This window comes from Seriola lalandi, unplaced genomic scaffold, assembly GCF_002814215.2.
Source record: "Seriola lalandi dorsalis isolate HSWRI2012SDOR001 ecotype SW California unplaced genomic scaffold, Sedor1 jcf7180002053710, whole genome shotgun sequence".
NCBI classification, from domain to species: Eukaryota; Metazoa; Chordata; class Actinopteri; order Carangiformes; family Carangidae; genus Seriola; species Seriola lalandi.
This window is the reverse complement of record NW_019524263.1, coordinates 297856-363745: the sequence shown is the minus strand read 5'-3', so window position 1 is coordinate 363745 and position 65890 is coordinate 297856. Positions and strand designations below refer to the sequence as shown.

Genomic DNA, 65890 nt, shown 5'->3' with positions numbered 1-65890 from the left:
TTATGCCTTACTATACTATGAACTTTTTGTGACATTTTATGCCTTAATATTCCATGACTTTTTGTGCCTTACTCTACTATGACGTTTTTATGAATTTTTATGACTTATCATTCTATGACTTTTTATGACTTTTTATGACTTAATATTCAATGATTTTTCATGCCTTACTATACTATGAGGTTTTCATGACTTTTTATGTCTTATCATTCTATGACTTTTAATGACTTTTTATGACTTAATATTCAATGATTTTTCATGCCTTACTATACCATGATGTTTTCATGGTTTTTTTTGCCTTGCTATACTATGATCTTTTATGACTTTTTATGCATTACTATACTGTGACGTTTTTATGACTTTTATGCCTTACTATACCATGACGATTTTTTGACTTTTTATGCCTTACTATACTATGACTTTTTTATGACTTTTTATGCCTTACTATACTCTGATCTTTTTATGCCTTAATAATTCATGAGTTTTTATGCCTTACTATACTAGGACGTTTTTATGAATTTTTATGCCTAACTATACTATGACCTTTTTATGACTTTTTACGACTTAATATTCAATGATTTTTCATGCCTTACTATACAATGACCTTTTAATTACTTTTTTTTGCATTACTATACCATGATGTTTTTTATGCCTTACTATTCTATGATCTTTTTATGACTTTTATGCCTTACTATACTATGACTTTTTATGACTTTTCATGCCTTACTATACTGTGATCTTTTTATGACTTTTTATGCCTCAGTATTCTGTGACTTTTCATGCCTTACTATACTATGACGTTTTTATGACTTTTATGCCTTAATATTCCATGACTTTTTATGCCTTACTATACTATAACGTTTTTATGACTTTTATGCCTTACTATACTATGATGTTTTTATGCCTTACTATACTATGATGTTTTTATTACTTTTCATGCCTTACTATACTATGACGTTTTTATGACTTTTTATGCCTTACTATAATATGATCTTTTTATGCCTTAATATTCCATGACTTTTTATGCCTTACTATACTATGACGTTTTTATTAATTTTTATGCCTTACTATACTATGACTTTTTTATGACTTTTATGCCTTACTATACCATGATGTTTTTATGATTTTTTTTTGCGTTACTATACTATGTGTTTTTATGACTTTTTATGCCTTACTATACTATGATCTTTTTATGACTTTTTATGCCTCAGTATTCTATGACATTTCATGCCTTACTATACTATGACGTTTTAATGATTTTTTTGCATTTCTATACTATGACGTTTTAATGATTTTTTTGCATTTCTATACTATGACGTTTTTTATTACTTTTCATGCCTTACTATACTATGACGTTTTCATGACTTTTATGCCTTACTATACTATGACGCTTTTATGCCTTACTATACTATGACCTTTTTTTGACTTTTTATGCCTTACTATACTGTGAACTTTTTGTGACATTTTATGCCTTAATATTCCATGACTTTTTATGCCTTACTATACTATGACGTTTTCATGACTTTTTATAACTTATCATTCTATGACTTTTAATGACTTTTTATGACTTAATATTCAATGATTTTTCATGCCTTACTATACCATGATGTTTTCATGTTTTTTTTTGCCTTACTATACTATGATTTTTTATGACTTTTTATGCCTTACTATACTATGACGTTTTTATGAATTTTTATGCCTTACTATACTATGATCTTTTTATGACTTTTTATGACTTAATATTCAATACTTTTTTATGCCTTACTATATTATGACTTTTTTATGACTTTTTATGCCTTACTATACTAAGATCTTTTGATGACTTTTTATGTCTTAATATTCCATGACTCTTTTTGCCTTACTATACTATGACGTTTTTATGACGTTTTATGCCTAACTATAATATGATCTTTTTATGGCTTTTTATGATTTAATATTCAATGATGTTTTTAAGCCTTACTATACTTTGACATTTTAATGTTTTTTTTTGCATTACTATACTATGACGTTTTAATGACTTTTTTTGCATTACTATACAATTATGTTTTTTTGGCTTTTTATGCCTTACTATACTATGACGCTTTTGTGCCTCACTATACTATGATGTTTTTATTACTTTTCATGCCTTACTATACTATGACTTTTTTATGACTTTTTATGCCTTACTATACTATGATCTTTTTATGCCTTAATATTCCATTACTTTTTATGCCTTACTATACTATGACGTTTTTATTACTTTTCATGCCTTACTATACTATGACTTTTTTATGACTTTTTATGCCTTACTATACTATGATCTTTTTATGCCTTAATATTCCATGACTTTTTATGCCTTACTATACTATGACGTTTTTATTAATTTTTATGCCTTACTATACTATGACTTTTTTATGACTTTTCATGCCTTACTATACTATGACGTTTTTATGACTTTTATGCCTTACTATACCATGATGTTTTTATGATTTTTTTCCCCTTACTATATTATGTGTTTTTATGACTTTTTATGCCTTAATATTCCATGACTTTTTTTGCATTACTATACTATGATGTTTTTTTGACTTTTTATGCCTCACTATACTATGATGTTTTTATGCCTTACTATACTATGATGTTTTTATTACTTTTCATGCCTTACTATACTATGACGTTTTCATGACTTTTATGCCTTACTATAGCATGACGATTTAATGACTTTTTTTGCATTTCTATATTATGATGTTTTTTTTACTTTTTATGCCTTACTATACTATGACGTTTTTTATTACTTTTCATGCCTTACTATACTATGACGTTTTCATGACTTTTTTTGCATTTCTATATTATGATGCTTTTTTTACTTTTTATGCCTTACTATACTATGACGTTTTTTATTACTTTTCATGCCTTACTATACTATGACGTTTTCATGACTTTTATGCCTTACTATACTATGACGCTTTTATGCCTTATTATACTATGACGTTTTTTTGACTTTTTATGCCTTACTATACTATGACGTTTTTATGACTTTTTTTGCGTTACTATACTATGATGTTTTTTTTTTACTTTTTATGCCTTACTATACTATGACGTTTTAATGCCTTACTATACTATGATGTTTTTATTACTTTTCATGCCTTACTATACTATGACGTTTTTATGACTTTTTATGCCTTACTATACTATGATCTTTTTATGCCTTAATATTCCATGACTTTTTATGCCTTACTATACTATGACGTTTTTATTAATTTTCATGCCTTACTATACTATGACGTTTTTATTACTTTTATGCCTTACTATAGTATGATGTTTTTATGATTTTTCTGCCTTACTATATTATGTGTTTTTATGACTTTTTATGCCTTACTATACTATGATCTTTTTATGACTTTTTATGCCTCAGTATTGTATGACTTTTCATGCCTTACTATACTATGACGTTTTAATGACTTTTTTTGCATTTCTATATTATGATGTTTTTTTTACTTTTCATGCCTTACTATACTATGACGTTTTTATGACTTTTTTTGCATTACTATACAATTTTGTTTTTTTGGCTTTTTGTGCCTTACTATACTATGACGCTTTTATGCCTTACTATACTATGACGTTTTTATTACTTTTCATGCCTTACTATACTATGACTTTTTTATGACTTTTCATGCCTTACTATACTATGACTTTTTTATGACTTTTTATGCCTTACTATACTGTGATCTTTTTATGCCTTTATATTCCATTACTTTTTATGCCTTACTATACTATGACGTTTTTATGAATTTTTATGACTTAATATTCAATAATTTTTTATGCCTTACTTTACTTTGACGTTTTAATCTTTTTTTTGCATTACTATACTATGACGTTTTAATGACTTTTTTTGCATTATTATACAATTATGTTTTTTTGGCTTTTCATGCCTTACTATACTATGACGCTTTTATGCCTTACTATACTATGACGTTTTTATTACTTTTCATGCCTTACTATACTATGACTTTTTTATGACTTTTTATGCCTTACTATACTGTGATCTTTTTATGCCTTAATATTCCATTACTTTTTATGCCTTACTATACTATGACGTTTTTATGAATTTTTATGACTTAATATTCAATAATTTTTTATGCCTTACTATACACTAGGATGTTTGTATGACTTTTATGCCTTACTATACTATGATGGTTTTTTGAATTTTTATGCCTTACTATGCTATGACTTTTTTATGACTTTTCATGCCTTACTATACTATGACGTTTTAATGCCTTACTATACTATGATGTTTTTATTACTTTTCATGACTTACTATACTATGACGTTTTTATGACTTTTGATGCCTTACTATACTATGATCTTTTTATGCCTTAATATTCCATGACTTTTTATGCCTTACTATACTATGACGTTTTTATTCATTTTTATGCCTTACTATACTATGACTTTTTTATGACTTTTCATGCCTTACTATACTATGACGTTTGTATGACTTTTATGCCTTACTATACAATGATGGTTTTTTGACTTTTTATGCCTTATTATACTACGACATTTTCATACCTTATTATACTATGTCCTTTGTAGGACTTTTTATGCTTTACCATACTATTTCGCTTTTATGCCTTTCTGAACTATTAAATATTTATGCCTTTTTATGCCTCAGTATACTTTTCTGTTTTAATTAAATTTCATGCCTAATTATATAATATCATTTTTATGACTTTTTATGATTCTTGCTTGTTTTTATTTTTTCATATGACTGGATTTTGTCATTGTATGTAGTAATTTTTACCGTATGACTGCATGTACTACTCGAGACTTTTTAATTTAGCAGTACACTATGCAATCACAATAAAGGCTATGAATAGAATTCAATTACTTTTTATGGCTACAATACGACGGTATGACGATTTCATGCCTTAATATACCTAGTGGTCTCTATGACTTTTTCTGCCTTACTATACTATTACATTTTTATGACTTCCTTACCATATTATGTCTTTTTTTTTTAAATGTTTCTTTTAACTTTATTACCATTTTCAACGGTAGCAGTCAGAACCACCTTGAGATTGGGCTTCACCCTACACATATGCACCTATACAATAGTTGGAATAGCACCTTGCAAGAGTAGAACATTCACACAAATACCTCTATTCAGATACACATACAAATGCATACAAGTGTCTACATATTCTTTCACTTGAATACATGTGCATACATAGATAGATAGATAGATAGATAGATAGATAGCTAGATAGATAGATAGCTACTTTATTTATCCCCTAGGGGAAATTCATGAGGTATATATATATATATATATATATTTATGTGTGTGTGTATGTATGTATATATACAAATATATTGACACAGACATGTACAGATATACAGATACACCTAAATGAAATTAACAAAATTCCTAACTAAGGTAGTCAATAACTGGTGCCCATCTTCTTCTAAAATTAGATAACTGTAGATGTAGCTGGCCAGGGTTAGGCTTCATCCAATTCATGATGAAAGAAATTATTTTTCTTGCAACCTTCAACAGAACATGCAGTATGTAACACTGATCTGTATTAAATTGATGTCCAGGCAGTATTTCCAGTATAAACAATAATGGGTCCATGGGGATGTCCTTCTTCAGAATTTTCTCCAGTTCTTCTTTGATGTTTTCCAAAATGTCTGTATTTTCAGGCAGTCTCAGAATATATGGGTATGGTCCCCAACCATACCACAGTTTCTCCAGGATTTGTTGATATAAATGTTTTTAAAGGCAGAAACTATCAGTGGGGTCCTGAGGAATCTCCTATTGACTTTCCAGTCAAATTCTTTCCATATCTAGCTACCAATCCCTTTGTGACATTTTAAGCACATGTTTTCCCTGGCGTTATCATTCACTATAATATGCTATCATATGCCTTTTTATGCCTTTTCTACACAATTTCTGAGGCCTGTTATATGAAGTGTGTTAAACCTTTCTGTATTAAATCAGAGCCACATGATAACACGATAATACTCAGTGAATTTATAGAAATAAAGCAGCACACCTGCTTGTTTCAAACAAATCCCAGACCTGGTATTCGTATATCTCCCAGCTGGAACACAGAGTACTGAGTTTTAGTCCATTCACACAGACGGACAGGTGTAAAGAGGCTGGCAGTCTCTTCACTCAGTCTGCATCTTCAGCCAGGTTGGCACCCTGGCTTGCACTGAGCACATGATTTACATATTCAGCTGTTTTATTTTAGCTGTGCTTGTTTGCTGAGGGAATCAACACATGGACTATAGCATCATATGTAGGAACAATACATGACACAAAACGGTAAAAGCAATAATGCTGAATTGGTTGTTGTCACACCTAAACAACACATAGATGTTTGCCAAAGCGGAGATGATTAATGCTGCAAGGGTCCATATGTTCCTGCAAATCCAAACCACATGCATTAAACGCAACGGATAAAGATGCAGCTTGTATGAGTTAATATCAAAGCATGTCTGTATACCGACTGTCTGCAGTGATCTGTAAAGAAGAATTTACACTTAGTTGACACCTAATTAGATTCAGCATTAAGTAAATGTTCAGTATTTGTTGATGGTGTTTATATCGGTGAGGGAAGACTATGAATATAGCACCATATACCATCATAAGACTTCAGTGATAAACAATGAGTTGGTCCAGTGCGGCCTCACTCCCTCCCTGGGCTCATCATTAGAGCTAATATGCTCTAACTATGAATAAACTTTGTCCACCATCTTGTGACTATTAATTTCACCACACAATTTTGGTCTTTAATAATTTACGGCATAGGAAATTATATTATGTTATTTAATAAAGCATGCCCTAGAAACCCTATTTCCTGTTTTATTAATTATCGCACAGTGATTTGACACAATTACCTTCTTATTTAGAAGATAATAATTTAGAAGGTTCATAAGTAACATCAACTCAGGAAGTGTAAAAATAACGCTGCACATGATCCAGTTTGAAAACATGACTCTTTTACAACACGACAGACATTTAGGTAAGAAATTCCTATTCCTAAATTCTAATTCTTAGAAAATAAAGATGTATGGTATAGGATTATAATATAATGATGAGTCCTTTTGAAGCCTTTTCTTCCAGCTGCAGTTATACTTTTCATTTTTAGAAAAGTGAAATAAAGAATTATTCCTATGATTGCAATGAAGATTTTCTATTTTAAGGAGCATATGCTATGAATTACAAATGACTGTCAAAATTTCATTTAAGATGAAAACCTTTAATGCAGCACAAATTTAAACAGTAAATTCAGGCTATCTGAAAGGCAGGTGAAAATATAAGACGTCTCCTGTAGATTATATCAGTGACTTATTGGCATCAAGCATTGTATGCACCTGCAAAATTTCTATTAGCACAAACCTGCATGCAAATATGTCAACTGTCTATGATGATTTTTTTACACTTACAACCAGTAAAAAATTAATTACTGCGCATTTCAAAAAACATGAAAACATTCCTGCCTGTGTAAACTTACAGACTCCAAAATAATCTGATAAACAATCACAAGCTATCTCCCTCATGACCATCATCAGTTACATCATAGTTAGAAGTTGAAAAAATGCAAGCTTGTGAATCTATGCTATCATTCATCTACATCCTCAGAGAAGCCAAAATGCAGATCCAAAAAAAGAATTAAAAAAATGAATATTCATTGAATATGTTCAAGCATAAGAAATAACATAGTCAAATTGTCATAAAATATTATAGAAAAATAAAATCCCCCCTGTGCCTGAAGTGTTTGAGGGATTAGAATGTAAATGAGCTCAGGGCAGGATTCTCAATGTGAGCCCATTTACAGAAACACAATGTCATTTACTGCAGGGAGACATTGGCACATATGTAGGTAAAAAGTCAGACTGGAAACGAGCTGTTTTGCAATAGATGTCTGAAAAAGTCTGGCACACATCCAGTCCACCTCTGTCCTCCCTAAAACAAATCTTAAAAACACATCAATAATCACTAATAGTATCATTACCTTGCTACTGTATCTATTCATCTTAACTGTTCGACATGTGCAATATTAAAAAGTACAAACTCAAAGAGTGCAAACAAATCTTGACAACATGCAAACTAAAAGAAAACATTGTGAGAGCCAGCAGATGACAGCGCTCAGAGAGTATTTTGGTTGAGACACATCCTGATGTGGAAGATCATTTTGGTCCCCTTCATGTGCTGACAGGTTTTCTTACATTCAGTCACACCTAGAGAAGAGAATTTAAAGAAGTAGTCCAAGTAGTCCTTAAACTCTTTGTGGGGTGAGACACCTGATGACGTGGTGTGCATTGAGAAAAATGTCTTACATTCCCTTGAGATGTATAAGAGCTCCTGTCCTCTCGGTAAATGTTTTCTGTCCAAGAAAAGGGAAACCTCCACAAATTGAAAAAAACATGTCTCCCTGATTTGCATAATGCAGCATCTTTACACTTTTGTCCTTTAGCGCCGGGATACAAATAATACTTATGTCCTCCAGCATGTACAACAAATTAGAGGTTAGGTAAAAATGTGTCATGTTTGACCTTTCAGGTGGGTCTCAGAATATCAAAGGATAGGGCAATCTTTCAGTAACAAAAACCATCACATGTACAGGAATGCAACAGCAATAATATAAGCAATAAAAACAAATCACCATTTCTGTGTTTATGATAATAGATGATGCAAAATATACAACTGAAATACAACTATTTTGTGTCCTAAGACCTGAACCTACCTAAAAAATCAAATGTCATTCCGAGATTCAATATATGAGCCGTTTTCAGCCACTGAACATAAGTATTTGGTCAATTTCCTCCACTTATGATTGATAACTATTTGATAATGAATCAATATTTTCTTTGGAATTTGAAAAGTTTAAAACTGAGTTAGCAACCTGTGTCAGTATAGCATTGAAACATAAAAAAAAAAGTCTGTAAAATGCCCATGTGTGTTTGAGTTTGTCAAGTTTTTTACTCGCTTAGAGACAAGAGATGAATCACTGACACTGCTCAGTCTTGCCAGTGATACTTTTCTTACATTGGAGGCATGTGTGGGTGCATTCAATCCAATCTGAAAATGAAGATACATTTAAAAAAAAAACTGCTTAAACATTCAGAATATCCATGAGTAGAAAGGCATCCAAGTTTGGTCCAGTTTGAAACTTTTGTCTCTTGGAGTTAAAAATGCTCCAATTAGAGGATAAACAAGGGGGGGGTGCAGAGAGAGCAGGTTTAGAGAGAAGAGGAGCTCTGGCTGTAGTGTCTCAGCAGCAGCTGGTCATATTCAGCCTCAGAGGCCGGGGACAGCGAGGGGGGCGAGCTGCCGTTGGAGCTCAGCGATGAGTCTCTGAAAGGGGAGGGGGGCGTCAGAGCCACCAGCTCCTCCATATCCTTGGCTCGTCTGCTACTCACGCAAGTCCCGGCCAGGTGCTCGTAAATCTTACCCGCTGGTCGATTCTCGCAGAAATTGGAAACAGCCGCCACCTCAGCGTACGTGGTGACAGTGGAGGGGGCCTGTCTGCTCCTGGATGTGAGGTACTGGGGAGGGCAAGGTGGGGCGGCATCCGCAGCTGCAGGCAAAGCGGTGGTGGAGTTGGGGCTGACGGTGGCTCCCCCCGGCAGCATCATGGTGTTGAGCTCACTGATGTTGGCGGTGAAGCGGTTCACCACGCAGCTGATTTGGTCCATGATGGTGGTGCCGTGAGTTTGCCCCCCAATCATCCCTGTGCCGATGTCACCCACGCCTACAGGTATGACGCTGATGTCCCCACCATCCATCATACCGACACCTTGGCCGTTGTCCCCGCCTCTTCTTCTGACCCCAGCAGCGTGCTCAGGTACAAAGGTGGCTAAAGCTTGCAGCTCCTCTCCATCCTCTCCTCCCTGGACACCCCTCACCTTGGTTGCATGCTGGCTGATGGTGGTTAGAGGAGATTGAGGAGGCGAGCAGGTGAAGGGCTGAGACACCTGAGGCTCTTCGTACTGCTCTTTGACAGCAGTGTCCGCAGGTATATCTCCTCCTTTAGAGAAGGGTTTGATGATGGCTGTCTGGTTTGCCTCCACTGTGTCTTTCTTCTTGACATGGAATGACATCCTCTTCCACAGGTTCGGTCTGTAGCCGCGCTCGTTCTGCGCCCAAGTCATTGATTTCCCATTGGAACTGTGAAAAAGAGAAGCACAGAGTAATTAGCTCTCAGCTGACTTAGCAATTTGGCTTTAAATTTGATAATACATGTGAAAGATCCACGAGATGTATGTACTGTGCGCATAATGGCAGATATTAGTATAACACTGAAAAAAGAAGCTCATCCATCTACCCTGAGGTCCATGTTCTATTTCTTATTGTAAGTATTTCTACCATCCCCCATTCTATCTGCTACCCTGTGTGTAATTTTACATCTTCCTCCATCTTCCTTTATCTTCCCTAGAAAGAGAAATCCTTAAAGGCAGCGGGTCTCCTGTGGGAGTACTTAACCCAAATGAGGTAACCTTTCTCAGCTCAGGGAGCAGTTTTTTTCTTGGCTTCACATCCAGCCTGTTGGATCCAGCAGAGCTTTCATTTTTTATACGTTGACTCATGGGCAGAAACAGCTAAACTAATGTATATGGCTGCGTTAGACCACCATGTCTGCCACATCCCTTCCTCTCTGCAGCTTATAGTCCTAGAAATATAGTCCTTAGGGGAGTGTGCGGTCTCTACCATAAAAACATGTGCTGTATTTTTCCTGATTACATGATTTTTGCAGGTATTTCTATAGCATAATTATTATCCTTATCTGGCAGCAATCAGCAAAAATGGAGGCCAAAATGGACTCATTAGAGGAGGCTTGTGTTGTTGAATATGCCACATACATAGTGTAAAATAGACATAATCTAAATAGATCCATTCTGAAGGAGTCCATGCATAATATAAGGTCTTAGGTTTTGACTGTCTCAAAACACTCTGCTGTCATATTTTCACAGTTATCCTGGGAAAACAAGAACTTTAACATCTTTAAGCTGATATTGTGGTACCTTTAATATTTTCCCTTATTTTCAATGCTTTTAGAGATCAGGAGAAAACTAAATAAAGACTTCAAAATGTAGTTGAATGTTTTTTATTTTCCCTAAGGACTCAGGACACCTGAGTTTAGATTTTTCATAGACACTTAACCAGAACTAACTCAGTGTTTTTTTTCAGAGCCTTTATCCAACTGGCACATGTGTTTTCAATAAAGAGGAGTTCATTTGTTCATAGCTTAATACCTACTTTGGTCCCCTATATACCTGATGTCGTCCTGTGCAGAGCCGCGGCGTCGAAACAAGTTGGCCATGCTGCTGGAGGGCTTGCCAGTCTTGGCAGCTTTCTTGGCATCGCCTACATGCATGCGCACCACTGTGGATGTTGTGAAAGCACTTCGGACATTTTTCTCCGGCTTGGCGAGCATGATGTACACCTGTCGATGAAAATGAGCGACAAACATCTATTAGCGTAAAGATGTAGGGATGCAAAAAAACGACGCCAACATTCAAACTCTGCTTGTGTAAGAGTGTGTGTTTCCATTTCGTACCTTTGGGACAAACATGCAGCAGAGAGCCACTGTGGCACTGAGGCTGACACTGAAGCACATGGTTATGATCTTGTAGTTGGAGCCAAAGTAAATAGGGACAAAGGCCAGCCAGATGATGCAGGTGGTGTACATGGTGAAGGCAATATACTTGGCCTCATTAAAATTAGCTGGCACGTTACGAGTCTGTCGGAGAAAGGGAGGAATATGATTTTTAAAGCGGTGGAAGTTGAAGTAGAAAGAACAGAATTGAAAAGGAAAAGTAAAGTCAGAAAAATATACCCTTATTGTGAAAGTATAATGGGACAGCCTGTGCATTATTAACTAGTGTTATGCTGAAGTACCTTGAAGGCGTAGAAGGTGCAGCTGAGGATAAGCAGGCCATTGTAGCCCAGCGGCGCCACCACCCCCAGAGTGGTCAGGTTACAGATCAAGTGCACCTCACGGATACTTGGGTAGTCATAGATCACCTAAGAGGAGACAAAGGGAGAGGTCATTCCACTTAAGTGTAAATTAAAATCCCCCATACTGGAAGATACACACACACACACACACACCTGTGGTGGCTCTATGATAAGAAGTGCCACAATAATCCCCAGCTGCAGCAGTATGAGTAGGAAGGCGATGACCAATTGTGCGCAGGCGGACATAAAGCGAGGTTTCTTGGTGCAGATCTTCTTCTTGCTGCCTGCCAGGATCCGCGCTATACGGTTGGTCTGGATCAAAAATAGATGGAAGTGGTTATGCAGGCGTCACTTACATGGACTGTGGATAACACCGCTCGCACTGATTCATAACAATAATCCCCTTTTTTTGGTTCCCAGATCTTAAACATCAACCTCAGCCCACACACACAGATCCTCAACTTCTCCCATACCTCCCCTTACACTTGGCCATCAGCCAATCTCTGGCGGTAGCTCTTTTACTCCTGCTCTTATCCTCAGATGCCCTTCTGTTTATGCTGAAAACACAGGACTGTGATAGCAGACAAGTTGTCCATCAAAGGTGAAATTAGACAGGTAAATATACCCTTGCTATGTCAAAGGGTCATCATCTTCAGCAGCTACCGTCTGTGAACATTTTGCAGTTTTGTTCTGCTCAATTTCTGAACCTTCTATTCAAGTGGAAGAGACGAGGTAAAGATGACTTTTCACTTTGAGGAACAGTCGCACCTCAGTGGCATTATAGAGTTTAATAGAAATGAAGCTGATGATCGAACCACATGGCGTTGACTCAAGAGTTTCACAGGAAGTGAAGCTTGAACATTAAGCTATTTGTTCCTCTGCCTACTGGCAACAAAAGCAGAAAAGAAAATACCTTGGTGACCAAAGCGGAGTAGCTCATGGCCGGGGAAAGGCCGATTCCCAGCCGCTGGAGGTAGCAGTAGATTATGTGGGGCTTGGCGATAAGGCTGAAGGTGCACAGGTAGCCCAGACATATTCCGGCCAGGATGATGTAGCAGAGCTCACGACTGGATGACTTGACCACAGGCGTGTCCCAAAATCTACAGACAAATTCAATTATATCGACGGCTGCAGATTCACACAACTGCTAAGAGTATCGTACAACTGTAACAAACCAGTTTTGATTTACTTTATAGCAATTTTCCTAGTAGGCTACCAATGGGATTAGTTACTGTTATTTTTTTACATTAATGTTGGATTATTTACTCCAAACTAAACTATGGTTATTTTGACCCAGTGTTAAATACAACAAGCTCAAGTTTTGCCTTAAAACTGTCACAAATTTCCAGTTAGTTGTAAAAAACAAAGCTGCAAAGGATACACACAGTGTGTTATTAAGACAAATGTTGAAGTTAAAAAAGATATAGTATTTCAGAATAGTATAACAGTTTGCAACCGTACCATATTTTATTTTTGAGTAAACCAACATGTATATAAAAAACTAACATTAACACTAGGTCAGAACAGCCCCTGGTCTTGGGTGGTTTACTACGAGTGGATACTGAGTAAAGTGGTTTATTGACCCAGTGCTTTTTAGTTTGTATGTGCATGGCTGGTAAAGCTGGAGGCTATAATTACTTGATAAAGACAGAAGTAACAAAAAGTGTAGCCATGAGGCCCAGGCAGGAGAAGACCACTGCAGCGATGGGCTCTGGATCCCCCCAACGCACGTACTGCACCGGGATTGGCTCACAACCTCGGGGATACAGAGAGGCGACAGGGAGTGAGCAAAAACAACACACAGGAAAAGTTCAAGCAACATTTTGATTTCTCTGTGAGACTGATTCACACTATTCACTGTGAACGTAATTGTAATTATGTGTAAAACCTTCAGTCTATGATAGAGTGGGGTCATGAGAGATTAGGTAAATTTGTTGTGAAACAATTAAGGGATCTGTAAGGAAGATAAGAGGAAGAAGAGGGGGATCAGAAAGCGATAGAATAGAATGATAACAGGATAAACACACTGCCTCCCTGCTCTGGAGAATACAGATCAAAAACAGGCTTCATGTGTTTTTCAAAAGCACAGAGCATCTGAAATATTGTGGGAAATAATAAGTATGTACAAAAGGGCAGGATTTCAAATAGTTTTGACAGACTTTGGTGTTAAGAAATCTAAGCTTCAGCCAAATCCTGTATTCTGGCAGGGATCTAAAGTCTGTGTGTGTGTGTGTGTGTGTGTGTGTGTGTGTGTGTGTGTGTGTGTGTTTGTGTGTGTGTGTGTGTGTGGGTATGTGTGGTACATGAGTATTTGTGGTGATTTCTGCGCAGTAGAGAGTGTCTTAGTTCGGGGTGTTTGTGGTCTGTGTGGTAGGTAAGATGTAAAGGGGATTGGTGGTTGCACCGTCAGTGTGTGACCCAGATTCAGGGCCTGTTTGGAAATCACGCATTTGCAAGTAAGAGTGACATAAACAAATTGTGTTTACCAGTGAGGTCATCTGTGGGCCAGGAGCCCAGGATACAGGCTCGACAAGTGTACTCATCAAACACAAACTCATTCTCTTTGCAGGGAGTGCAGGTCCAACAGCAGCTCACCTCTCCTTTACGGATCACCTGGAGACACACACACACACACACACACACACACACACACACACACACACACCAGAGTATGAAAGGGCGGAAAGGTCTCAAAGCTCCAATGGCACTTTCCTGTAGCTAATCTTCCACTCTGCCCTGTAAGCAAGGAAATTAGTATTTCTTCGTCAGGGGATCAGAAGAAGAAGAAGGATGTATGGAATCTCAATGAGCCTCACTACTTTGCCGTAGCAGCCCTTCAGGGTAGAAGTGGTGTTTATGGTGGAAAATGAACTCAGGAAAGTGGAGGCATGGTGGGACAGTGGTTAGTTACTTCACATAGAGAAAGTTCAATGCTCAAATATCATCTGATATTTATATCAGTATATAACCTAGCTATGATCAGTTCCACCTCCTCCTAATGCTGTTTACAAATGAATGAGTCAGTAATAATTATTCGGTGATATAATAGATAACAATATAACCCTGGCAGAACCAGATGACATGAGTACGGACTCTTTTCTGCTCTGATTGAGAGGAGAGGGAACAGAGTGGGGGCACTGACAAGGTCAGCGCTGGTCAGAAAGAGCCGGGCCGAGTGGGTGGGGGTGTAAGGCCTGGGTGTAAAGTACGGGCATGCAGAGATCCTCAAAAACTCATGCGCGACTCTTGAATTCTCCTCAAGTCGCCACTTTACAGGGAGTCAGCGTGGAGTGCGTGTGGGGGGGGGGTTAATGTTAGAGACTTTTGGGATGATAATGAGGAGGCAGATTGCATTATTCTCCATGATTTGGAGAGGCTGAGGGGAGTCAGAGAAGCCCAGATGGGAGATGATTAAAGCCTGAACAAAGAGGTTTGCAGAGTCCCCGGTGGGGTACTCAAGGATCCGATTGGAACGATTTTTTGTAGATTACAATCCTGTGGGATCAATTTAAGGCTGTTGTGTGGGTCTTGCTTGGCAGTTTTCTTCAGCAGAACTATGATATATTCTCTGGTGCATGAAACTACGTATTTTGGAGGGAGATCATGACGGAAACAGCTGCCAACATTAGCAAAAATTGAATTTCTGAATTGAATTTCTGTGATATACAACGTGATATGATGTAGTCTCTGAACTTAAATCATTTATAGCCTGAAGACGTTGATATATGCTCTCCAGCATGCGAGCAAATAAAAAGGCAGATAGAGTTGCCACATTTGTTGTTACTTAAATGATTAACAAACTGTTAAGATTTTAAGAAATTAAATATAACTTGTTGATTTCAAAGCACATCTATCTCAACAACTTTAAATTTTGTTCACTGTGTGGTTCGCACCTTGATCTGTGCCTTCTGGCAGGGCTCAGAGCAGACTGACTGGATGATGTCACTGTTGTTACTCCAGATTTCCTCATCGTTCATCTTCAGGCCACCCTGATCCCAGCTTCCCACGTGGATGTAAGCGTACTCGTCCTCGCCTATGTGCTTGAAGTTCATGATTTCATACCTGAGGCACACATGAAACAGCATATGCACACATTTAATATTTCTGTCTGCTTCTTGATTTCCCCCCCCCCCCCACCCCCAATAATCCTTACCTGCCAGGCGAGTCTCCATTCTGGTCAAAGTGGATGGTCTCCCCAGATACGCCGGTAAAGTTGGTTCTCATCAGGAAGTCCAGCAGCTTGCGGCCGTCAATGGGCCGCATGGTCTCGCACAAACCCTGGGGAGGAGCAAACACAGTTGATGCCGTCACGACTGATGTGAAAACACACAAACGTACGCACTGTTCACTATCATACCTTATATCCTGGGCAGAGGGATTGCTGCATGGCATGCAGGCCGTAAGCCATGGAATAGATGGCATTTATGACAAAGCCCATCTTGGTGTCTTGGGCGTACTGATGACGCAGAGACTCTCTCCCTGTGGAGAACAGAGACCTGCTCATGAGGAGAAACCCAATCACTCTGATCCCTGTTTCTCTAAATTCACAGCGATACACAGACTAGATTATAAGGAGACGTGTGGAGCAGGATCTCTGTGTTGTACTAACAGGTGCAGGTGCGGTTGTACATGGCGCTCTCCTGCGGGTGTCCCCTCAACCTGCACTGGAAGCGGTGCTGCCAGAACTCGGGGAACCAGGGGTTCCTCGGGTTGGCGTCGGGCTTCAGGTTCAGGTAGTAATCGTCGAACCAGGTCACATACGCAGACTTCAGCTTTATAGTGATTCCACCAGCTGCCTCCCTCTCGTAGCCATCAGTCACATCGTACCTGTCCGCCCAGCCGTCACTGCGCAGGAGGAGGAGAAAGGTAGAACCAGACAAAGGTACGGCAGGTTGTTAGTTAGAATAAGGATTGATGCCAAAAAGAGAAAGTCTATGTATTGTACACACATTTTCCTGAAGAAAAGCTTTCTAAATCTTGTGACACAATTCAGTATAATCAGTACATTATATTATACATACAATCTAAACATTTGGAAACTGTTGCTCAATATTGCAACCCACACAAGGATTTGAGCTGTGATTTCAGCTCTGTCACCTCAGCTTGATTTGTGGAAAATTGTCTGTTATGTGTAAGGAACAGCTGGTAAACCTGACACAATGCTGGAAAAACAAATGATAAACAGCCACAACTTACACTGACAATTATCCTACAATACAGACAAGCTACAGATGGCTATCAGAGCAGGGGCGTCCTTCTCTGTCTTCAAGAACCTCTTGAAAACTCATCTCTTCTGAGAGCAGCTGTAACACGCTATCATGCCCAACTAGCACTTACTATGTGCTTTCGGTGCACTTCTTCACCTGATACTTATTGAATAGATGTAATACTTAGTGCTTAGACCAAGGTCTCCAACTGCACTGAAGCTTGTAAGTGGCCTCACTCGTAAGTCGCTTTGGATAAAAGTGTCTGCCAAATGAATAAATGTGAATGTAAACAAAGGCAAGTGAATCTAGAAATTTAGCATCACATCAGAGGTGATGGGTGGAAACGTCACTGGGATTATGAGGTCAAGACAAAGGAACAGCTTCCACTTCTTCAAAAACACTGCATTTATACACTGGGATTCTCCGCTCAGCCTTGAACTTGGTTCACCCAATCAAGGCGGGGCTGACATCTTGAAAAAGCCCAGCTCAGCAGTCCAGGGAGCAAATGTAACAACAACATAAGCTCAAATGAAAAAACAATTTAAAGCAAAAATATTTCAGAAATACACAAGTACGACAGATTACTGTAATGGCTTTATAAAGACAAATAACACTCCATGATGGCATTGAGTTTTTTAATGTGTCCAGCTGTAAAAAGCTGTAGTTGGTGCTTATGAGTATCTCTGACACCACTGTTGCACAGATTGAAGGTTGCAGGTGGTGTCTTATAAAGTGAACCTAATGTTTGCTCTGCAGAGTTACAGCAGAAAGAAAAAATTATCATGATGACTCAGATGCAGCAACACCAAACTCACTGGGTGATAAAAAAAAAAAAAAGAAAAAAGTATTTGCTCACATATCCAAGTTGAAGAATTCTGAAAAATGTTAATTATTTTCATGTGCAAAGATAACTTGTATTAAACCTCTCAGGGATGTATGATTGTGTCTTTTTTTTCTCCAGCATGTTGTTTTGTGTTGTATGCTTTGTTTTGTAGGTTTCACTTCCACGGTCGCATAACTTTGTTAGTAAAGTTTGTGTCTGGCTGCTGATTAATTAGATCTCTGTAGGCTCACTATCTGCGAAGTCCACTGAGACACTCTTGTAATGAAGAGCATATTGATTTGCTTGACTTTACCAACAGGAGCAAATATCTAATTGCAGATAGAAGCCCTGCTTTGCAGAAATCATGCTGTATGTGTGAACCAATCTGTTAATGTATTTTTTATTCTGACAAAGTTAGGTTTGCGAATTAGAAATGTTATATAAGTGATTCATTATCGTTTTCATTCTGCAGGAAGGCAACACCTTCTGATTATAGTAACAAAAAAAACACCTGATGCTGCTCAATAAACTTTGAACAGCAGACAAACACCACCAGACTGCTGCGTCTGCAGACACATCTGATCTGCTATTTATTTCAAAAACACTGTGGGCTCGGACTCAAAGAGCCATCTCATCAGTGAACTGTTTAAAAAAGCTTTCTACTCCATCTATTAATATCTCCCCCTCTTGTCTACAATCATCAAAGACAGAAGGTTGATCACACCTCCACACATGTGCATACATGTAAACACACAAACCTCACTGACACAAAGAACCAAGCTCCTCTCTTTCTAACCGACGGAGAGAGAAAAAAAAGCAAAAGAAGTCATTTTTGAAAACTTCGCTAACCAAGCTGGAGTTACACAACAGTAGTGTGGGTGGATTTTTTTTTATGATGCCTGGTTCTCTGGGTGAGGTAGGAGATCATTTCATAACACATCCTTAGAGAAGCGAGCACAGAAATGGTACACTGGCATAAAAAAGGCAGGAATGGATATGAAAAGCATGGAGGGCTTTGACTCTGGATAGTTTGAATCACTCTTGAACGAGAGCTCTGAAACCCACACAACGACCTGTGAGGGCAATATGCTGTATGCAGCGTGTTGCTGCACCACCTACAAGCCTGAAGACACACACACACGCACGCACACATACATTGTGCTCTTATTTCACCTCATCTGGCAATAAACTGGTCAACTTTCCAGCCAGATCTTTTCTGAGTGGACACTTTACAACCCTGTAGTGGGACCAACTTCAGGCTGGAAACTAAAATGAAACTGAACAAGACAAGAGAAAAAAGAAAAAAGCGAAAGAGCCATCTGAACAGAACAGAGGAAAAAACACTCCCATGACCTGTGTTTCCAGCTCAGTCAGGTGCTCACAAATGGCAGTATTTACAGGTTGGAAGCCAGCGGGGGATCATGTTGCTTTTTCTAGCACTCCAAGTAGCCTGTTGTCGTGTGAAGGCACTGCCACACTGTACCTCTCCTCTGATAAACTGTCTGTATCCTCCCAAGGCCGATAAGGAGAGATAGCAGTGACAAGGATTGTGGCAGAGCAGGCAAAGGTAAGTAAGGACGCAAAGTCAGACCAAACTACCTGCAACAGAATTTTCAGGATCGGTGGAAATTATTTGGATTTGGATTATTGGATAGGATGGATATGAGTAAAGCATAACACACTTCCACTATAGTCCTGGTGTCTGACTTTTCCTCTGCTATATAGACCTACTGGCTCAAATTCTTAGAAAACTTCCAATTAGTAGCAGCAGTAATTAGTAGTAGTCTATTTGAACTGACTCAAAACAAAGCAAAGATGTGATAAATGGATTTAACTTTGATTAAAATCGTTTCTACTTTGAGATGAAAGACTTTAATAGCAATGTGTGAAGAGAGCTTTTGAAATTGTTTTATTCCAGTGCAGGAGATTTGCGCTAAATGTGTGAAAGACTGAGAGTTTCCAGCATCACTAGCAGCTCTTTGAGGCCGCATAGGCATAGTGGTGGTTTGAGCTACATGCTAACATGTTCACAATGACAATGCTAGCATACGATGTTCAGCAAGTATATTGCTTACAACATTCACTACTTTAGTTTTACATGTTAGCATGCAAACATTTGCCAATTAGCACTAAATGCAAAGCTGAAGTGGTGGGAATGTCAGTTTGCAGGTATTATGGACATAAATTTGAGGTGTTCAGTGCAAATACAAACAAAGAAAAGAAAAGTCAGCAAAGTCAGGATTCATCCAATGAATGTGCATTATTGCAAAGCAATGCATTCAATGGTTATTGAGAATTTAGTCTGACCAAAGTGGTCAACATGTGACACAGAGTGACAGCACCATTCCCAGACCCATGCCACTTGTGTGTCCAAAAACAGAGAAAGGAATTGTATTTGTGATTTTTTGCCGCACATAAAATAAGTAAGCCTATTCCCATATAGGCTTATACAACAATCTTCATTTCTCCATCAATTTCTATATAAACAGACAGCGGTTTGGATACAACCGTTCAAAATAGGTTTAAGCAGTGCTGGTAAAAAAAACAAAAAAAAAACATCATCTGCTCTCTCATCTGGTCTCTCTCTTTCTATAAATGGATCCTAAGAATGCACTGCACACACACACGCACACACACACACACACACACACACACACACACACACACACACACACACAAACCTGGTGACAAATCCTCCAGGCTGACATGAACAGGATTAACTAAATAGAATAACAAGAACGGCGATGAAGCCAATGAAGTGCGGTCAAAAACTTGATGTTAAGGAAGGACATAACACACACACACACACACACACACACACACACACACACACACACACAAACACACGGGCGTGCACGAGGCATATGTTCACGTATGGTTGCATGAATGCATATGCATTAAAATGAGTCATGAATGTGCCACCTCCTCAACAATGCATCTCAAATCTAATTAACCTACCCTCAAAACACAACAGCAAGGAGATCTCAACAAAAATTAACTATCATTTTTAATAATGAGCAGACAACACCACACCTGTCTGGCCGCTCTGTGTGGTAATATGCATTAAAGAGCTTTTTTTTTTTTTGCAATATGTAGTTCAAGGTTATTTTATGTTTCCTGCTGTCAGGTTTGAGCGACAGCCTACATATGTGGCTCCTAATGAGGAAAGGCATTTATAGAACACCAGGGACGAGAGTGAGCCAGAGAGCTAAACCTTAAAATAAAACGTTATTCTCGGAGAGAGTGAAACCTCCTGCTACATCAACCCCCTCTTTCCCGCTTATTTTTTTTTTCCCTCATGTTTTTAATTGCATACGTTATCTCCTGCACCGTGTGCCCAGTTGTTAAGATTTTCTCTGCCTATATTAACCTGAGTGACCTAATCCATAATATGCAGAATTTGAAGTGGTGATACATCCCTGAGAGAAAATTCAGCTAATGTCATTGGTTTAATTTGTGATTTAGGATGGAGCAGGATGCTGCATAGTTAATCATTCTGGAGGGCCATCACTGCTTTGTCTAATGACTTGTCTATTTATTTTGGTGACCTTTGCTCACTCTATATGGCTGCCAGCTATACTTCATTTTCTTGAGTTGTTTGCTGCTGTGACCATGACAATAACAATATGATACCATTTAATAGGGCTGAACAATTAATCGAAATATTATCGAAATTGCAATATGGCCAAGTGCAAAATCCCAGGAGCTGCAATTTTTTTTTTTTTTTGAAAAAGATCAATAGTGTCACAATTTACCATAAATGAAGCATACGGAGCTACAGAGATGCCCTGGCCTACAATTCATATTCTCCAGACGTAAAGGAACAAGCCCCAACAAAAATCATATTATCATCATTTTTATATTTTTTCGGTGAAAATGAAAATGCAAAATGACCATTCCAGTTGTAATCGCAATAACTGCCATAATGATCCCAATATGATTTTTTATTTTTTTTGCATGTCATTCAAGCCTACTACTTAATATTGACTTAGGATTCATTAATTGTCTTTCTATATGGAGCCTCAGATTTTAGGGAGTTGTCATTTTTTGGAGGCTTGCAGACGACTCCGTGCTGCTTCAATAAAACATCTGCATGAACGAACATTATTAGGAATGGAAAATACAAACAACGTCAGCTGACTTAGCTTTTTTCAATAATAGCAACAAGTGTATTGAAACAGACCAGACATAAAAATAGTATCAAGTAAATCTAATTTAGAAGATAAATACCTGGATGAATCTGGATCTTGATAGTTTCATAAAAGTTTATGGCATAGTGTCATTGTCATGTATATACAAAAAAAAGTTAATTAAAAAAATACCTTGAATTTCTTAGACCACCGTGAAGTTGATGGATGTGATGAAGATGATAATAAGGATGATGATGAGAGGATGATTGTGATGTTGTTGGATATCTGAAGAAAGTCTGGATTGAAAATGAATGCACAACACTAAGGAACATGGAGCACAAATGTTTCAATCAGTTCCTTTAGCCTCTATGGTAAAAGCAAAAAAATCCCAGTGGTAAGAAATGCACTCATGATTCCACACACCACAATCCGCCACTCACCTTCCAAGCAGCAGAAACTCTCCCACCAGGCGCTGTCGCCTCATGGCCATCAGTATGCCTCTCACCGTCATGCCCTCGCAGAAGCAGGCCACAACCCTGGCTTTGGGCAGGTGGCCACGTAGTTTCTGCAGTAGCTTATCAAAGCTCTGTTCACCTGCGTTGCTGTAGATCTTGTCGGAGTGGGCGATGCAGAGTCCCTCCTTTGCTGCCATGTCTTTAAATGCCTCCATGCCGCTCTCTCCATAATTACCTGTACATGGGACCACACAAACGGAATGGTGTTTATATGCACACAATACTGTCCGCACAAAGCCTTATTAAAGCTAACAAAGTGATCAGAGTAAACTGTGACAAAAAACTTTAACTCATTCTTTAACTAGATATTTTGCAGTTATTTTTTTTATGTATTTATTTGCATTAAATAACCTGCCACTTTGTTCACATTGTAATGTTGTGCAAACATTTGTTTCTAATGTTTTGCTCCTCACACTTTCACTCTGGTTGCAAATGTTCGTGCATCATCTTGTGATATGAACACAGAGAACACACGCACAGGGTGTAGACAGTCAAATCCACTGGTGTAATGCAGCACAACACTTGAGAACCTGGTAATTCAGTCCCTGTTATGGGAACTGTCAGGGGTGAGACTTCTCTGTTTTTGCTGGAAATGAGGTCACCCAGTTTCTGTTGCTTCGCAAGTATGATCTCACTCTTAGCATGGCACTGTTTGAGAGTTCCTTTTCATTAATGTGTGAGTTTGACTCCCATATGTGGCATGGTTCCTTTAGTGATAATCTAATTTACTCTAATCTTTTATTTGTTAAACTCCTACTTTAACCTCCATTCAACTCCCTGATGATGGTGATTTCGGTCTTCATTGTAATCCCATATTGTATAAAGTGAGATGTCCATGTCTTTTTTGACTATAAAGCAGGTTTAGGTCCTATATTAATACTGTGAAAGTATCAAAGCCTCAGTCCACAGAGAGAGACACACAGCCTGTATTCAGAAACTGAGCCTTAAAACAAGCCGTCAGGACTTCTGTAACTTTGTGATGTCACAACAAAGCAGTCACCACCCTAAGATGTGCCCCCAGCACGGCTCAACTGGACCCACCATCCAGCCTTGAAGGATTTGGTTTCTCTGAATAATTACCTGAAATCTGCTATATATTTTTTATTTGATCACTCAGAAAACAATCAGCCAATCAGAAGAGAGGTTCAGAGCCTCTCTTCAGATTAGTTGACCCATCTATTGCTGCTAGAGCTCCAGAGAGAAGCCCGGGAGAGGAGATGTAAAACTACATTGAAAACGTTTTTGGTGCTTAAAATCGCAAATATATCATAATAAATATTAATAAAACACAAGCAAAGTGTAAAAAATGAGAATCTAAATCTCCAGTAGGGTTTTTTACATTTTGTGTGGCCAACTTTTGTAAATAAGAATTAGTTTGATGCAAAATGCAATGGAAAGTAGGCTGAGCCGTACTCTGTTTCATAAGCACAACTATAACCTCTGAAGCTACAGTGGATATCAAATTCCTGCATCTCTTGTCTTGAGATGTCTTTAAAGAATTATACCACTCGCATTTGTGAGGAAGCTGATATCATGTACTGGCTCATAACCCTTGTCATTAATTTATGCAAATATCATGCAGATGAACAAGCAAGGTGCACCTGCATTTGACAGTTAGGGTGTTATAATTGTGCTTTCGGACTTCCAAGGATGTGCAGTATATTAATAACCATTCAAAGAGATTCAAAACCCAAAAAACAAAAACAGAGTCTGGCAGGAAATCTTCAGCACATTAAATGCTGGTAATTTTGCACCGTATGTATATTTCCTTGTTCACTTGTCTCCTTGCTAGTTAGTGAACTCATACGTGACTGTCTTGGTAATGTCAGATTCAATAAGTGAAGTGTTTGTGTGTGTGTGTGTGTGTGTGTGTGTGTGTGTGTGTGTGTGTGTGTGTTAACATACACAGAATGATAATTCTGACAACATCCCACTGTCTACTGTGCCTGAAAAACACAAGCGATATAGTCTGGAGCATAACTGTTAAAAACTTATGTCTTATTTTTATAATAAGAGATACATGAGGTTTTATCCTGCAAAACAACATTTGGCACAAAATAGTCTCTTTGTTTTAAATCCTCCTCTACAACAGTTTGGTATTTTTATGGAATAAACTGGAATAATCCAGTAAGGATTTAGCACTTATTCTTATCAAGAGGGATTTATTTCACAAACAGAATGGCCTTGAGCCACTAAGAGGGTAAAACAGAAGCTGCAAAATGATGGGGACAGTATGGAGTTTTCATTTAGGCTGATATTGAGAATTATGCCAGTAGCATGTGTTTTTGTTACTGAATAGGTGGGATTAGTGATTCAGGGGCCGGGTCTGTTGAAGTGGTGATAACCCCTGTGTGTTGATTTTGCCTAGATGTTCAAAGCAAGGGGACAGAGGCAAGAGATCAGCCTTATATCTGCACTATAAAATATGGAACAGCTACTTCTGGTAAGAACAAAAAAAGATCATGTAAAATAAAGCAATTGTACTTTTGTATTGCAGCCATCCATCACACAGCCCACAACAACAATAAAGGTGCTACTTTATCTCCCTCTATTTACAACTACGGCTGATTTGAATTCAACTTCAGGAGCTTTGGTCACACATAGATAGGGCAATAAAAAAATTAAAAAAAAACGTAATAAAATGCAAATCTGATTCTGAGCAAATGCTGTGAGAATGTGATCAGTGGCTGAGGCGTCACTCAAATCAGTGGACAGTGAGCCACGAGAGTTCAAAGCCGATGGCAGATGTTCCCTGGGAAGCTTTGCCAGTGATGAGCAGGATTACAGAGAATATATAAGCAGAGCTAATTTCATATAAATTTCATATTCATGACATAGATATAATGGCCTCCATTGTAAAATCAGACTAAAATCAGAGCCATTATACGGGAGTTACGTAACGCATGTGGCATTTACTTCTTGCTTTAATGTGTGTGTGTGTGTGTGTGTGTGTATCTGTAAAAAGGCATGCTAAAAATGATGATTCGGCTGAGCTTTGGTTGATTGCATGTCAGAATGTCGGTGAGTAATATAGTATAATGCCTCTCTTCAGCCCTTTTGGACGGAAAACTCAAAAAACTTCCAAAACTAAGAACTGAAACTAAGAAGTGAGTCAGGCACAAACACAATAGCACGGGTACATGTGTTTCTCCATTTCTGACCCATTGTAAGGAAAAAACAATGATTTACTGTTGCACTCTATTGTAACAGATGAAAATAGTGAGTTCAGATGCGACTGATTAACTGGCAACTCAGTATAAATGTAATTAATGTTGCTTAATCCAGGTGTAAATAAGGATGAGAGACAGAGGGATAAAAGGTAAATGTCAGATTGCAAGTGACACTCACACACACACACACACACACACACTCACACACACACACACACACACAGTCTTACCCTCTGTGTGTATTGCGGACACGTAGCTCCAGCTGTATCTCTTGACGATGTCCACCATGGCTCTGGCCTGTTGCATATCTGATGGCACTACCCTCATGAAATATTTATACAAGCTCTGTTGGAAGGAATTTACATGTTCACACGTCTGGCAGTTTACTTGGCATGGTTTCATTTGACAGCCTGACTGCCAGTCACACATACATTCATAACAGCCCCTACTTTAAACCACATTGCTTGTACCACTCACTGTACATCGACTTCCAACTGATTTTAGTGGGGGATTAAGGGACATGTATTTTATGAAGATTTTCCTTTGAGAGTAGTTATCCATCGCAATGAAAACCATGTCTGATTTTATTGTCGTCATAGCAAATAATACAATTAAAAGTCAGGTTACTCTGGAAGTTGATTTTCATCAAAAGCAGTAACTGTCTGGATTTTTTTGTACAGTATATATATTTGCTATCATGTAATTGTATGTGAAAGTTTGAAATTGTCTCAAATTTTGTCGTACCTTGTCACTGAGATCCATGCTAGTGGCTGAGTAGGCAATCTGTGGGATGTTGAAGAGCTGGAGGAGATTTTGCACCTGGATGGCCACGGAGCTTGATCCCGGTCCGATCAGACCCACGATGGGCTTCTTCCCCTGAACCAGCAAGCTCCCCGCCTCTGCAGTACACTTGCCCTGGCTCTCCTCCTCTTCGCTGGACACTAGAGTGTCCCGAATGAACTCAATGCTCTGCTCGAGTGCCACCGCGGAGTGCCAGCATGAGTCCCTGGTGCAGAAAGATAGAGTTTACATCGTTGTTTTGGCAAGCAGGATGGGAACAAGAGGTGAGGATAGCTTAGAGTAGCCAGTTGGATCCTTTTTTAAGCGCACAGTCTGTGCCTCATGGACCACTTGACAAAGACAATTGTTAGAACAGTGAGAAGTTTGCAATCCAAAGTTCAGCCAAAGCTAATATGAAGTTTCATCAGGCTGAGTCAGTCACAGTATGCTGGAAAGTTCCAAAGTCTTTTTAGTAGAAAACTCCCTCGGAGAGATACTTCCTGGTTCGCCTGTAGATTTGTTGACAGGGCACAACACTAACAATATCAACCTCATATTAGCTTCAGCTGAACTTATGTACAAACCAGAGCAGTGCATTTCTTAAAGTGTAGTTGTGCTTGGCGGGGGTCACTTCACAGCCTCCACAGAGAGGAAAAGTTTGATTTTTTTTTTTTTTTTTGGTCAGTGCCTGAAATTCTGATTTACTGCAGGTTGTTGTACCTTCCTCTCTGGTTTACATAACTGTCTGCACTCTTAAGTTACCTGTCTTCTCTTAATGCTCAGGCCACTGCCCATCTGCCTAGAACCATCCCTCTTCAGTTACACTCTCCCTGGAAGTTTGGCTGCTGCCTCAAGTCTCCAGTCTGTCTCCCCTGCTGCCTAATAACACCTCCCCCAGACCCTCCACTCATTTAAAGGGACTCATGCCATCTGTCTTTGTCTTATTGGGAATGTTGAACCCAAATTAGGAAACTTTAACATAGAGAAATTTTACTTTGCTTACTGAAATGTTGTCTGATTTAAGAAACAATCCACATGTGCCAACAATCAAAGCTGTTTTTTCTACTTTTTAGAGACCGGTAAAATCCTTCATCCTCCTTGAATGATTGGAAATTGAAAAAAAGTGCAGTGCAATTTGTATAACAAGTTTTTTACATTGCATTTAATTGGTGATGATTGTCCTGTAATCAGCTCGTTCAGGTGATTCCTAACACCTCTGCTAAATTCAGGCAGTTGTTCTGGTTGTTTGTGAGGCTGCTAGTTTGGTTGATTTGATTCCATCCAATCTGAAGATTGTACACATGGTATATCAAAGGAGTAATGTTCGATGCCAAACCTCAGGGTATCATATCATCAAACTATAATGAGCCATAATTGGTTGCAAGTTAGCTCTTCTTTTCTATCAAAATTCTTCTTTGTGTCAATAACGCCCACCCATAATACAACAGTAAAGATAACAAACAATTTATTGCTTTATAAAAACAAACTTTTGTGATTGGTTTCTGACCTGATCTCGCAGCCCAGGGTGATGTTCGGGAGGAGCGTGGGGTCTGCATTAATTCGATCCAGAGTGTGCATCATGGCCTCTACTCTCTGGATCCCATACTGCTCACGCACCGCACCACACTTCCGCTCGTGGACCTGAGCGAAGTGTAACACAACTGGATTACTAACATTTATCATATATGCACACATGGAGAAAATGGGCACACACACACGAACGTACCTTGTCTGCAGGTGGTTGGTGATGGACAGAGAACAGAGCTCCTATAATGATGTCACCAGGTATATGTGCCAATACCCTTCTCTCATTGTTCTGGGCGTTGACCCCAACCCGCTCTTTCAGGCCCAGCCAGCTCAGATCAGCTCCCATTAACACACTCACTGCCCAAAACGTCACATATAACCCCAGTCGATTTCCCATCCCTGTGTTCCTCCTTACACCTCCTGCCATCCTCCGTCCTCTTAGAGCTGAGGTCCTGATGAATGTGTTGTCTTTGGTATGGTGCTGGTAGTGCCGGGGGTAAGGGTTAGATTCCTGATTGAAAGGATAGGGACAAATGAAAATGAGATCAGTGTATGTTTGTTTAAAGAATAATGCACTAAGAAATCTCTCTCAGTCAAGTCAGCTCATGTATTTAAGGTGCAATATTTTGAAAAAAGAAAAGTAGATTTTGTTATCAAATCTCCCTAAAAAATGAAGCTGCTGTCCATGGTGCTGAAATGATGTTGGCAGCGCATCAAGCAACTAAGGCAAAACTGACATCTTAGGCTGGTGGTCCAATCAAGTGTTAACAAACTAAATAAACCTCACTTATCTCCTCTGTGGTCACGAATTAAACCATTACTGTGCGGCTCCACATATCCCCCCCCCCAAACTGACAGACAACTTCAGCCTACCTCTTCTCTGCCAGCTGCCTTGCAGATGCCATTCCTTCAGAGAGCGTTTCCATCACAGAGGAGCAACAAGAGAAGCGCTGCAGGTTTCTGCTCAAAGCTCAGCCTGGTGCCTGGCTACAGCACACTGCAAATAGCAGCAGATAATATAGCCCGTTATTGGAACATGTTTGACTTACTGACGCACACGGCGGCCCCCCCTCCCTCCTTCTCCTCTGCCTCCTCCTCCTCCTCCTACTCCAAAACAGTGGAAAGCATGGAGCCTCAACAGTGACTAAATGGGTTCAGCTGCGGAGAGCTCAGACGCACGAGCCACACAGGCGCACGTTTAACATAAGAAAAGAAGGAAGTAAACAAATATTTATTTCAGAGAATGAGGAATGAAACGTGAGAATTAATATCATCAAAGAAGAATCAAGCTAATTTAAGCAACAATAGTTGTGCTCATTGCGGGAAGTCATCGCTTATCTGTGGGCGATCAGCCACCAGTCAGCTGCGAATGTGAGCTCCTCTTCCTCTTGCACTTCAACTTCAAATCTTTGACTCTTTCGCCCTTTTATGTGGTAACCGACAAGGAATGATCGATCAATTATTAATCAGATATCTTTAATTGGAAAGTTACAGCGTTTCAACTGCCCACCCATGATGTCTGTGAAACATGCTAATTCCCATTATTACATTTAACATCTAATTTCATTGTGTCTATGGAACTTCTGTCACTTTCACAGACACAGTCATGTATAAGCCCATGTTTTTGAACCCTCCTGTGCTCCAGGTCGTTTTGACCCAGGTCTAAAATCTAAAAATATACTTTATATCTACTCAGTTCGGTGCTTCATGGCTTTTCATTATATTTGTCATGACCATGTGTGTTTTCAAAGAGACATAGCTGAGGCCCATCTGAGCTGGATGGAAAATAACAGCGCTTACAATAGAAAAGAGACAGAATTATCCTTACATGCACTTCCACTGCAACTCTCTTCTCCCCTGCCTTAGGCCAGACTGACTCCAAACATAATTAAAGGTCAGTTTTGTATATATACAGTGTGTATAACAAGTGTAGATCTCTCCTACTTCGATGTATTTCTCGATTTAAACACTAGAAACATTCAGCAATACCGTGAAAACCAGCGACTCTTTGTTGTAAGTTGCAGAGGAGAGGATGTGATCCGACAAATAGGTAAATCATAAACAGGTGAGACAGAAATCAGGTTCACATTTTCACTTGTGTGAATGTAAACTGCTAAGGTCATAAATATACATTAATATGTAAATTGTAACATGCTGCTTTGTGATTATTGGCTTTATCTGCAGTGGGAAACTAGGGAAGAAAGCAGGAGAGTCGGAACATTATAAAGCATATGATCAACGTGTAGTTTCAGCACGATGACAGCAGTGAGGCACATCAGTGGTTCAGTTCAGGTGGTCAAGTGCAACATCCCGCTTTAACTTAGAGAGGCTGCAACTCTAAAGGAGCAAGAGCAAACGCTGTTGGGTGCATTAAGTAAGAGGAGGCAAGAGGTTACATGGAAGTCACAGTGATTCATTTAGATTTTAGTAGTTTCATCAGAGATTTGTTCACATTCCACACAGGTGAACCAAGTGGTTTCTGGTGTAACAGGGTTTCAGCAGGCTCACAACAAAATAGCATTTAAAGTCACAGATGTGGACGTTTTGTGGGGTAAGATGTGTGATGCATCTTCAGCCAAAGAAAAACTTCCTCAAGTTTCATGTCATTACTGACAAATAAAAGAATTTCTTAGTTCAACATTTGTTAGTTACCTGGAGAGAGCCGACACAGAGAGAAAGAAAGTAGCCCTGGTGACTTGCTATTTATAGAGCCAGAAAGACATTTGAAATAGTCACATGGCGCCCTCTGGTGGAGACTCATCTGATGTCATGAACTCAATTGCAAACCATAGACTGTTGCTAACATGCACTGGTCAAAACTGAAGTCAAGGCTCTTCCCACAGTCAGAACAAACAGACAAAAAAACTGATAATTAATTTTCGTTGCTTTCACACAAAATGCATTCAATGACCATGTTTTCCAAAAAAATCCACAAACCCTTTTCTCATTCATACTCCACCGGCTGCAAAACACTGCATAAACCACATTCAAAACAGAACTATGGCAAACTTTGTACATTTCTACAGCAAACATAATGAAATATACAGAAAATCTTTGCAGAATAATTAAAATAAAATGAAATAATAGCCTCTCCAAAACACAGCTCATAGTAACTTCAGCTGAAAGACTACTTCAGTGTCCTGTTCTTAGTCGTTTTTTAGGGGTGATTCTGTTTGGAAACATGGATTAAGTAAGTCAGGCTGGTGGGGAAAAAAGAAATGTGGCATGGAGAGAGGGAACGTGTGGAGGACAAAGGAGAGGAAGATGAAGAGCAGCGGTCGCTGATGAGATAAAGGCCACAACATGTTGTAAGCCACGATCTCTCTCTGAGAAAGGCCGGTTTAATCTGCCGCGTTCAACAGTCGCATCAATAGGACACATTTTCCGGGAAAACAATAGGTGAGATTTGCATCGTTCAATGATAATTTAAGTACATATTTCAGTACAACACAATACAGTATGTTTTTACATGTAGTTTTTACATTGATTGGTGTGTGTTTTATGGCAGGATCCAAACACTGCCTCCCACAGGAGAGAGAGGCAGAATATTTTCAGATGGGCAGACATTGTTTATATTGTAATTGGCAACAATACAATGAAACTGGATGAAAATTCAGGGCAGAGTGCTGGCAAATAATATCACTTTTGGGAATGTGAATCTATGGTCAGAACAGTGTCCCTGCAGAAAAATAAAATAAAGATGACGCAGTTGTACAATGTGCCCTTTGAGAGAAACAGTGAATATGTGAAAGAATTCCTGTATCAAAATGTCCAGGTAAGACGTCTGTTCAATAACCAAACAGGGAACACACACGGCTTTGCATAATGTAAAGGAGGCTACGGTAAAAACTGTGTATTTACAGTATTTTAGAGAGTAATGGAGATGGACGCCGTGCAGGCAAACTGAACGTGCATTCATCTTTGTGGAGGGAGCTGGATTCCAACGGGATAAAAACACTCTGCACATAAAGAAATGATTGTCCCAACATCGCTGTGTGTGCAACACTGTCCGATGATGATTTGCTGTTACACAAACCACTCGCTGGCCCCCACAATACAGAGAGGCTCATATCTTTTCTGGATGACCTGCATAAAATCGACTTGGAGAGAAGTTGAGGGGCAACAAACTCCCCTGTACCTTCGCTGATGTGTGAGATAATGTGGCAAACCCACCATTGTGCTGCAGTCTGCCTCAATGCTCCTCCCCTATAGAGGAGTTTTTATCTGTGTGGAGGTGGAAGGTTTATGACCCCTATCCACATGACCAGATGTGGATACTGAAAGTCTGAGGACTGCCAAGGCTGAATCATCAGAGAAGACATATGATGTGATGTTGATTAGGACTACAGACCTCACAGTACTAGTGATTATACTAAATATGTTGCTATTTTCTATCCCTGGGATTTCAGGAAATTGTTTTTTTGTTTCAACTTTTTATTTTTCACAAGTAAATTACATTGTGCAAAGATGTAGAAACAACAAAAAAAAAGATATTGAAGCAAACTGCTGAATTTCTTTCTTGTTATGGCCTACCTCAGTACAGTCAATAAAGTGAGAGGGTGTTCTTCTTATTCTATGATGAAATACTGATTTATGTGAAAAATCATTCAAACTTAAAAGATAAAAGTTCATCATTCATGAAATGCTCCTTGTTGTTTTTTTAGGTCAGTAAAGTTGCTTCAGCTGGTCGATCGTATGTATGAATTGTTTTGGTGGTGGAGTGAGTTTTGGAGGTGAGATCAGCTGATTGGCCAAGATGCACGTCAGTAATTTTGGGCTGAACAAAGAGGTTTGAAAAAGTGGCCTCGGCACTGACTTATATAGTATATGCCTGTTAGCAATTGAAAAAACAAACAAACTCTGTGATGTTCTTCCCTGTGAGAGTCACATGCAAACAATTCTATTACCATTAGACTAAAGGTCAAAGGTCAGGGTGCAGTGGTTGTGGTGGCAGGTGCAGCCAGCCATGTGAGACCGCAGTACTGAGAAACCTCAATAGACATTAATGTTTTTTTCTGAGAAAGCACTAAATGCAAACGCCACATATTCCTACCTGAGGCGACGGTGTCTTTATTATGCTTTACTCAACAGCTTGTCTTCAGTGAATCCTTTGTTTTAAGTGCCTGCCTTAGATTACGCTGCAGGTGATGACATAAAGTATCACGCGGCCATATAACCACAAAAATGAAACCCTGCAAATGTGATATTTCAGAGGACTGAGGATCTTATTTTTCATTAGATCATAGCTGACTGCAGTATGTGTAGTTTATTAGCTCATTTGAGGGTGAACAAGATGATTTGCCCTCAACTGCTTCACTGTTCATGAAAAATAGGAAGAAAATCATATATGAATCATATATTGTTCATACGTTATACTGTTCATACACATATGAATATGAAATATGGGTTATTATATTACTCTCCTTATGCTTGTGTCTCTGTCTTTCTGTGGAGCCCCCATAACAGTTTACCTGATTTGTCAGTGTGTGTGTGTGTGTGTGTGTGTGTGTGTGTGTGTGTGTGTGTGTGTGTGTGTGTGTGAGAGAGAGAGAGAGAGAGATGGAGAACTACAAGAGAGAGAGAGAGAGAGTGAGAGTGATCATGTGTTTTGCTTGATTCACACTCTCACATGACTGGAACTATAATCTACAATCATTTCTTTTTTTTCGTAAAAGGAGTTTGAATGTCTGGGCTCACTGCCCCCGTCATGAAGTAAGCTTCACCCTGGGGTTAAGCAGCATGTGACCGGCTCAACAAAGAGGAGGGGGTGAAAACCCCTGAAGAATTTAAGCCAGAGAGCATCACATGGGCTTTCCCACTTTGCTTCATTTCTGGGTGACTGCTCGCCTCCTCCAAAGTGAAACGCTGCTGTAATGTGGCCACTGATAATCTTTAGTTTCATGTGGTATTTTGTTCCCTGCTACCAACAGTTCCCTCGTCTGTGTGCCACTCAGGAAGCCTTGCGCACTAAGGTGTGCTGCCCGACTTGGGAAGGGGACGGCTCGGCCTGCGGAGCCAGCTCGGGCCGGGGCTTCTGTCAGGATGTGGAGGTGTCGGACCAGCCCGACGGGCCGCAGTACCCCTTCTCCGGACTGGACGACAGAGAGAAGTGGCCCCTGGTTTTCTACAACCGGACCTGCCAGTGCGCAGGGAACTTCATGGGCTTCAACTGCGCGGACTGTAAGTTTGGATACTTTGGTGTGAACTGTGACCAGAGGAGAGAGTCTCTCAGGAGGAACATATTTCACCTGTCCCGGGCCGAGAGGATCAGACTCGTGTCCTACCTGAACTTGGCCAAGCAGACTGTCAGCAGGGACTATGTGGTGGCCACGGGGACCTACATGGAGATGGAGAACGGCTCTGCCCCGATGTTCGCTGATGTGTCTGTGTATGATGTTTTTGTGTGGATGCATTACTACGTGTCCCGGAACGCGCTGTTGGGGGGGCCAGGGAACGTGTGGACCGATGTGGACTTTGCCCACTGGGCGCCTGCGTTTCTCCCGTGGCACCGCGTGTACCTGCTGCACTGGGAGCATGAGATCAGGAAGCTGACCGGAGACAGGAGCTTCACCATCCCGTACTGGGACTGGAGGGATGCCCAGGGCTGTGACGTGTGCACGGACGAGCTGATGGGGGGCCGGAGCCTCCAGGATCCCAGTCTGCTCAGTCCAGGCTCGGTCTTCTCCTCTTGGAGGGTACACTTTTCTTTTCATTTCATTTCAATAATGTTTTCTTCTGGTTACTTCTCTTTTCTTACATAGCAACCGTTTTATTTATTTATTTATGTCCATTGCTCAACTTATATGTGCCAGCTGCTGTACAACTATCTATCTATCTATCTATCTATCTATCTATCTATCTATCTATCTATCTATCTATCTATCTATCTATCTATTATATAATATTATATAATTTTCAACAACTAGGTGACTGACTGTCCTGTATTCACTTTGCTCTGTAATGCATCTAATGTTTCCGCGTGTCTGCGTCTACAGGTCCTGTGCTCCAGAGCAGGGGACTACAATAACAGAGGTGTGTTGTGTGATGCCGGCGAAGAAGGCCCATTGCGTCGTAACCCTGGAAACCACGACCGTAATATGGTCGAGCGATTACCAACTTCGGCAGAGGTGGAGTTCACTCTCAGTCTGACCAACTATGACACCGGAGCCATGGACCGCAACGCCAACATGAGCTTCAGGAACACTCTGGAAGGTCAGATAAGCGCCATAAAGCGCGCGCGCGCGCGCGCGCGCACACACACACACACACACACACACACACACACACACACACACACACACACACACACACACACAGACTGTCTTCACTCTCTGGGCTGCTCCATCTTAAATTATATACCACTCTGCACTGCTACTCTTCCATCACATTGTGTCAATCTATCGACTCTGTCTGCCTCTGTGTGCTGGTGATGATTTTCTCACATGACATATGTTTGTTTGCACTCGACACAAATGCTGATACTCGCGACTGTCAATAAGATTCAGAATCTGACAACCCGGGTTACATCTTATTTGTGGTTAGAAGCTGTTATACTGTAAGACACCGACATGCTCCTGTTGTTTGGTGTAAGTCCTTTGTCCGGTGTGACTGACAGTGTATTATTGTGGTGCACTATCCATTGTCCGATGTTAATATTCACTTATTCACACTAATATCTGTGTATGTTTGAATCTCAGGGCCGACATTAATTCCACACAAATCCAGCAAGTCTGTGCTTTCTATTGATAGTAGTCTGAGTATGACCACAGAACTATTCAATAAAGTGCTGTCTCCAACATACAGTAGCTTCAGAGCCATGCCATAGTTTCCTAGGATACCAAGAGTAGCCTATATCAGATCTGAACACATACTGTATCTCATATTTTTTTCAGAAAAGAAAAATAGTTCACTACAGAAAAGTTTCTGTAGAAACTGCCACTGAAATACACATCAATTTTTTTCTCTCCAAGGAAACCATTCTCATGTTTAACAGGTTCAATTCCAAAATGCAGTGTTGGGGAGTAGTGAACTATAAGTAATTAAACTAGTACAATCAAAGGCTTTTGGTTCTCTAACCACTACATGCTGCCATCTATGTCCCTGCTGATGAGACGACCTCTCACCTTGCAGGATTCGGGGATCCTCAGACCGGCTTGGGAAACAGTTCTCGTATGGGCATGCACGCTGCTCTCCATTTGTTCATGAACGGATCCATGTCGTCGGTGCAGGGCTCAGCAAATGACCCCATCTTCCTTCTCCACCACGCTTTTGTTGACAGGTAAGAGAGGTAACACACACAGAGACACACACACACACACACACTAGATGCAGGTGCATTTACAGTAATTGCTGTGTTTGTTTTCTCTTCCCCTGAAAGCATTTATGAGCAGTGGCTCAGGAGGCACAGACCATCTCCATCCCAGTATCCAGACTCTAATGCTCCTATTGGGCACAACAGTGAATACCACATGGTGCCCTTCCTGCCCCTCCACCGAAACAGAGAATACTTCATCTCCAGCAAAGACCTTGGATACGAGTACTCCCACCTGCTAGATGCCAGTAAGTTCACTTCGGAGTGGAGTTTTTCTATTTCCATTTTCCATTTGAATCTGACAAAGTCTATTACTGTTTTCCATTATCTGTTAATCTGTTTTTCATTTTCCCCCTGCATGTTAAAAAAATCCACCAACTGAATTTATTCAGGAAAAAAGTTTGAAACCATAGTTCCTTATCTCAAAAAGATACCCCGATTGTAATATAACCAAGATAACTGTAATAATTTAACTCATTCAGATTTAGGTTACTCACCATCTTTATTTTATTCCAACTTAAAAATAAACTTGCATATTTCAACTACTTTTTTTTTTTTTTACCTGAGACCACCTCTCTGTCCTTTCCAGATCAGAGGCTGTCAGAATCCATGCGGCCTTACCTGGAGGAGTTGCAGGATGTGTGGCCCTGGCTGCTGCTTGCAGGGCTCTGTGGGGGGATCGTAGTGGTGGCCGTAGCTGCTGCCGTTGTCACTGCAAAGCGGAGATACCGAGGGTCCTCTTGGCTGCCTGCGAGCAGTTGGAAAAACTTATTTACTCTCCCAGAAAGGCAGCCACTTATCGGGAGCAATGACACTGTGGAAAGCAGCCACCGTAACTACCAAACAACTATGTGAGGGCGCAGCCAGCCCCATGTAGTGACGCACGCATCTATGAATTTTAATATCAAAGCCATGTGAATTATACATTATATTGACTAACTGTAATGAATCTATAATCTTTATTGAAGCCGGTGTATTTAAACTGTGGAAAGTTTTGAAGGAGGTCATGTTAAAACTTCTGAGCATGTTCCACCCACCACTTGTAACTTGTCAAATTCTTCCCAGTAGGTCATTTTAGACATGGTCTGTGCATCATTTAGTTTCTGTCATGGAAATGTTCCAAAGTGACTTTTCACATCTCTTCTTCCCTCTGGTTTTAGGCGATTACCTTCAGAATCAGGCTCTGCACTGTGTTGTGTCAGTCATATACATTTAGTATGAAGTAATGATATCCTACATGCATGCAGCTGCCATTCAGAGGAAGTAACACAAAGTCTTCAGATAAATCTGCAGAAGCCTGGGGGGGGGGGGTTATTTTATTATCTTTACGTGGGAGTTTGATTAACATGTAAATGGATTCATGTTTGTGGCGTGAGGGAAGAGAAAAAGGTGATAATGTCTGCTTAGCTGTCAAGGTCTGAGACATCGCCACTATATCAAAGATGGAGCTCAGTATTCTAACCTTAAGAGTTATGTATACCTTTAAGAAAAAAAACAAAAAACTTTATGACATTTGTAAAAGTCACCTCAATCCAAAAGCTGCATGTGGGTCAGAATCTTCACTTGAAAGGTCACTCCTACTTTCATTCATCATTTCACGAGCTCCCATGAGGCTGGCGGAGTCTGGTCTTGTAGTTCTCCATCTCTCACTCACTCACTCTCACACACACACTATCCCAGTTTTAAAAGTTGAACACAAAAGTTTATTTTTGGTAAGACAAATTAGTTCCCTAATAATATTACCCATATGTCGCAGTCTCATTCAGCCACATTTATGTCAAACATTCCAAGCCTGGACACATGCTGTCTAGTATAGCTTTTGTTTTTTTAATATTACACAGGACTTTGCCCAAAATACTTTGTATTCATTTGCCGTTCTCAGATATTCTTACAGTACATTCTCATTATTAAAATGGTGCTGTTGTGACAAAAAAATAAAAAAAAGTGGATAAATACACCATTGATCATTTGGAAGCAAAACTTGTACAAAATATACATTAGGTGTAATCATGTAAAAAAAAAAAAGAACATTTGAACTGTGAAAAAGGTTGAAGCATAGTTGAAGCATTGCTGAAAAACATTTAGTTTCTAAGTTTAGGCATCCTATTGTGTTTCTTATAAACAGTTGATTGGGAATAAACGCCACATTACACAAGTGTGGACATTTTCGAGATCCAGATTTCCTACTCAAACTACACAGCGGCTTCATCATCACACAAATACAGCATGAATACAGCATTTAGTCTGATGTGACGCTGGTGGACAAATCATATGCAAAAACAACGCAATAATTTATACAATTGATGAAACCAAAGGATGGAATGAAAAAAAATAAATATTTATATAATCACCAATAGTGAGTTTACCACTTCAAATGTGCTGAGTATGACAGAAACAAATGGAAATGTACAGATGGAATAATTTTTTACTAAATATTGTTCTAACAGAAAATGGTCACAACTGTGGTCCATTAGGATTGGCCAGATGTGAGCTGTCCACATGAAAGGCTTTACGGGTGTGAAATTAAACATGGCCAAACGACTCCTATCTTATTGTGTCTTATTGTTTGATGTTATTCAGTGCAATTCACAAGTGTGTCATCGTCTGACTTGATTGAAGGTCTATTAAAAGTCAGAGTTCCTCCACTTATCGTTCATTCCTGAAGTGAAAAACTGTTGTAAAAAATACTTGAAGATTCTTTAGCATACCGACCTACTTCATGTTCAAAAAAAAATAAAAAAAAGGTATTGAGAAAAAACAGGCAAAACCAAGAAAGTTGACTATTGACCATTCTTAGTTGTGGCTGTAAATGTTGAGGAGTTGAGGCCTAAAGTTCCATGACAGCAAAAGAGGCGACTCTTTGAAGAGGTAAAGAATGGACTGTGTGGCCTTGGATTCAGCGAGAGATACACACTGTGTTTTAACTGTAAGTCCTCATCACTCGTCTTCATCCTCGCTATCGGCCTCTTCTTGTTTCTTCTCGCTCTCCTTGGGCGTGACGGGGGGAGGGAGGTCCAGACGAGCCCACGACATAACCTCGGACTTCTTCATGGCTACCTCGATCTTGGCCGCCATCATGTTCACTATGCTTTTACTCACATCTATCACCTACAAGGAAAGAAAGAAACTGGTGGTAAAGAAAACATATGAAAAGCCTGAAAGCAAACAGGCCTTGGGTGTATTTTCAGAAAATGATCTTTTCTACCAAGCTGAAATCCTACATCCAATCCTAAAAACTCAAATTGATCATCTTGATTCACCCAGTTTACTCCAATCAAATTGTGGGGTCACTTATGTGCACTCTCCAGCCCAGAGGAAATTAAGAATCAAAATGTGACGAGTAAAGCAGAAAAATCTGTGAAACAACAGATAAGCTTGTTTGCCGATCAGCATCGATACGCTGGTCTGGCAAAGAAGTGTGAATATGAGCAGCTTTAAGTGATGTTTAAACTAGTGTTGTATATTCAGGTGGTAATTCATTTTCTCAGTACAGTTGCTGCCATTTTGAATCCCCACTCGAAAGGTCATCTTGTGTAGCTCATATCAAATAATCATACCGTATCAAATAATAAAAGACATATATATTATTGTTTGTTATAGTGTAATGAGTGTATAAACATGTTATGTTGTAGTATCTCGAGTGCTGTACAAAAAGTATACATATGTATTAAAACCAGCATTTAGAAAAAAGGTAACAAGACTTTTCCATCAGGTTGAGAGTGATGCTGTACTTACTCCCCACAGACTGATTTTCTGCACAAATTCCTTCTCTCCCTCAAATATAACATGTATGTTGAGCTAAAGGAGAAAAGAGAAAAAAACATTAGTTTGAAAAAATCCAACAACAAATGAAGCAGTTTAGACATGCAGAGAAATCGTCTGACCGTGGTGCTGTTTGCATCCACGTAGCACAGCTCTGGGACGGCGTTCTTGGCGTAGATAGAGATGATGACTTGTGCCCCGGTCTGGTGCCAGTCAAACCGGCACGGAACCACTTTCTTACCCTGCAATGGAGATTATTTGATACACAAATGAAAAATTCAGCCATTCTTTTTTTTCTCCACCATGCAAGTGTTCACCAGACTCCACTAGATGGAGTTACAGCTGAGACCTCCTCTCTCACGCAGACCTTGCACACATAAAATGAAGACTTTGCTGTGAAGCGGGCACACCTACCTCATCTTTTTTCCTCCATAGATGTGTTCCCTTGGTGCAGCCCTCTTGAGAGAGGAAGGTGTTAAAGTCAGAGGTTTTCCTCTTACAGCAGCTCCAGTATTTCATCCTGGAGACGCAGGAAAGACATACACCCGCTGGATTTTTAGCAGTCAATAACATGTCACTCAGGAGGAGCAGTAAACAAGGTAAACAGGAAGACAAGCAGGAAAATACAAGTGTTGCTCTCCATGCTTCTCTTTTACAGAGAATATCTACTATTTCATGTCAGTACAGTGACACACAGAACGGAAAGTTAAGATGTTTTAAGGTTGAATTAAATAATAATACTCACCCTTCATGGAAGATAGGAAATCCAGAGTGGTATAAGCACACATCAGAATCGCTTGCAGGTCCTTCAAAACTCTGAAGACAACAACAAAGTGCAGTTCAAGACACTGAAGCAGATTGTCTTTGCTATCAAAAATACAATTAGGGCTAAACTGTGCATGTATACCAATTAGGCACTCCTCCGCTAATGAAAGTCACAGAGTTAATAGTCATAGGATTCCAAATTAGCTATATGAACTGACAAGTCTTAAATTATTTCTTCAGTACTGTCATCTCTGTGCAGATGAATGGTAGCAGGCAGAAGGATCTCCTCAAGTCTACTGCTTATTAAAGCCCAAAGCTTATTTTAGAATATCATTGAAATGATAGAGGGGGAATGCATGAGTAATGACTAATACCCTCTTTCTCTAATAAAGACCTCGGAGAGAAAATGTAAAAAGTACAACATTTAGACTCTACCGAGACCCCGGCTGATTAATCAACTAAAAGCAGGCAGCCCTTGAGAGAATATCACATGGCAATCAAATCAGTTAAAGTACAATTATGTAAATCATTATAGTTCCACTCCACGCTTCTACAAAACCCGTCAATGCAAATTTTTCTCACAATTTATGTGCGACTACTTAGGGTTTCTGCCTCCCCTCAAGATTAGATTGAGCAAAAAATAAAAAATAAAAAATAGGTCTGCATCTGTTTCAGAGCAAACATGGAGGAGCGAAAGGAGCTGTTTCTATTTCTCGTTAACCCGGAGCGGTGAGTTCTTTAGGGGCGTTCTAATCTTTTTGGATCAACATGATTTGTTTTTGTTTTCACATAATGATATCTATTCATATGCTAAATTTTTTTAAATGTGTGAAATGAATTTAACTTAGAAATCAAAACATTTAAGCTGCTGTAGCTAAAGCCCTACAGAAATATGGGTAAAGACAGAGATTTTTACACATTTCAACACGAGAATTTTTTCCAAAATGTTTTACGTGTGACACATTCACCTACTTTAGTGCACCCTCCATTTTTACAGGACGTCCCGATCTTGATCTCGTCGCTATCTTCCTCTGGAAAGACAGAGAGATAGAAGAACTGACACCAATACTTTGAAGAGCATCTAAAAAAAATGCACTCAGTTATGACGTGCTGTCTTGTCCCTGTCAGCTTTTACTCAAATGCCGTGATGTGAGTGACACAGGTGAGGACATGTTCCCCCGTCCATTAACTTTCGCTGTCAACATGACCTTCCGGACTACCATAACAGGAAGTTGAGGGTAATCTAGGATGCAGAGGACTAAGAAAAAAAAAAAAAAAAAAAAAAAAAAACAGAAACATGGAGGAGAGGGGAAAGAAGTTCTCACCTTTCTTCTCTTCTGCGTTTTCAGACAGCTTCAGTTTCTCCAGAGCCTGCTTCAGAGACGCAGAAACTTTATGCTGCAATCTCACCATTGGCTCGTTAGCACTGCAACCGTAATAACAAACATATTCATTATGAAACAATAGCACTTTGTTAATTTTGTTAATTGAAAACTATTTGGAAGGGTATTGTGGTTTTTACTTTAAATAAGAAATACATTTTTGGCAATTTTACTTAAAAATTAGGTCTCTTATACAACGCCACCCAAAGACCAATACACAACTTCAAAGGAGTTTCACTATTCAGTAGTAATCGCTTCATCAATCAACGGTCTTCTTTCTTTTGAACTCTGGTGGGAAGAACCCTGGATAAAAGACCGGAGAACGTCTCTTGACTATCCTGTGGATCCTCAGCGTGCGTTTGATGATTTCAGGCTGATTTAATACCTCTGATACTGTACTGAGCCCTTTATGCATTTGGTACTAAACCAGAATAATTCAGAACAGAATGTAGTCTTTGGTGCTAATACGGATATACAGTATTAAATAAAGTCTGGTTCATGTATCCAGTGGAGAAAAGCTTGTTTTTCTTGGCCTGTTTATTTTTATTTCTTAAAATATAATTTAAAAAAAACTTTAAATTTGAAGTTTTGACATCATTTAATACCTTTTTATTGTAGTATAATCTTTGTATCTACAAAATCATTGCTGGTTTAATGTAGGGAAAACAAATAACAAGATCTCAGGGTTTTCCAATGGTATTGATTAAAATATAATAATCTATGTTTAAAGCCAACTGTACAACCTGGGTCTGCGTATTGCCTCCTGAGGCTTTGGTGCGGAGATGATGTACTCGTTAAACTTTGGTTTCTGGTCATCTGCCTCCTTCTTTTCTCCCGATGATGTCACATCTGGTTTCACCGGCTCGGGGGGCTTCTCTTTGTTATGGGGACCTTTTGTGCAGCCCTGTGAGGAGAAAGCGACAGTGTTGGACTCAGCCCAATATGGCTGCAGCAAAGGTGGCAGTCTATGCTTTATGAACACAACAAAAAAAAGAAAAAAAAAGAAAAAGACAATGGAAACATAACCGTGGAGGATAAAAAAAAGTATGGATTAAAGCAGAGGCAACAAACTTACAGCGATGCTGAGGAAGTCTGAGAAGTCAGTTGTTCTTCTCTTGCAGCAGGACCATCCCTGGAGGAAGTTATAGAAACATTAAGGTTGACCAGGTTACAGGACAAGAAGACACAAACTGATTGTGCTATTTAAAGCATTTTACCTTCAATGCATCATGGAATACTGGGACTCCTGGATGATAGGTGCAGCCATCTGTGAAAAGAAAACAACTATGATTAAATCTATAGACGCGTTACAGGAAAAAAACGACATTAGTGGCTCAGTAAAGTGTTGAGCTGCTGGAACGGCTTCATTGATTCTACAAGTCTCTGAACTCTGCAGGAGGGATGAACACCATTCTTCCAAAAAGATAGTCCCCCATTTGGTGTTTTGATAGCGGTGGTGCAGAGCGCTGTTTAACGTGTCGCTCTAAATTCTTCCATGGCTGTTCAATTGGGTTGAGATCTGGTCACTGTGAAGGCCACAGCACACAATTCACATCATTTTCATCCTCATCAAACCATCCAGTGATCCCTCGTGCCCTGCTGATGGGGGCAGCCATCCTTTTTCTCCACTCATTTTTCAGGTTTTTCCCTTTAATATATCACCTGTCCGTAGTTTCACAAAGAATTAAAACTTTCATTTTTCAGGAGAAAGGGTTCACCCTAAATTGCTCAGGGTGGCAAAATGCCCATTTCTTTTAGAGACCGCTGAGTAAAGTTGTAGAGCAGTCGTTTCTGAACGTGGTGAGGCATTTTGTGAGTCAACGATTACAAGAAATCCATTGTCGTTTTCAGCTGTTTTGATGGGCACCAAGCCTTTCTTAGTGCTGTGTCTTTCTCCTCCTTTCATGTGTGGTACATCTCTCTCAAAGGACCGGGGTGAGCAGTGTGTGTGATGCTGCCTTCACATGTTCCCTGTCAAAGTGACGTGCTGCAGATTGAGGTGGATGAACAGAACTCCAAAGTGAGGTATGTAACATGAAGTAATTTTTAGAAGCTGGTTACAGCAGCATTTGATGGCTGTATGGGGTCAAGAGACAGAATTTATCACAATGTACTCAGGCAAGAAATGCTAAGACTTAGGAGTTAGGATGGCAATGAGCTGTCATGCTGAAATGACTGTATGTAAATTGTAACATACAAATATGTATATTTTCTCTCTTTGTTAACTAGAAAGTAGTTGTAGTATGTAATAAAGAGTAGGACAATCCTTTGTGTTCAGAACAGCTTCAGCAGCAACAGCAACTGAAGAAAAAGACACTGAAACATACTGATCAAAACTAACAACCAGAGCACAGATCTGGCAAAAAGATTTGAAACTTGTTTAAATAATGATAATTTTTCAATCTTTTTCAAAGTTACTTGGTATTAAACTTTCTTTTGATAAAAATAGACTATAATTTTCCTCTACCTTTTGCATAAAATTTATGAAATGATTTGCATTCGTCCTTGTGGAGTGCAGCAAAACAAAATACATACATAAATGATTAACTTGGGGCATTACACTCTCCTTTTATCCAAAGAAGAAATTGCTGTGGAAAAAACTGTCTTTCAAACTGAAGCACAAACACGAGCAATATACAAACCAAACAAAAAAGACTATTTGAAACAGGCGCAAGACAGTAATACAATTTTAAATTAATGGATTCATGATACACTTGAGATATAATAAGGAGTTAATTTGACAAATTATAATTTCAAATTTGCATTAAATGAAAAGTAGAGCATGATTTTTTAAACGTCCTTCTTTTGGGAAGTGTCCTAAAAGACAAATCACTGTGGACTGAAAAAGAAATCTGATTGGGTGACACCAGAGATCAAGCATCTTCCTTACAGTACAGCCTGAGCATCGGCCGTTCCGTGCCACCGCCTTAGATACACATCTTAGATAGAAAGGTAATGATAATAGACTCCACTGCTATGAAAAGAGGCATCCTATTAAAATGGAAATTAGACCCGATTCCTGTATTGAGTATCTAGCGGTATACAATGTTATATTACCTGAAGACAGAGGAGGACATTTCTAACAAATGGAAATAAAGGACTTGCTGAGCTTTTGTCGGAGGGGCTGAAGACAATGTTACTACCTTTAAAGTTAAATTATACTTAGATCATTGCCTTCAAATTAACAACAGTCCCAAGAACAAAATTTGTTTCCTGTACCTCAAGATCAAGAAGTGAACTATCTACACAACTTTGTGTGAGGGGTTTTCCTAGTGGTGGTGTAGGGGTACTGCACTTCTGGAAGTACACAGGTTTTACAACAACAGATGAACAAAGTAATACTTTCCTTTATGTTATCAGCTAAATGTGTGAGAAAATAATAATCATATATCTAGTATACCTCACATATAAAACTGATGGTGTATACTACACATCTGCATTTCTGGAGGACATGTTTGTTAAAGGTAAGAAAAGGCAGTGATGCTTATGATGATGAGCGTTGTATAAATGGACTTAGTCTTGTGAGTCATCTTTTGTTACATCAAATCACGCCTGTGGCCATTGTCCTGGAGAACAATCCGCACTGTAAACATATTATTACATTAGCAATTTTGGCAGAGGTCCGGATTTCTAACAGAAGCCAACGGTTATTGGGGAGGCTGCTCTCATTTCCACAGATCCATGTTTTACTGCAGTGTGGGTTCAAAATATACTCTGGCTTTCATCAAGCGTAAACCCTTCTGGTAGTAAGGAAACAGATTAGGCCCATGAATGCTTCTTACCTCTTTCTACCCCTTACTGGTTTCTCAGATTTTGTGCTCCTAGTTTTGCATCTCTGTAAACTGAAGGGCTGTTGTGCCATAAATATAAGGTTTACAGTCCTTATCATTAACATTGTGGTATATGGGAGGCCTTGGTGATTCTTAGCATTTGTATCCAGATGCCTGCTAATCTCATTTGTTGCACTGTTACCTTCACATTAACAGCTTTGCAGTATGTACGACTCATCCAACCCTGTCCTCATCTATGTCTCCAGGAACTTAAACTTCCTTGACAACTCATTTGAAAGTGGCGATTTACAGACAGCTCCAAAAGCTGTTGAAATATATGCTATTTGTGTGAATATTTCAAGCACTTAACCAGTCCAGTGAACTAACGTGGTGGGTTCACTTTTGCTTGATGTATTGAACACAGCGTTAAAAGCCGAACCTCACTGCTGGCTGCTAACTCTGATGAACTGTTCTTCTTCTGTTTTATGAGTAACTGAATGAAGCGATTTCACTGTTTTAGCACTAGTAACATTTGTGGCCACATGGCTGTGGTTCTGGGATGACATTGAGACATGTGCGGTAGATGCTCTACGTCTAATAAAACGGTAGAATTACTTGTTTCTAAAACTTTAAACCGCTTACAGTGTGCTCTGTGCGGGACAATTGTTCTCTAAAGTCTAACATTACTGGGCTAATCACAGGAGCTTAACATGTTAACGGCATCGTGATGAGCAGCAGGCCCATGTGCTATTAGCCACCTGACTTATCAGCTACAGCAGTATTAATGAATGAAGTTTCCTCCGTGTAGGGTCCAGCCAGCTAACACCAGGTTAGCTACATGGGCCCAACAGGCCTGCTCGCTAGAGAAATTTCCAGATGATCAGAGGTTAGCTTGCTAACAGGCTGGTACAAGGTACAGCGAGAGTTAACTAAGGTACTACTTACCGTCCGGGTTATTTTCTGGATCAAATCGCTGTCCACATCCTTTATTATAACACAAAACAGACATGGTGGTGGAGGAAACAAGTTCAACTTGTGGCCAGATTTGTAACTAACCGCTAAGGAGCTTGTTTGTGAGAGATTCCGAGCCGCTGCCGCTGCCTGAGCTGCTGTACAGTTACACTGGTCGCACTTCCGGATGTTGTCGGTTACACTCGGCAAAGATCGGAGCTAGCCCGAGCCCAACCCGCCACCTCCATCCTGAGCGCTCCGTGGGTCCCACACAAGCGACTACTGAAGCTGGCCGCTTCTAAACTTGCGTTAAGCTACATGTTCTTCATACCACATCTATCTCGGACTTTAACGCTGCAGCAAACGAACACCTGACTGTTTGACGACAGTTTTGTGTCAACTAATGCAGATGAAGCCGGAATGCCCCACCGCACTCGGGGGTTACAGTGGTCAGGTGCACGAAACTGGGGCAATAGCTATTTAGTTTTACGAGGAGGACTGCAGCCGATTGGGGACTGCCTGTCGGGAATTGTGCGCGTGAATTTTTTTCCAGTTCGCGCATCACCACCGACTTTTGCGCCACTGTTTTTCCTTTCTTTTCTTTTTCTAATAAAACACTGTCGCAGAGAGAATGGGAAAGGATTTACTTTCACTGATCACCGCTGTTTCTTCTAAAGGTAGGACACGCTGCGATGTGTCAGCCAAGTCTCCATACATTATAGTTAATTAAGCTGCAGACTTAAGCTACAGACTGTATCTTAATAAACTCGTGGATTTTGCAGGGAGATGAGACGAGCTCCACTGGTTCTGCGTCAACATGGGAGACAATAAATGTACCTCAATATCTCCCGGGACAGTGTCTCTCTGAAAGCCTCTCGGGTGCTGCTATTAATCTATACCATAATTCATACATAAAATAAAAAATGGGCTCTATTTTTATCACCAGTTATTTTCATTTTTATTATTTCACTGTATTTTTAAGTTGTATCATGATCAGGAAAAGGCTGCTTTAAGGGGATGCACACAACATTCAGTATCGCTTATACTAGTCCATACAGTATTTATAACCATTTGTGGTAGTTATTAAATGGGTTTAAACTTTTTCTGTGCATTTGAATTAACCTGATGATAACTTTTTGAACGAGGCTGGCTGTGCAACTGATTTCTAAAAAGTGTAATATCTGTGTTTGTCAAATCATGGTGTCTTTTGTCCTCCTAGTTGCATTTTCTCTTGTGAAAATACCACAACCCTGGTAATGTCCTGCTAAAGAATAAGCCCTTGTCTCTTTTAGGCAGTATTTCTCATAGTAACAGTGATTGCTCCTGATCGCTGTTATTTTACATGGTGACATGATATGTTTCACAGAGGCTGTGTAAGAGCACTGTTCTTTTTGATGTGGTTTGTTTAAAGACATGTCAGGCTTTGCCTCTGAGCCTTTCGGGAGCAATATTCAGTTTTTGAATGCAAACAGTTTGAGCTCAACATTGAATATGCTATCATATCCCCATGGTGATCAGCAGTGCCCCTGAAATGTCTGTAACTTTTGCCTCACAGTTCTCTGTTAGATTTTGTGTGTGCAGAGTACATGTCTCTAGCAGCACACCAACTGAATCCAGATCTGTTCTTCTTTGTTATTCTCTCCAAATATAGGGTGACTGGGTGATGGAATAGTGATGAAGGCTAATCGGTGGGGAAAAATGCTTCCTCTACCCGGCCTCTCTTTTCTTTTCCATTTTATTTGCGTCTTCTTCCTCCTCCTCCTCCTCCATTTCCCCTCAACCCGTGCCCAGTTTCTGCCAGAACCTAGGTCAGGACAAGGCCTGCTGCTCTTCACCCAGCCTGCATATAATGCTTCCATCTTTGAGAACTCTGCAACAAGAACCTATACCAGAAGTGAGGTCAAAATGGGCATCATTCTTGCTCCACCTCGGTCTTTAGACATAAAATATTCCTTTTCGTCTGGAGACAACGAGGGAATCTTCCAGGCTGAGGAGTTTGTAATGGGAGATTTTTGTTTCCTCCGTATACGCACTAACGGAGGCAGTGGTGCCATATTGAATCGGGAAGTGCAGGACAATTACACACTGACAGTCAAGGCATCTGCCCCGGGAGGCCTAGAAGCCTTAGCCACTGTTTATATCAAGGTCTTGGATACCAATGATCTCCGACCTCTCTTCTCCCCAACCTCTTATTCATTCATTGTCCCTGAGAGTGCCCCTCTGGGCACCAGCATTGGACGCGTAACAGCCACAGACGCTGACGTGGGCTCCAATGGGGAGTTCTACTACTTCTTCAGCAACAAAGTTGAACTCTTTGCTGTTCATCCGACCAGTGGGGTCATCACCCTGACAGGTCAGCCCAGGATGGACAAACGAAAACGTTTTGAGCTGGAGGTGCAGGTGGTCGACCGAGGGATGAAACTCTACGGGAACAGTGGTATTAGCAGCACTGCTAGGCTGGTCCTAACTGTGGAGCGGGTTAATGAATTTGCTCCTGTTCTCAGTACAGTTGCTGTCATTCCATCATGGACGGACAAGGACCCAGTCTATGCTATCGTGACTGTGGAGGACAAAGACGAGGGGGTATCTGGGGATATTGAGTGGGTTTCCATCATTGAGGGTGACCCCTTGGAACAGTTTGTGGTTGATCGATCGCCCGTCGGGAATGAGTACAGGGTTAAAGCGTCAGAATTTGTCGACTGGGATACATTCCCCTATGGCTGCAACCTAACTCTCCAGGCTAAAGACAGGGGTATACCTCCTAAGTTTTCCAATACCCAGGTTGTTCAGTTGTCATTTACAAAGCCAGACCCAGTGTTGGCAATTTTTGAGAAAGATGTTTATGTAGTCAAGCTGAGTGAAATAGCTCCCCCAGGCACTATTGTAGAGGTGGTGAAAATCTCCCAGGCTTCTCTGAGCGTCAATTACAGCTTCAGCAGCCTCTCAGATCCAATATACTTCGATATAAACCCTTCGACAGGAGTTATCACGACCACAAGGCAGCTGACAAGGATATCACAGGATTTCATGGAGATGGAGGTTGTTGATATTATCAGTCAGCAGCAAGCAAGGGTCCAAATCACCATAGAGGATGCTAATGACAATTCTCCAGTGTTCAACAGGCCGTTCTATGAGATTTTAATCAACGAGAGCTTACCTATAGGCACCGTCGTTCTTGTGGTGTCTGCTGTGGATTATGATAAAGGAGAGAATGGGTATGTAACCCACACAATTGGTGGTGAGCAGTCTCTTCCATTTACCATCGACCAAGATTCAGGTGAGGTGAGGATCACGACAGACCTGGACTTTGAGTCATCAGATGATATCTATACTTTTGCAGTGCGGGCATCTGACTGGGGTTCACCCTACAGAAGGGAAAGTGAGGTTAATGTCACCGTTCGTCTGATAAATATCAATGACAACCAACCTCTTTTTGAGAGGGTTTCTTGCAGGGGTATGATAAGCCGTGATTACCCTGTCCGCCAGACTATTGTCACCTTGTCTGCTGTGGACATGGATGAGCTAGGAATGGTGACGTATAAGATAGTGTCTGGGAACGAGTTAGACTATTTTAATGTAAATCCAGACTCTGGGGCTTTGTCACTGAAAAGGTCGTTAGCAGCGGATAATTTAAAAAACGGTATATTCAACCTTAAAGTGGTTGCAACAGATGGAGAATTGTTCTCTGATCCCACATTTGTGAATGTATCTGTGGTTAGGGGTAGAGTGCCACACAGGGGGTTCAACTGCAGAGAGACCAGGGTAGCCCAGCTGTTGGCGGAGAAAATGCTCTCAAAGGCGTCCGCCATGGCTAGACCAAGACCAGATGAGAGATATACAGACCTTTTCTCTATGAACAAACAGGCCCCACAGTTTGAAGCCTTGCCTACTAGTATTTTAGTGAGGGAAGACCTCATTGCTGGTGCTAGTGTATTTCAGGTGCGAGCACGAGATGGTGACACTGGCTTCAATGGCCGTGTCCTCTTTTCCATATCTGATGGTAACAAAGAAAACTGCTTCAATATCAACATGGAGACAGGGTTCATAACTGTATTGCAGCCACTTGACCGTGAGCGAGTGGATCGTTACTTCCTTAATATCACCATCTATGATCAGGGTGTCCCTCAGATGTCCAGCTGGAGACTGCTCACTGTGATCGTCGAGGATGCAAATGACAATGACCCAGAGTTTTATCAGGACAGCTTCTCTGCTCTTGTTTCAGAAAACTCGGCCGTTGGTATGGAAGTTGTTTCTATCACGGCATTTGACAGAGACATGGGTCAAAATGGACAGCTCTCCTACGTAATGCTGACCAGTGTCCCTCAGTTTGGTATAGACAGTGAAACTGGTAGTGTGTTTGTTGCGAGCTCCTTGGACAGAGAGACAATTCCAGTGTTCACATTGAAGGTTGAAGTGAGAGACAAGGCCGAAAGAGGCACTCGAAGGTCGTCAGTGACTACTCTTAGCATAATACTGGAGGATGTTAATGATTGCGCCCCAGCTTTCATCCCTAGCAGCTATAGTGCTCGAGTACTAGAGGACCTCCCACCAGGGGCTGTGATTACCTGGGTGCAGGCTCTGGACCCAGACGTTGGTCCCGGTGGACAGGTCCGATACTCCTTGATTAATGACTTCAATGGCACTTTTGAGGTAGGTGATGTCACCATTTGTATTCTCCTTACTGTTACATATGCTGATTCTTTTTTAATTGGCAATTTATAATGCGTGGTTTTGTAATGCTTTGTACAGATCAACGCTGTGAGTGGGGTGTTGAGGATTAGAAAGGAACTGGACTTTGAGAAACAACAGTTTTTCAACCTGACAGTACTTGCTGAGGACCGGGGCGTACCTAGCCTCAGAAGTGAGACGTTTGTGGAGGTGGAGGTGGGTAAGACACATACACACACACACTCATGGGTGTAGATTTTGTTTAAACATTGTGTGTGTGTGTGTGTGTGTGTGTGTGTGTGTGTGTGTGGGGGGGGTGGTATAATGCAGGAGGGCTCTCAAAAAGCGCAAATAATGCTGGATTAGCTTGTCTGCTGCTATCTAATCGAGTTAGCAAGCTTTTAAGGTCAGGCAACATAACCTTAAGATTGGTTAGCAAACACTTTTAAAAGTAAACTAAAAGTAAAAATACATGACCTAGAGGCTCAAAGGTTTGTTGGCTTCCGAGAAAAATGTCCTAATATCGGACCTCCTCCTCCTCCTCCTCCTCCTCTTCCCTTGTGACTCCTCCATGGTTATCAACCTGCCTGAATTCGCACGGTGCCAGAAAAGAGGAGATGCTGTACTGCTGCTGACTGAGAAAACAACACCGTGTTTGTGTGTATGCCTGTGGGTGTGTGTGTGTGTGGGGGTGTGTGGTGGGGATAATTACATTTGCCACAAAAGATTCAAAAGATTCAGTGGTTGTATGAGCTCTTAATTCATATTCATATTTTGGGAGTAAAAACAGAACCAGCGCTGAAGAAAAAAGACCTGTCAGAGGCATTGTTGCGTCAGTGATTAAGGTTATAGCAGTCTACGCCTTTACACACACACAACACACACAAACAAACTTTGCATCAGAATAAATTCTAATGATCAGTTTCATCAGTAAGGAATTAGCATTGACAGTTTTGTTATTAATGCTCCCCACATTTTTATTCTCAGGGTAGACAGCCTGGGTAACAGCATTTGGATCATGGTGCACTAAAACTTCCCAGTCCAACCCACAGCAATGAAATAAAATGACTGTTAAAGGAAAGGTTGCCTGACAATTCAGTTCAATTCAATTCAATTCAGTTCCATAATGCAGTTAAAGGCAATATCGGTATATTGATTTAATGACATTCTGTTCACAGTCATGCTGTATACTACACATATGTATATCTTCACTCAGTTTTCAATTAAAATTAAAGTGAACCTTTAAATTTCTTCAGGTGGTGGATGTCAATGAGAATTTGTATGCACCCTACTTCCCGGACTTTGCTGTGAGAGGCTCAGTGAAGGAGAACTCTCGTGCAGGCACAAGTGTCCTGACAGTCAGCGCTAAGGATGACGACAAGGGACGAGATGGTGTATTGAGGTACTCTGTCAGAGGAGGCAGCGGACTCGGCACTTTCACCATTGACGAAGACACAGGTGTGACACAAGATCGATTTTGAAGCCTATTTATGTAAAGTGAAAATCCAATAATGTAAAGTGCCATGCTTGGAATATAAACATCTAAATCTATTGCTAATCATTGCGTTTTATTGGAAATCTTATAATTTCTTTGCTATTAGCGATGATCACGTGTAGTAGTTGTTGCTCAACTCTCAGTTTTTTTTTTTAATTTGTGCTTCTGTCACAATGTAGATTTGCATTGCAAGTGATAGAAAGAGAGACAAAGCATCACCAGTTGCATTCTTTTTGATGTGATTTTGTATGTGTGCATTGGAGAGAGAGAGAAGTGAGTGCGAGGTACAGTCAGAGTCAGTGTGTTGATGGGGCCTCACGTGGGAGCTGTGTACTGGGAGATCATTACTGTAATGAGGGCAGCATGGCAGCAATGTTGGCTGGGCCTCAGGCCGCTCAGTACGACTGATCCAGTGCTGTGTGGATAACATTGATCAAGGCTCTCCTGCACAGCAGCCCCATCCTTTCCAAGTGTAGTGAAATCACTGTGACTTATTTAAGGAGACCTGATCCAAAAAAAGCATGTAGTTGTCTCCAACTGTCCTGCAGTGTCTAACCGCAGCTGAAAACATGTTGATCCAAAAAGGAAGCAGTGACTCACTCAGCCAGGGAGAAAATGAATCAAAATAGGACAGTTCATATTAGTTCCTATTGGCTCATATACAGAATAAAAAGTCAACTACATATGGTATGCATACACACACACACACACACACACACACACACACACACACACACATATATATATATATATGCAATAATATGTTCCAGCTGGATAATACCTTGGCATTTGCTGTATTTCCATCAGAGAAATAGGACTTTTGTGAGCAAAGAGATATTGGCTTGAATCTGAGACCTTCCCATTGACAGCTCTGCAAATACGAATGTAGAAAAGTGTGTATATCTGAAATTTCCATGGGAACTGAAGTAGGTGTGACTGGTGTGGCTGAGAACTCTTGCTTTCCCATCAAGGCTTGTTGAAGTCTCCGTCTCTATCCATGGTGCTGAAGCTGTTAAACCTAATCTTTCGCTGTCTCTGTCTCTCTCCGTGGTGCTGAAACATTCAAACTTTGAGCTCCAAAATCAGTCCCCCACTAAGTCATTCTCTATTCCCTGCATAGTACTGTAGGGTACAAGGGTACACCATAGTGAATAGTGAATAGTATCGCTGTATAAACAAGCAAAGCTGAGAACTCTGTGGATTTTTAAAGCTTGAAGTGCACGTCACTATTTCACTGCTCTAGTCTCCAACATGTCACAGTTCTGCCTGCTAAGAGTCTCTACTGAAATGTAACCAGATAAACTGCATTACAGTGCTGATCATAATAAGTATTTTATTGACAATTTCTCCACTCATTACTCACTAATCTAATTAATTCAAATGCAGTTTCACTCATGTTTATTAATTAGTTCCATGAGAGTGTGTTAAAGATTATTTGCTTTTCTTCTTCACTTTGGAAGCTTTCTATTGTCTCTAGTGGCTACTTGAAATGAAGGAACAGCTTTTCCAGTAATCACAGTTTTTTACTGCATTTCATGCCATCCATATTTTCATTATGAATAGTAGAACTTTGTTGCTTAAATAAAATCCTTAGTTTTAATCAAACCTTAAATTATTATTAACCATTACATCGTAATTAATAGGCAGAAAGTATGGACAGACCTTAAACCCAAACTTTGGCACTAGCAGTTTTATAATTGGAACAATAAACTATAGTAGGGCAACTAGTTGAATCAATTATCAATAGCAACTAGCAGAGTAATGACTAGTGGCTAAGAATAAGCATAAAATAAGCATAGTTTAGTTACTTTTAGCCACTGGAGTTTATTTTAGAGCTCAGTTTTGGGAAAGAAAAGACTGTTCCACTTCTGGCCTTTCTTTCACCTCTTGTCACACCGGTCCCTACTGTACACGACTCGCACTAGAGCCCTCTATTGACCTTTAACTAGGCTAATTAGTATTGACTGTAGTGGAGAGAGGAACAGATGGACAGGACAGAGAGAATGTCTATTTCCCTTCACTCTCTCTGTATCTCTGTGTCTTCATATAACATTGCATATGTATACATAATAACCTCTGCATGGTGTATATACTTGCTCATAGGCAAAATGGTGTACAGTACATACACAGATCCCCACAGGATTCTGTAATAGTGATTGGCGCTTTTATTCACTTCAGTATTATAACCTCAGTAACGAGCATCAGAGCTAGTGAGAAAGTTTATTGAGCGCAGATTTTCCAGGGGAAATCAGAGTGCTTGTTGGAGCAGAAAGTGAAGGGAGAGGGGAGTGGAAGCGAAGCGAGGAGAGGAAGGAAGAGGATGCAGGGGAGTCTGGAGTAGATAAAAAGTGTCAGAAGAAAATACTGCTCCCTTCCTCACAGACATTTTTAGATTTTTTTTTTTTTTGCTTTTGGGAAGTTTGTTTGCAAGTTGTAGCTTTTGTTAAATTTTTTTTTCCTAATGTAATAAGCAAGTGAAAAGTCATTTTGCTACCAGATAAGGGGAAATTGTAAGCACCTGCCAAGTTTTCACTCTCATCAAAGTGCTTCATTTCATCTTGACGCGTAGAAGTCAGTGTTGTCAGGCGCGGACACAGTAGCACCAGCTCTGTCCTCCCGCCATGCATTTAGCTGCCATGTTGAGTGGCTCTGCTCTGACTGCTTGTCAATCTGTGGCTCTAAGTGCCAAAACTAAGTATGGGTAGAGAAAGTTAGACAGACAGTGAGATGGAGTAAAAGGGACAGAGAGAATGAGAGAAAAGAGTGAGAAATCCATTTTGTTTAGCCTGCCTTAATGTACGGCTTTGCTTCCCTTGTAGTGTGCAAATTGTCTCTGTGATGGTGATGCATCATGTACAGTCCATGACACCCGTATTGTCTGTCATATCTGTCCCCTTTTCCCACATTTTATATTTAGATGTCTGAGATGACTCACACCTATGTGGATGGAAAGTACAGGGGCTATCTATCAGAGAAGAAGTCGGATCTTCTCTGGCTTAAATCCATAGCTCTCCCGCACTTTGAACAGAAATTGGTATTCTTGTCATTGGTTAGGGGGGAAAGCAAGCCCTGCAATTTCTCATTGGGCAGCTGTCAGAAGCCCTTGCTCCTCTATTATTGGGTGTGCAGGCGCCAGGATTTGTCACAGTCAGGATAAAGCATTCTTTGAGTTACAGGCAAACACACTTTTTAAGACGTCATCTACTACGCATTTGTTGTAAAAAATTAGCCGGCTGTATTTTTTTTGATGTCCTCTTTTCTGCCTCACACAGAGCTGTTCAGTTGTACGCAGATGCACGCAGTATTTTCTCATCAATCCCAGATTAGAGTATTTGATATGATAGTGGCATTAATTAGATAGTGGGTGCCCAAAACCTGTTTCTCAGGAACGGGTAAGTTGAGTAGACGTGACAGATGGATGTAAACCTGAGTGTACTGTGAACTTCTAGATTAGAAAATATGCCATGACCCTTCAGTATTTTGTTCCCTCTTTGAAGTGTGTTATTTATGGTGAGAATGGATGCTGTCAAGTCAGATTTATATTGAATTCACTGAATACTGCCTGTCGGTCTTAAAGTTCAAAGAGCTTTTGAAACAGCCAGCTCTGTTTTCCTCGTCTCTCTGTGTCGAGCAATCTGACAGAGATGAGATGTGGTTTGAAAAGGACATGGTCAAGGACGATAGAGCAAGGATGTGTTTCGGCAAACACTCTTACTATGCATTGTGCGTGCCCTGGGCAGCTGCTTACTCATAATCTGACATATACACACACGCTTTCTGGTGATAAGGTAACACCTTCGGCTTGCAGCTGAGGACTGATTCCGTATACTAAAAGGCCACACAGTCACACCTCAAGTCACTGATTTGTATGCTTGTGTGACTTATCGCATGGGCATGTGAGGTTTTTTTCGGAGTGAAAGGCCAAGTCATGGAACAGCTGACATCTACTATATGACGGGAAAACAAGTTAATTTCTCCAACAGCACAAACAAATTGATAAATGTATGAAAAGATCAATCTTTGAGTTTTTTTAATCTATATTGGAAGGATTGTTGATATTGAACCTGTCCGCAGATTCTGTGCTTAGAGGATTTTCACCGAACAAAATATTTGGATGATTGTTTTTTTTTTTTTTTTTATATCCTGAAAAAATATTTTTAACAGGGTGGCCAAGGTTAGGCATGGAGTCTAGCAAGAGTGGCACTGGGCATGTTTACCCAAGGGGCGTGGCATTTGGGGCTGAACTGTCTTGGCTCTCTCCGCCTCCCTGGAGTCACAGACACAGGTCTTCATTTGTTTTGGTCAAATTAAAAGAATCCCCCTATATGGTGTTGTTCCTGCACTACATGGCTCTGGACACACAGTGTTTGATGAAATGTGTTGCCTGTGTATCTATCTTGATGCTCTCACTTCTCAAGTGGAACAGAGTGAAAACACCCAGACTCTGATGTTGACTTACCTTCTGACTTGACTTGCTGACTGCTCTGTGTGTTTGTAACACAACAGTTATTTTGCCATGGCGGCAATGTGGTTGAAATTGAGTTGTTGCAAACTTAGTGCGTTAGTGTAGGTTTGGCAAGTCCCCCCAACCAACACCAAAGATTACTCCTGAAGCTACTACCATTACCTCTGATACTGATTCTAATGGTAACACTAACACAGATTAAGTCTTTGCAAAGGCACAAAAATGCACACGGAAGACAATAAACTCACTAACGTCATCAACATCAACCAATTTCACTATGAAAAGACAACATGCAAAAAAAGAAATTGTATTGCAGTCATGATTATAGTGTAGAGTCTTTCACTGAAAAAATAAATAAATAAAAGCATTTCAGTCACACCACAATGCTGCACTTATGGTATGCTGTGATACATTTTACCTTTATCAAAAAATTGCAGCTCCTGCAATTTGGATATTGCACTTAGCCATATTGTGATTTGGATAATATTTTGATCAATTGTTCAGCCCTAATAAAAAAGTCTAATTGCAGTGTTAAGGTTTAGGTAAGCATAAAAAGAGCCAGAGTAAATGTTCAGCTGCTGACACATTCAGTCTGAGCCTGGTCTAGCATTTGGTGTGGGTTAATTGTTTGTGTACTCAAGCACAGATTCATGAAGTCTGCAAGCTTTAACAAACACATCCTGTATATCTTAGCTCCTACTGAGTTGCTGCAACTTAGTGGAAATCACAGAGTCATATGTTGGGAGTATCTGCCTCTTAGATCTGATGGAATTTTGTGTGCACTGAGCTGAAATGCATCAACTGCATCAGTTCAGTCTATTTATTCCTACCTGAATACACCTTATTTTATGTTGATAGAAATGATACAGCTATATGTATATATGTATGTAACTCTGCTCTGTATCTATATATATATGTGTGTGTGTGTGTGTGTGTGTGTGTGTGATATATATATACATATATATATATATATATATATATAAATTTCATTTTTTTTAATAAACTGTGTGACACCTTGCTCCATTGTGCTTGTGGTGATCCATAGACATGACATAAATTGACCCTAAAACTTAGAATGGGAACTCACGTCTGAGGGTGTGTGTCATTTGTCTAGTGTTCACATGAACAGTCCTGCATGACTGATTTTAAAAAAAGAGGTACGGATGTGTCATCCATTGTGAGTGTTCTCTTTGTCCCTCCAGAGGTCACCAGAGCTGTCGGCCACTCATCTTCCTTAAGGCCACTAAACACACGCCAGTCAATGTGCGTGAGTGTCTGGGTGTCTGTGTGTGTCTTTATTGTTGTAGGGCAGTTCAGGGTACGTTTAGCACTAAGCAAATAGCAGCGGGAGCAGTTTGGTCAGCTGTGATTAGCTGTAGAGAAGCTGAAACATTGAAGGTGACTACAGCGGCGCCACTAATGCCTGTGAATGTCACTGAAGCCAGGACACAAAGTTTACTCTAAATTTATGTCTTTGCCTCTGGAAACTTGGTATTCAAAGACTTTCCTCATGAGATCTTTTAGGGTTGTATTCTAGTGATGACACCCAGACTGCCCCTACACACACGCTGACACACACACTCACACGCCTAATAGATATGTATTCTCAAGCTCAAGTAACAACCACATTAATCTTTCTCTCCGCTTCAACAGGCGTGATTTACACTGCTGGTATCCTGGACTGTGAGACCAAAGACTCCTACTGGCTGACAGTCTACACCACAGACAGAGGGGTTACACCCCTGTCAGCCTCTATTGAAGTCTTCATCCAGGTACGCACTTTCTGCTGCCAATATGCACATTATACTATGCATGCATAAGAGGCCTCATACTGAAGAAATGTCTTTTGATTTTTGCACTGAGATAAGCATGAGCTTGAAATGCCAAGTAGCAGTTTGCGGTGTAAGACATGGCTGCTTTCATTTTGGTGCCGTGTCTGATAAAGATTCATCAGTGGAACCTTAATCAGTCACAAAAATACAACAACCTTGTGCTTAAAGTGGCAATAGACAACTTTCACCCCCAGCGTTTCCAAGTGGTATTAATGTTGGTGCCACTGGCAAGATGAATGTAATAGGTTTCACCACTGCTCATTTTAGAAGGGTCACCGCTAGGAAATGTGTTATTTGTTAGATTATCAACCAGACAATGTATCGTTTGTTTCTGGCTGCTAGCCCTGGTGTTAGCAACATGGCTACTGTTATCAGCCTGGCTACTCTCCAAAGCAAGAAACAACTGGAAGAATGCCAATTCGAATTAGAAACCCAGGTCTCAGTGCTAAAGCTAAAGCCATAAGGGCAGAGTAAAACACCTGGTTGAATTACTGATAGTTTACTAAGCCAGTAGAAATTTTGACAACTGAATGTCAGTTTTGAACCGTATGAAGTCATGCATAGTCAGACAGACCATAGTGACTGCCTGCAACCTGACCTGTGGACTGCCGCATTGATGAGCCAGCGGACAGTAAAAAAATCCATAAAATCAATCCCAGCTGATAAGTGGGGGCTGAATTTCTGTCCTAGTCTGACCAAGGTTCACTCTTGTTTTACCTCGGCTTCTCTCCTTTCACGTCTTTACCTACTCTACCTCCTTCGACAATGGGGCTCTTTTTATTTTGCTGGGCAGGTTTTCTGTAGTTACTCCGCTTGTCCCACTTGTTCAACTGCCATTTGCACTACCTGGGAAAAGCTAGTGATAACTACTAATAGCTACCGCAGAAAACAAAAGCACTATCTTCTTTCTGTTTTGGTTGTGCAGTGGCAGGTGCGCTTCCTTCGTGCCGTAAATCAAGCCTTCATTTTTCCACGAGTTTTCATACCCAGTGGCAGAAAGACTTGCATAGTGAAAGCGAGGCTTAGAGGGAACCAATCTAAATGCAGATGGTGTCATTATTCTGTAGCCATTACATTGTGCAGTCAACATTTTCTTTAATATATTTAGTAGTAACTGCAAATTACAGGCAGTGGAATTCTGAATTTGTCCCCAAAAAAAAATGTACCAGTAGTAGTAGCTAAATATGAACTAGCCAGAATCTACTGTGGAGTACTAATTGCACTAATTGGCCTTTGCACACCAAGCTCCTTTGCAATACTCCAGGGTTTGCACAGCAGCTTCCCAGGAATCACACTCTGCAAAGGAGCATACATTTTTTAAAGCGTTCATTCAAGTCCACAGGGAGCTTATTGTTTGATACTTGAAAGATAGTTTGGATGGAGAACTCCTCGCTTAATGGTGCATTAATTATTTCCACCATATCCCACCACATTTATATCATAAAGGATTCAGTTTTATGTCTTCTCCGCTCTTACTCTATATTTATTATATATACCACACTTGTACACCGAGCACTCCTATCGTCATTCAGTTTTCAAGCATCTTCAAACAACTTCTCACGTCTTTCTTCTCCAGAAAATTATGACATTTTATTAAGAGGTGCTGCCAACAGATTAGCGTCTCTGTCTCTATCTGTCAACATGTAACTGCAGGCCAGTTTTGACATGTTTATTGTACATAACTGTTGAGTGTCACATCCAAAGTAACATTGTGACGCTAAAGCATGAGCGTGTTCCTCTCTGACATGCTAACGATGCTCAGTGCAGTGTTCAGTCTGTAAGAGAGATGGCACAATGGCAGGAATTCTCTGCTTCATCGCCGGTTTTATTTGGCACCAAGTAATCCACTGTCTAAACACTCTAATACACACATCGCTGCTACAGCTCTGCTTTCCCTTTGGGGGAGAGTTCAGCGGCGTATGAAAAAACAAACAGCCTTTTCCTGGCTTCGGGATATTCAGGTGCGGTGGTGTGATCGGGTGCTTTACTCCCTGCCTCTTTATCACAGACGGAAATAGGGAGATTAATCAGGCACAGGTGCTCCTCATTCACCGGCTGAACCATCTTGGCTCTCGGTGCCTCCCAGCAAACACTCAATCAACGCTCTGTTTGCCATAAATATTCGAGATCTACGCCTTAAGAAGGGGAAATTAATTTGCAGTGCATTTAAAGTATGACATCTATGACATTTTCTGGTAAATAAATTTCCATTTTTTGATTGATAACAGATCAACTTCCCAAACCCCAGTCCACACTGCATCTCATCAGCTGCTTGATTAACAAAGATATTTAAATCTGCAGATGGATTGTCCTCACAGCAACGCCACACATGCTGATTTAGAAGGTTGTGTTTTTATCAACGCGTCTGCTGCCAGTTCTGATCCATCTCAGATAGAGAGGGCAGTTAGAATAGATTAAAAGAAACAACACTGCTTTCTCTCCCTTTCTCTTCTCCACTTTGTTTCCTCTCCCCTCTTTCTCTCTCAGGTGGAGGACGTCAATGACAATGCTCCCCTCACCTCGGATCCAATCTACCACCCAGTCGTGATGGAGAACTCTCCAAAGGATGTGTCAGTCATCCACATCCAGGCGCAGGACCCCGACCTCACTGCCACACCCAGTCGTCTGAGTTATCGCATCACCGCCGGCAACCCGCAGAATTTCTTCTCTATCAACCCCAAAACAGGTAAAACTCACAAACAGATACGATTGTCATTGAAATATTATCTTGGTAGAATAATGTGGTGATTAAAGGCATAATTAGTAATATATCCCTTCAAACAACAAATAATTACACCAGACGTTTGTGTTTATATGTTTGCGTGACTCTGAAATGACTCAGATTTTCTTTCATCATGCACCTCCTACTTCATTCACTCAATAAAAGGCTTTGGTTCCCACACAACAAATTAAAGAGACTTTTGTGCCCACACAGTCAAACATCTAGGACACTGATGAGCCGTGCAGACAATCTTCTTTGCACTCTTAACCAAATATTACTTGCAGCCTTCTTTAGGGGTGTAAGCTCTTTGCGGGAAATTAGTGCAGTGAGTTTTTATTAAGCCACTGTGTGGGTGAATATCGTCTAATCATGACCGAGGTTTACATTAGTCAGAGCAATTTTCTTTCCCATTACCTATGTTTCTGATAGGAGGGCCACATGGCATATTTCTATGTATTCTGTAACATGAAAAAAAAAAAACATGCTTTTCTATGAAAGTAAAAAAAAAAAAAAAATCTAAAGGGAAAAAGCAAAGCTGAAGCTGGCAAAAAGGTTTGTGGAGTATTAGCTGGGATTTGGATTTAGGTTTTTATTCAGAAAATACTGCCAACTACCATAAGCCCCCTCTACTACATATGGGATCAAGATCGGGCCTTAAAGAGTCTGAGCTTATGAAAATGATATTCTGACAGCCTGTGGTTATTCGTTGTCTTTGGTGAGCCTGTGGAAAAATACTGCAGGGGAGACATAAGTGCAAAAAGATAAAATTTGCACACTGTCCTTGATCCATGCAGCAATTTTAATTTCTCGTGCACATGCAAAAATACCTGCCTTTGTCTGTGAAAGAAACTTGAAGGAAAAACTATCTGTCTAATTTACATTTTAGGCAGTAGGTATCTCTCCCTTTGTCCAACTGTATTGAGCTGTAAAGACGGGATCAGAATTTAGTGACGGTTCAGTGTATTTTGAAAGAGTGCACTGATTTTGCATTGCACTCCTACATTGTCAGAGTCAGTGGAAAATCATGATTAAAACTGATGCAGCAGAACCAGAGATGCTGTTTTTTTTAGTCCATGCATTCTTCTTCCTCGTTAAAACCTTCCAGCTAAATTACCCAGTTTGTGAGTGTATTTTTAAAGGTCCCATATTGTATAAAGGTAGATGTCCATGTGTTGTTTGATTATAAAACAGGTCTAGATTCTACATTAATACTGTGAAAGCATCAAAGCGCTCAGTCCACAGAGAAATGCACACAGCCTGTATTCAGAAACTGAGCCTTAAAATGAGCCGTCAGAACTTCAGTAAATTTGTGATGTCATAACAAAGCAGTCCCCACCCGAAGCCCCGCCCACCTGGACCCACCATCAAACCTTGTAGGATTTGGTTTCTCTGAGTGTTTACCTGAAATCTGCTATATTTCTATTTGATCACTCAGAAAACAGTCAGCCACCATAAAAGTGTAAAATATAGGACCTTTAAGAGTGCACTGATTTAGCATTGCACTCCTAGTAGCTAGCTACAGCTAAAGCTACAGCTACAGCTACAACTAACACAGCTACAGGTTTATAATATAAAATATAATTATATACCCCCAGATTTTTTTAATCTTCAAACTTGTAGTTTTCAGATCAAACCAACGCAATTCATCAAACGTGGTGCAGCTTCTTCTGGAGTCACAAAAGGTTTTATACAACTTTTTTTCACATATGCATTAGTATTCCACAAGAGCTGTAAGTTTCCCCTTTCAACATCAATGGAACTAGATAACATTGGAACAATGTAATTTGTGCGTATTGTGCATAATTTGTTTATAGATTCTCAAAATGAATCTCGAGCCGTATCTTTTCTGTCCATCTGTAAATTTCATGTGACGCGAATTGCACATTTCCATTTCCTCATACATTTTTTTAACAGTCTTGCGAAAGACGATATACAGCCGCTGCCTGTGAACTGAATATCATCTCACAACATTATGCCTGAACATCATTTCAAAACTCTGAATCTTTTAGACCCTGTGTAACAGACAGGATCTCTGTTAGAGCCTCTCTTGATCCCATGCTTTTCACAGTCTTGGCGTACCATGAAAATATATATTTTTTTTAACTCTTATTTTTCAAGTGATTTTGATTAATTGACAAAATGTCCATGTTTTAAATCAGGGGAATTGTCTCGGAAGACAAACATTATTATTAAAGCAAATACATTCAGACGTGTTTCAGTTTTGGCTGTCTAGTTTGAAGTCTAGGGAGGTCCCAGTGCATTTTGAGTACAAGCTTTGCTTGAAGCTTCCATTAAAGAATTATTGAAGAGGTGAAATGTTTTATTCAAATCCAGTTGAAAAAAAAAAAATCATTGTGAAGTCTTTTCTGTCTCTGCCCTAGATAAAGTTATGAGTTTTCCAGTAAACAACAAAAGGCAAATATGCACATTTTGGCTGTTACAGGGACCTGTATTCCAATTCAAAGAAATGTCAATGTAATGATCAAAAACTGATGGCCTGTGTGTAATATGCCGCATGTCAGCTATCAAGCTTATAGAGGAAGGAACTCCCTAATGGAGTGCTGTTGCATGTTCACTCTGGTTGTGAATCAAAGTGGGTATTTCCGTCCTCTGTTCCTCCCTGAATTCGCTTTTGTGCAGTGTAGCATCATGGATAGATAATACGGACACGACTGGGCTGAACCACGGTGAGAAGGCTAATATTGATTCTAATAGGGACATACTGGTCCTCACACACTCATTAATATGTACATCACTGTGTACTGAACACACAGATATTCTCACACCTACTCTTGACCAATTAGAATCCTTGAGAGTAAAACATGATGCAGGCCATATACATTACATCATATATATATTATACATACATCTTAGCTGTAACAATGAACTACTCCGCCTGTCCTGGTGCATCCATCAGATGTCAATGTCATCAATGCAGCTGCAAAATCATATTGAATTGATTTGTTTTCAGCTGATTAGATCACACATTCAACAGCTGTGTTGAATGTGTGTGTGTGTGTGTGTGTGTGTGTGTGTGTGTGTTTGTGTGTGAGAGAGAGAGCGAGAGAGAGCAAGAAAGAGAGTTTGTGTGGCAATTTAATCAAATGATTAATTGGTTACAGCAGTGCATTAGAAAGGGCAGCTCTGTTGCAATGAGCCGATGAAGATGATGCTCCCTCATCTGTGCCCGAGCCACAACATGAAAAATCTAACAACTGCACAAAAAAATACTTTGCCTTTGTGTGTATTTGTGAGAGTGTATTTGTGTATGTGTGTGTCTGGGCTGTGTGTGTGTGTGTGTGTGTGTGTGTGTGTGTGTGTGCCACAGGGGAGTGTTTTTTGCCATCTGAGCCCTGCTGTCTGTGTCAGCGACCCAGACCCAGTATTTTGTTATCTGTTACTCATTAATGCCATACAAGGGAGCTCATATTGATGACTATCTTGTTGACATTGTGATAAATGAACTTTCACTGAGCAATTGGTTTTTAATGTTTCATGCAGTCTTTTCCCTCAGAGGCCTCACATCAGATTGGCTTCCACCAGCTCATTGAAGCCCAATAAATAACATATGGAAATTGAGGATTTCTTTTTTGTGCAGATAATATTATTCTGCAGTTTTAGAAAGTCCCAATCACAAGGTGTGTATCTGAATACACAAGTAATATAATTTTCAC

At 40.1% G+C, this 65890-nt stretch overlaps 4 protein-coding genes across 5 annotated transcripts in view; 2 read left to right on the top strand and 2 right to left on the bottom strand.

Moving 5' to 3' along the window:
- Positions 1-7217: 7217 nt before the first annotated feature.
- LOC111651617 (metabotropic glutamate receptor 5-like) lies at positions 7218-29067 on the bottom strand. Its single transcript, XM_023401610.2, has 18 exons — positions 28967-29067; positions 28293-28604; positions 28074-28207; positions 26531-26792; positions 26017-26131; positions 22542-22791; positions 16551-16786; positions 16299-16420; positions 16095-16219; positions 15835-16003; positions 14428-14554; positions 13580-13697; positions 12855-13041; positions 12095-12253; positions 11882-12007; positions 11541-11723; positions 11257-11426; positions 7218-10150 (listed from the first exon to the last, which is right to left on the bottom strand). The coding sequence occupies exons 2-18, from the start codon at positions 28518-28520 to the stop codon at positions 9223-9225; spliced, it is 3639 nt and encodes a 1212-aa protein (XP_023257378.1). The 5' UTR covers positions 28521-28604; positions 28967-29067; the 3' UTR covers positions 7218-9222.
- A 4850-nt stretch (positions 29068-33917) lies between these two features.
- Positions 33918-38951, top strand: LOC111651624 (tyrosinase-like). The gene is made up of 5 exons (XM_023401617.2): positions 33918-34788; positions 35089-35305; positions 36224-36371; positions 36471-36652; positions 36994-38951. The coding sequence occupies exons 1-5, from the start codon at positions 33967-33969 to the stop codon at positions 37257-37259; spliced, it is 1635 nt and encodes a 544-aa protein (XP_023257385.1). The 5' UTR covers positions 33918-33966; the 3' UTR covers positions 37260-38951.
- chordc1b (cysteine and histidine-rich domain (CHORD) containing 1b) lies at positions 38085-47209 on the bottom strand. Its single transcript, XM_023401618.2, has 11 exons — positions 47029-47209; positions 43531-43580; positions 43389-43445; positions 43057-43217; positions 42257-42357; positions 41904-41962; positions 40912-40982; positions 40581-40686; positions 40289-40408; positions 40140-40202; positions 38085-39512 (listed from the first exon to the last, which is right to left on the bottom strand). The coding sequence occupies exons 1-11, from the start codon at positions 47090-47092 to the stop codon at positions 39342-39344; spliced, it is 1023 nt and encodes a 340-aa protein (XP_023257386.1). The 5' UTR covers positions 47093-47209; the 3' UTR covers positions 38085-39341.
- A 1499-nt stretch (positions 47210-48708) lies between these two features.
- The window catches only part of fat3b (FAT atypical cadherin 3b), a 68518-nt gene continuing 51336 nt past the window's right edge, over positions 48709-65890 (top strand). For both annotated transcript variants that reach the window (XM_087172752.1, XM_087172753.1), the window contains exons 1-5: positions 48709-51684; positions 51784-51918; positions 52959-53160; positions 59316-59434; positions 61982-62180. In XM_087172752.1, the coding sequence (XP_087028878.1) occupies positions 48709-51684; positions 51784-51918; positions 52959-53160; positions 59316-59434; positions 61982-62180 (3631 nt within the window). The remainder of the gene's footprint in view (positions 51685-51783; positions 51919-52958; positions 53161-59315; positions 59435-61981; positions 62181-65890) is intronic.

Coding starts and splice junctions, on each gene's coding strand:
- chordc1b (XM_023401618.2), bottom strand. CDS start 47,092: ATGTCTGTTTTGTGTTATAATAAAGGATGTGGACAGCGATTTGATCCA. Junction 43,446..43,530: donor TATTCCATGATGCATTGAAG/GTAAAATGCTTT, acceptor AACTTCCTCCAG/GGATGGTCCTGCTGCAAGAG. Junction 43,218..43,388: donor CAGACTTCCTCAGCATCGCT/GTAAGTTTGTTG, acceptor TTCTCCTCACAG/GGCTGCACAAAAGGTCCCCA.
- LOC111651624 (XM_023401617.2), top strand. CDS start 33,967: ATGTGGCCACTGATAATCTTTAGTTTCATGTGGTATTTTGTTCCCTGC. Junction 34,789..35,088: donor CGGTCTTCTCCTCTTGGAGG/GTACACTTTTCT, acceptor CTGCGTCTACAG/GTCCTGTGCTCCAGAGCAGG. Junction 35,306..36,223: donor CTTCAGGAACACTCTGGAAG/GTCAGATAAGCG, acceptor CTCACCTTGCAG/GATTCGGGGATCCTCAGACC.
- LOC111651617 (XM_023401610.2), bottom strand. CDS start 28,520: ATGGCAGGAGGTGTAAGGAGGAACACAGGGATGGGAAATCGACTGGGG. Junction 28,208..28,292: donor ACCAACCACCTGCAGACAAG/GTACGTTCGTGT, acceptor CACTTCGCTCAG/GTCCACGAGCGGAAGTGTGG. Junction 16,421..16,550: donor GTACAACCGCACCTGCACCT/GTTAGTACAACA, acceptor TGTTCTCCACAG/GGAGAGAGTCTCTGCGTCAT.